General features: G+C 46.1%; 2 protein-coding genes across 4 annotated transcripts in view; both read right to left on the reverse strand.

Annotated features, from left to right (window-relative positions):
• Window positions 1-2940, reverse strand: part of LOC136494682 (protein ENDOSPERM DEFECTIVE 1-like) — a 3994-nt gene extending 1054 nt beyond the window's left edge. Inside the window, exons 1-4 of the mRNA XM_066490855.1 lie at window positions 1732-2940; window positions 1510-1629; window positions 229-345; window positions 62-151 (exon numbers count right to left, since the gene is read on the reverse strand). Of these exons, the coding sequence (XP_066346952.1) occupies window positions 62-151; window positions 229-345; window positions 1510-1629; window positions 1732-2670 (1266 nt within the window). The 5' untranslated portion in view covers window positions 2671-2940. The remainder of the gene's footprint in view (window positions 1-61; window positions 152-228; window positions 346-1509; window positions 1630-1731) is intronic.
• Window positions 2941-27494: 24554 nt separating this feature from the next.
• On the reverse strand, window positions 27495-32954 carry LOC136493699 (probable potassium transporter 15). Of its 3 annotated transcripts, none has more exons than XM_066489823.1 (10): window positions 32403-32949; window positions 31157-31385; window positions 30811-31059; window positions 30577-30627; window positions 30421-30475; window positions 30215-30254; window positions 29694-29808; window positions 29257-29511; window positions 28638-29160; window positions 27495-28423 (listed from the first exon to the last, which is right to left on the reverse strand). In XM_066489823.1, the coding sequence occupies exons 1-10, from the start codon at window positions 32709-32711 to the stop codon at window positions 27907-27909; spliced, it is 2343 nt and encodes a 780-aa protein (XP_066345920.1). In that variant the 5' UTR covers window positions 32712-32949; the 3' UTR covers window positions 27495-27906. The 3 variants fall into 3 exon arrangements, with proteins under 3 accessions (XP_066345920.1, XP_066345919.1, XP_066345921.1); XM_066489822.1 differs by adding an exon at window positions 29926-29978 and having other exon boundaries at window positions 30215-30475; XM_066489824.1 differs by adding an exon at window positions 29926-29978 and having other exon boundaries at window positions 28229-28428; window positions 30215-30475; window positions 32403-32954.
• Between the last annotated feature and the right edge of the window lie 38924 nt (window positions 32955-71878).

Raw genomic sequence — 71878 nt, forward strand, 5'->3', positions numbered from 1 at the left:
AAGAAAGCTAGGCATCACACTGCTTTGGTAGTTTGCTTTTCAAAATTGTCTGTAATCTCACCTTTGGCAGGAAATTTTCGATACAAGGTGAAAGCGGTTCAAGCAATTGTGTTGCCGACTTAAGGACTTCTGTAAGTTCCTCGCAGTTGGCCTGCAAGCATATCAATTTACAACATGATACTTGGTCTTATGCACAAAATGATGTGTAATGAAGTATTGAAGTCCTACATTTACACTCCCAATGATTGGTAGCCTTAACGAGGCGTTATATAGTGCTGTTGTTGCCCCTATAAGGCAGCTTGCATGACCCCCCTCAATGTCACTCCACTGCTTCAAATATGGCACCTGAAAGTTTCACATCTCGTTTTTAGAGTAACGCAAGAGAAAAGTGTTACATGTAAAATTCATATTGACCATATATATATACCCTTTGTACCATACATCTCAGCAAATAAATATAAATCAAAGCATGATAACCACTTTGATACAAAGAATCTCACACAGTCACAATACACATAGTTTTCATGAACATATTTTGTATATTCTACAGAAAAGCAAACAAGGAGAGTGCCACACAAATCATGTAATATCTTTTCTATTTTCCTTTGAAAAAGAAGAAATAATAATTAAATGGGGCAACTGGTTTTATTCTGAATACTTAACCTGTTACATGTAAAATTCACATTGACAACAGACATGGTACCTGATTTGATACAAATAAACTCACGCTGTCAAGATATACATGGCTTTCAAGAGCTAGACCTATATTTTTTTTTCAATTTTATACAGGCAACAAAAAAGGAGAGTACCACACAAACTGTATCATACATTTTCCATTATTTCTGAAAAAAACAAACTTCTGAATGGGAAAACTGGATATAATTCTGGACATTTAACCCTATTCTAGATTTAAATAATGTTGTTCTACTTCTGAATTCAGTTGATATAGTAGTCAAACATATCCATTTAGTGTTATTCCTAGTGAATAGCCGCGAGGTTCGCCAAAGGGTGCCTAGTCCTAACGGTTAGGTGGCCCAGCGGCACTCCTCAGGTCCTGAGTTCGACTCCCCGTGGGAGCGGATTTCAGGCTGAGGTTAAAAAAATCCCCTCGCTCATCCCCATGTGCCAAAGCGCAGTGGTAGGCTCCGGCCCGGTTCTCACAGGGTTACGGCACCTCCTGCGTCAGGTTGTGGGACAGGGGTTCGGGGGTTTTCTCGATCTGTGTAAGAAGATCTTCTTCTTAAAGGGAAACTCGGGGGCCGTCATAACCCCCGCAGGTCGAGTTTTAATAGCCGCGAGGTTCCCCACATTAGTTTCTATCATGCATGTCAGAAAATATATTGATTCATGTGATTTATCTGACTAATGCATGCCAAGAAAATAATTGATTCATGTGATTTATTTGATTGAAGATTCAACAATCACGCAATTTGGTTAGCACCCATTATGAAGAAATGCACACTGAACTCAACAGCAATTCAAAATTCAGAAATCACAGCTTCGCCGTACCTGCGCATTTACTACTGAACTCAATCTATGATCCCTCTGCATCCTCTCCACCCCTGCCCTCTTCTCAGCAACAGATGCCCTGAGGCTGGCAATCTTCTCCTCGAGCCCGTACAACGATTTCTATGCACTCAACAAAACCAAAAACAACAAATCATCAGCACCTTAATTCGTAGCCACCCCCTTGACAGCTGGACCGATGCACCTCCATTAACAACCACTTACCTCTGCAGCAGCCGCCTTGGCCTTGCCTGCAGCCTCAGCCCAGGCGTTGAGGAACCTGTACTGGAGGTACGAATTGTCCATCAGCCGCAGCTGGTGCACGTCTTCCTGCTTCCCCGCGACCTTCCTGCCCCCCACGATCGTCGCCTTCTTCAGATCAGCTGCCTTCGGCCCTTGCGGCTGTGGTGGCCTCCCTGCTGCCGTCAGCTTCCCAGCCATCGCCATTGAGATCGACAGTGCCGAGTTGAGCGAGCGGTAGCACAGTGGGTTGGACGCCCGCGAGGACCCGCCCGACTCCGGCACCGATGATCGGAGCTCTGACGAGAGGCGTCCCCCGCGGCAGGACGCTGGGCCCCGCAGCGGCGGGCTCTCGCACGGCGCGGCTGGGGCCATCCCGAGCGCCACATCGGCCTCAGAGAAGTCAGTGGCCGTGGACGACGTATCAGACGAAGAGCAGCACGAGGCAGCGTCGGATTCCACCGCGGCAGAGGAAGGGCAGGAGGAGCCTGCATGCGCGGGCGTCGGAAGGCGCGGGTACCCTCTCCGCTCGGTGTGCGCGGCCGGCCGGCTGGTGGAGCGCGGGAGCGGCCGCGGAGTAGGTGCTGGGACGGCGGAGGCAGAGGAGTTGGAGCCCAGCGAGGCGCGCGGGTTGCCGGCGCCCGTCTCGTCGAAAAGCTTCTGCACGGCCCGCCGGCGCGCGACGGTGCCCGTGGGAGGTGGCGGCGGGGGCGGGTGGTTCTCGTTGGCGAAGGGCGTGGCCGCCCGCTGCCGTCCACGAGGCGACGGCGTCGGGGAGCGCGACCGCGTGGAGGAGGCCGCGGAGGCGGTGGAGAGGCGCGGGGTCGAGGGGACGGGCGTCGAGAGGTACCGGGAGCTGACTTCCCTTCCGCGGCGGCGCGGACGGGCCGCAGTCGTCGGCGGTACGGGTAGCGGAGGCGGCATCAGGTCCCCGCGCCCCGACGGCGTGGCGGCGGCGGCGGCCACAAGCCGAAGAGATCGGATCGGAGTGGAGAAGGGGGTGGGCCGTCGAGGGGAAGCGGGATGGATTTTCGGGAGAGACGGGTACAACGGCTAGTTGCGAGGACGGGTTTATGCGGTACGCACGGCTTCCCCGAACGTTTCGCTACCGTCGCGGCTCTATGTCAATGCGGGCCACCTCGCCGGTGGGCTACCCACGTTACGCGCCGCGCTCGGAGAAGAGGGGGACGGCGGAGGCAGTGGGAGGAGGGAGACGCGCACGTCGCGGCAAGCGAACGGTGGAGTCCGGCGCGGCGGCCGGAGAGGCGGAGGGGATGTGGGCTCGCGATCATATGCGACGCCGGGTCTGAAAGAGAATGGGCGTTTCTGTTCGAGGCTTTTAGACGAGTGCCATTAAAAAAAATTGTAATTATATATAAGTCATTAAAAAATTGACCGTACATAGGTGTCACCGCTGTAAACTTTTTTGCTTTACAAGTCATTCCGTCCGTGTTCTATTTGTTTTCGCCGTTTGGTGTGGGGACCGGCCAGTGAAATTGTCCATATTACCCTTGGAGGTGGAAACCGACTACGATTCACCACATCAGTTTTCTTTCTCTCTGTGTTCCTCCTTGTCTTCTTCCCCTTGCGCGTCGTCGACACCACGCCCGGTGGCCCGGCCCTGCGCCCCCGGCACCTCCAGGCCTCGGCCCCGCCCTTCGCCCCCGGCGCCTAGCACCAGCCCCGCCCTGCGACCTCGACGGCCTAGCCCCACGCTCCCGGCCCCGGCACCGCCCTGCACCCTCGGCGGCGGCGGCCCGGCCCGGCGACCACGCACACTCCAGGCCCCGCGCCGGCAGCCGCGCCCGGCCGCGTGCCAGCGCCCGCTCCTCGGCGACCCGACCCGCGACTCGGCCCGATGACCTCCCAGGCGGTCATGACGCCGTCGTCCGTCGTGGCGGACCCGGTGGCCTCGCTGCTCGTCGTGTGGAGAGGGGAGCCGGGGCGCCGCCGCGCTACGTCGCCAGATCTGGCGGCGCCTCGCTACTCCTCACCTGCCTGGATCCCGTCACTGTCCACGCGGCCGAGCGCCTAGTCGTCCTCGTTGCGCCCCGTCACCGTCAATGCATCCAAGCTCGTAGCTGCCCCACCGCATGCCCACCGTCGCCGTCTCCTTCACCAGATCCGCCGCTGCGTTCCTCGTCATCCGCGCGCTACCGTTGCTGTCCGCCGTAGCCATACCCACGCGCGGCCGCTAGCTCCAGGGCGCCGTCGCCGTCTTAGTCCCCCAGCCTCGTCGCGCACTCCCCACAGGCGCGCGGCGCCCAAGATGCTGGATGCACCACCGGTGGGGATAGGAAGGGGAAGTGGACGTCGTCCGGGAAGAGCAAGGAGGTGCCCTGGTGGCCTCGCTGCTCGTCGCCGTGGAGAGGGGAGCCGGGGCGCCGCCGTTCCTTGTCGGTAAATCCGACGGCGCGAGCTCTAGGAGGGTGGCCGCGGTGCTCTAGTGACAGGGGGCCACGATCTAGGGGGCGCGGGGCGCGAGGCCGGCGGGTGGCTCCAGGAGGCCGTCCGCGTCGCCTCCAAGGGCCGCCGTGTGCGCCGTCGGGAGGGAGGAGGCCTCGCGCCCGGGGAGAGCAAGGAGGTGCCCCGGCGGCCTCACTGCCAGATCCGGCGCCGGCACTCCTAGTCCGCCGCGCGCCGCTGTCGCCGTGAGCCGGAGCCGTCCCCGCACTCTCTCTCCCCTAGGGTTCTTCGCTGTTTGGTGTGGGACCGCCAAGGGTAATATGGATAATTTCACTGGCCAGTCCCACACCAAACGGCGAAAAATAAACAGAACACAAACGGAATGACTTATAAGGCAAAGAAGTTTACAGCGGTGGCACCTGTACGCGGTTAATGTAACACCCCAGGTGTCTGTCACCAGTTAAGCAATGGGTTGGAGCTCAAACATGACATGTTAAGTGGTGATGACGGTGTCAAGATCAATTCTACAAGAGCGAGCTCCAACTTAAACTTGGGCAACACACCTTTGCTTGCTTATTGGCCCTTTTCGGATATATACCTAAGTAAGGTTGAAGGTGCTTCTTTCATGTGCCTCACATCAATTTCCACCCACATGGATGATTGGAAAAGTTTCATAAAGTTTGGAATCAAGAAATCACATGAAATGACAAGTTATGTCCTCGCCTGAATTACTTTATTAGGTGAATAAGAACATGTAATGACAAACAAACATTGCAACCTTGCTCAAACAACTCTACTTACACTTGTGAATAAAAGTTATGAAGGGTTCATGTTGAACAAGTGGCCAGAAAATGCTCCAATAGATCAAAAATGGTAATTTAAGCTTTATCGTGATGCTACTTTGACTTAGTTTGAACTATGGCTTAGAGTGTTTGCATGGCAGTGGAACCTAAATAAAAGTTGAAGTTTGAGTGGAGTAGAACAAACTTTGTTTTTGGACCAAGAGCTAGATCATCTTGTAAGCAAGTCAAACCGAGGCTCCAACTTTGAATCTACTGCAGTTTTCAGAGTCCGAAAAATTGGCTAAGTCTGGGATACCTGAATTTCACGATTTCAGTTTTCATGTACCCCTCTTCGTAGCCGTGTATCTCTCCAACCAGGCTGAATCAGACTTTGACGCTTTAAGAAAAGTTGTAGATGTCGCGTAGCTCTACAATTTTGATTACTACGGATTTTGCCAAAACTAAGTGGTTTAGAAGTTACGGAGGTACGAAATATGGGTGTCAGTGGTATGTTTGAGGTAGAATTGGAATTTTGAAATTTCTGAACAGTGTCGTCACCTTGCTGGCTGTTCGCGCCGCATGGCTCGCCTGCGCTGCACTCGCTGCCACCTGCCGTGCCCTCGCTGCCACCTTGCCGTGCTTAAGTCCAGGACCAGCACCCTCCTCTCCATTCTCCCTCTCCCTTCCTCTGCATTTTTTTTCTCTTTCCCTTGCTGAGCCAGACACGGCGACCGTGGGCAGCCATTGCCACTGCCGCAAATGCACCGTAGCAACCACGCCGTCCTTCGGTTCCAAGACCTACAGCTGCTCCAACCTCGCCTGGGTAACTCCCTCGTTGTATAGTCCCCAAGCTCTAGCCGGCAGCCCCTCCTCTGTCGCAGTTCGCCGCCACGGCAGTTCATCCTCGCTGGTGCCGCGGCCAGGCTGCTGCTGGCTGCAGCCGGCCGATCAAGGGTCAGGCGTGGCCGGGGGCTAGCCACAGCCGGATCCCAGCGCCCCAGGTCCAACCCCGACGCCCCCCTTGCAAGCTGACCCGACGACGCTGCCCCTTCACGGCGTCCGGCGTCGTGAGGTTGAAGAAGACGGGGTGAATCGTAAATAGAAGCTCTTTCATGTGCTCACTTTGCATAAAAGCCAGACACATGTATTTACATATATGGGCTTTGTTGGTTTCTAAGATTTCCAGGGTTCCTAATGCAAAAGTATTTTCCTTTTTCGGATTAATCTTTTCTTTTGCAGATTTCTGTGCTTAACTTTGGAAAATCGTAATAATTAGTAGACAAATTGTAAAATAACAAATGTGGACTTTTTGAAATCCTTGTGAAATTCTCTATGCACTAGATCAATAAATGGCATGTTTTAGTTTAAATATTATGCTGTAAAAATAGATCTATGCAGCTAGGTTCTTGATACTTGCCATGTCTTGTCTTTTTCATAACTGCAGTTTTTATGCTCAAATAAATGTGACAATTTTGTGGAGTGCTCATAAGGTGATTGATGTTGTCTGGTAAAAATTTCAGGAGTTTAGGATTTATAGTTTAAGAGTTATAAAAATAACAAATGCCCTGTTTTGATTTGCTCCTATCCTGAACAGTTCTGCATGTTTGAATTAATTGGCTCAGTTAAGTTATGAATCATGGCTTGATGACAATACATGAGTTTTATTACTTTTCTTAAGATTTTCAAAAAGATAAATATCATAATTTTTGGTTAAGTAGATCTTGAGTTATAGTTGCTTGAATCTCAGTGGCTATTTCTGCCCAAACCCAGAGAGGGGTTTCCTTGTTCTTACTGTGAGGCCTTCTTAATAGTATAATTAGCTTGAGGTGTTTACAATAAAGTTGTGTAGAATTTGACAAGATTTCTAAAAAGTCTAGAACCACATTTATTGGACATATATAACTCCATTTATAGCTGTTTAAAGTGGCATGTCAGTTTCTGTCTATGTTTTGGACAGAGATGCAATTATTGGATTAATTGACCCTTCTAACTGTAGAATCATCTTAATATGAGAATAAGAAAGTTGTAGGTAACTTCCTAAGCTTTTCAAAAAGTTATGGTTCATGTTTGTTGGAGGTCTAGAACTCCAGTTATGCTTCTCTGAAGATGCTATCAGTTTTCTATACCACTGCTGTTGGGCTGGATTTGCAGTTTTGCTTGTGCAATTATTTTCGTGGTGTAAATGATGTTTGATATGGTTGTAGTGAATACAAAAGTTGTAGAAAATTTCATAATCTTGCTTGTGTTCATATTGTAATACCATAGGCCTGATAGTTTAGGAGTTACATGACTTTTAAGTCTTCTGTCAAGTTTTGATTTTATTCTGAGCAGATCTGAAAGATGCTAGTGTTTGATCTAGTTAGGATTTGAATGAGTTTTTGGTGATAATAACAAAGTTGTAGATAATTCATGTACCTAGATTCTGTTAAAATTTGGTGGTATTTGGCCAAGTAGTTTGTGAGTTATGCCTGTTTAAAGTTGGGTTACAGAATTGATTACTCTCTGTCTTGTTTAGACCAGTTTCTATAAATGGGTATATTTGACTTAGTTAACTTGAGAATCATGCTAAGATGATTAAATATGAATTGTCTAAAATTTCATAAGCTTTCCAGAATGTCTTCTTGCAAGTCATTTGGATTTGTGTAACTCCAGTTATAGCTAAATCTTGTAGCTGCTGTTTGCATGTCCAGAAATTGACAGATTCCAATTATAGTTGTTTGCTTGTATTTTGCTAAGTGTGGCTCATACCTTTGATGATGGTTGAGTTAGAGTACCTGAGATCTTAGGAAACTTGTGTCATGCTTGGTGTTGTCATCTTCTTTGCTATCGTGGCATGATAAATTGTGCGATATTTATAGTAAGCAATGTGAAGTGCATGTGCATGTTAATGTAACCTTGTGCTTGTCTTACTTACTGCATGCGATGCATTTCCTATTGCACTTCCATGTATTCATACACCTGCATCTTGCATCTCATTTAGGTACGCTAGATAAACCACGTGAAGGATGCGATGTTGGAGCCAAACCCGAAGACAGCGTTTGATGGATCTATCCCGAAGATGGAAGGACTAAGCAAGTGCTAGGACCTGAGATGTCACCAGGACGGTGCAAGCTAACTGAACTGACTTGTGTCGGATCCCAGGCAAGCTCCGAAGCATTTTAAGTCTCCCAGTATTTTACAAATGATTACTTAAGTACTTATGATTGATGCATTAGGTTATAAGAGTTGAATGGAACCACTTGATGCATATAAATTCCTTGTCCAGATATTACACCTTTAACCGGTATAGGTCCAGGATCGAATATATGCTTAGCCATGCTTAGACCGGTAGAAGTCGGGTGATATCCTATCACCTGCGAGATATAGGTGGATACCGGAGCACGGTTGGCTATATTTGCTATCGTGGAAAAGAACCATGGGGTAAAAGTAAATTGAGGCCGGGCGGAGTCTATGTGTAGGTTGACTCATGTGATTCCGTCCGTGTCGATTAAGGACCGTACCGTTGTTGGTGCTTTTGACAAGATTGAACGCATGCCTATCACTTAGCTGGCCGGATAACTCATTCCGACCGTGAAGCCGAGTAGCTCAACTTAGGCCGGGACCCGTTCTGTTGTGCGCTCCTTGCGGGGGGCGATCAGACTGAGCCCAAGGGCAGGCTAGGCCTAAACGTCCTAGCATCTGGTGTCCTAGATTGTGCGGTACAGTACGGACCCACGAAATGTGTACCTGAGTTGTACCAAAGGTGACCTAAGGTGACCGTTGATCTGGTCTGCCTGGGTTTGTGTTAGGAATAAATTCCCAGCTGGTTGAAATCGATTCGAATCGCCGTCTCTCTCGGATAGTGGGAAACTTGGCTAGTCCCAACATCGTAGTAATTGGATTATGGAATGTGATGGTTCGAATAAACATGGAATTACTATACCTGCTATGATTACTATTGTATGCTCTAAAAAGATATACCACATGTTTGGCACAGGATAGTTGCTAATCTAGAGATGGATAGTTATAATTAACTTGATGACATAATTATAATTGTATAATTAAGTTAATCGCTTTTTATGCAAAATGTTGTCAAGCTACCTCCACTTATAAAGCCTTGCATACTCCTTAGAGTCAATTTTATTTCTGGTTTATGACGGGTAAGTCTAGCTGAGTACATTCGAGTACTTAGGGTTTATCCCACCATGTTGCAGGTAAGGTTTTGGCCTGCTGAAGATGGTGGCTAACCATCGGTGGACTTGGTGACTCTATATTCACTTCTCATCTACATGCTTTTGTCTGAGGATGTCACTTATGCTAGCAATGTATTTGGAACTCATATTAATGAAATCCTTCGAAAGCAATGTTGTTTTCACTAATCGGTTTTGAAATCTAAACTTGTATTATTATTTATGAACCTATTTGTAATATTATTTCCGTTGCAACTCTGCGTATGTGATGTGTATTTGCTTAATCACGCGATCTTGGTTGTGATGTTGATTTACCGAGGTCCTGCGTGACACTCGGCGGACTACCGGGTTTATATAAGTGAGAGTATGCACGGGTCAACGTGTTAAGCGGGGACAGCCGTACTTGATCTTGTATAAATTGGGCGGTTCTGTCACAGCTGGTATCAGAGCGAGATTAAGCATAATACTGTCAGGTACATAGTTTTAAAAGCCAAGTTTTGGTTTAAAAAAAGAGTCTATTTTAACTAAAACTTTAGCTACAGGCAAATTTATCAAAACTTATTTGCAAAACTATGCTAGCGACATCCTCTTTTATGCCCAGTTAAGGACTATTAGGTGGCTATCTAAGTACTAACTGCGGGGGTTTACTTCTTGCAAATTTTATTTTCGTCGTCCATACGGCGTGCTGTTGTATGGATGCCGTTCACTTGAATGGTAATGTATGGATCAATTGCCTCTACGCCCAGGTAAGTGTGAGTTGTGAGAGCATGACCGTCCAACTATCGGTCTAGGGGAGAGTTAGCTATGGTTACTGGAATATTTACATGTTACACACATGTATATATGAAGGTACTTAATTGTGGGTATATTTATCGGGTAGCTATGGATATCAAAGTATATACATTTGGGGATATGTATATGGAGAGTATCTTAGTTTACTGCTTTCATTATGTGCTTATTTATCTCTTGTGGGGATGCGCTGCAATGAATTTGCCTGCAGGTACGCTAACCACGAATGCGTAGATTGAATATAGCTGACGACTAGCTATATATCGAGAGAGTACATGTTATGCCACCGACATAGAACGTGATTGTCGCCTTAGGCTGGCAATTTTGTGAGGACAAATAGGACGAGCATGCATCATGATTATGCTTGTGCATAAATATGCTTCCCTCACCTTGTTCTAATACTAAGTAACTTGTGACCAATGTGATGCTACTATCTTCCTTGTGTGAAGCTAGACAAAATGCCATGTTCCATGCCGCTTGAATAGCTGTGCTTGAAGATAGTGTGTGATTAGCTTCGCCTTATATGTTTGCTTCCAAAGGAAATAAATGATAACAATACTTTACCACCATGTTTTGCATGATATGTGTAGCAATGTTGTTGTAGGTGACTACTGTTAGGTGCGAGCTTTGTGCTTAGTAATAGTCGCTCAAGCTAATTAGATTGAGTATTTCGAAATGCTTGCTTAAGACCATGATGTAGGTGCGGATGCTCGTAATCTAGGTAGTGCCATAGCTGTCACTCCTTTTGTCCTCGAAAAGCATATGAGTGTTGAAGAGCGCTATCCTGGAACAACGTCCAAGTTTTGGTAATCTCATGGTTGTCGTTTTCAATTAAGTTCTCTCTTAGGAGCCTGAGCCTGTACATGTGGTTGCTAGCCATTGAACGTTGTGCTACGAAGACCTTTATCCATGCCTTTGCATGACCTTAGGCCCAAGCTTAGCTCCCTTCTTTGCTCGCATGTTTTGTGGTTGTCCCACTCTTGTGTGGAAGGACCTTGCTCCAAAATCCTTGTCGGACTTCATTGCTCCTTCTCCTACAGATGATCTGGTGCAATGCTAATCGCTGTCTACCTTGGCTTTGGAACCTTTTCCTCGCTAATCATGTCGTTGCTTTATCAACTGAATTCTTAGTCAGTGCAATGGCTCTGTCCCTTAAATCTCGTTTGTTTTGTCTCCAACCCTTTCAAGTCTCTAAATATTTATTAGTCTTGATCTCATGTTGCTACTCGACAAGACCAAATCTCATGTTAATCGTTATCTAGTAATCACTTGGGTGGACACAAGACGTATATGGAAATTCGGCAAGAAGTCCCCTGCTCAGTTGTCTTTGGAAATTAAGCTATGTTCTCTTCCGTTGTGTTTTGATCTTCGGATCCCCTGCTTGTTGACTCCTAACCTTGTAACTACCTTTGTTGCTATCCTTCCTTCGCATAGTGCTTGCTCCTATGTAACCCAATTTGTGCCATGTGAGATTTCTTGTGGGTTGTATGTTCAGTAATGGTGCCACGATTAGCGATCTACGGTGCCACGACGAAACCGAGAGCCTCCTGTGGGTGCACACACAAGGTTGTGCTACTCGGCACGCGCTGGTATTGAGGTTTCTAGTCATGATCCATTGCAGAACTGCACCGATGTGTTATTTTCACGTGAGCTCTTCCTTGGTTATCTCTCCGTAGCGTGGTAGAAGATCTGTACGTTGAATCAAATGCAATTAGACTCCCTTTTGAAGTCATCCAATGGTTAACTTTTGAAGAACAGGTCACTAACAGGAACATAAATAGACTGCAAGAGGTGGTAGACAAGTGACTCTACTCGACGTGACTGTCCCAGTAATGACGTCGGTCATCTAGTGAGCAACTTATGTCCTTTTCGTTGGATCAGAAAGGTGCACAACACTTAAGGTTGAACAAGTTATTAGTCGGATGATAAAGGGACCAAGATATTATGTGCTGTAATAGGTCACCTGGTATATATGAGTTCCTGTCCAAGTTCTCAATCTTTAGGTGCATAAGGATCACGTAGACGAACCGACCTTCTTTGGTGTGACCCCTTTCTGCTGACTTCAAGGGCAACCATCTGTATGCTTCGACCACAATTTTGTTATCAAGAGTGAAGATTTGGAACCTTTTTAGTGTTGAGAGACAACTGATTAGTTACCAGTAGGAAAGTTAGTCTCTAGTCAGGTAACGACTAGTTGGTAACTATGAAGACCAGATCTCATAGAACGATGTTGATCAAGGAAACAACAAACCTAGCCCTGCAATGCAAGTGCTACTTCTTCTCCAAATGTGCTATCAAGTCAATTCCATCTTGAACAATCACGTATATAGTTCAAGATGTTGTATCAGCTAAGTAAAGAACTAGAGAAAGCATATCCCTAGTTTCGATCAGCATCATTGTGCCCCTAGGTACCACAAATGGATTTGTTCAAGGCTCTATTGGACGAGGTGCCAGAGAATATTCAGAAACGGTTCCTTATCTATATAGGGATGCCCTCCATGTGGAGTAATGCTTTGTGCCCTGTGAAAATAGCCCACAAGTCCAATGTTTGTGCATCGTCGAGTTAGTGTCTAAATCAACGGTTGAGGTTGTTTCCTAAGAGGCATGTAAGGAAAACCCTAGCCTCCATCCTCAGCAAGAAAGCTACCGCGGTTATAAAAGGAAGGACGAGAAATCTGTCCAGATTTGGTGGCACTAAACTGGTTATCTTCAAGCCAGGCAATTAGTGACTCAAACTAAGTTGGATTGACCCCAAACTTGGTGATCTCATTCCTTGCTTAGGACCCTTCAATGTCTTAAGTTGGTTTGAGTATTGATTGAGTAAAACATCGGATTTGAGAGATATCTTATCGGCTCGGTTTGCTGTCATTTCAGAACAGAGCAGTTTTGGTAGATGAATGGTTTGGATGGTCAAACGGTGTCTGGTTGAGTTGAATTATGGTGAGTAGTTAGAAGACCCATGGATCTACATGCCCACCAAAATTTGTGCACATTGGAGCATTAGTTTGTGAAGTATGAATAGAAAACAAAAGGGTACAAAATCTACAATTTCGCTGTGACTGCGATCATCATTTGCATTAGACGGTTGTGTTTGTTATTCATGCCAAGAAATTACAACTTGTAGGTGTATTGTTGTTAGACAACCCTCCATACCCTTGAGAACACTAATTGCACCCCTATGTGCCTTACTTTTGCCCTCTTAGGTCAGCAATGCGTGAGCAGTCAAGGTGTTCTAGAAGTCAAATTGTGCCCTTATGAGTCAAAAGTAATTGGAAAGGTGTCAAACCATAGATTTTTGGATTATGGTTTTCGAGATATTGATTGGCCTAAGAATGGAAGCCTCGACGTCAAATATAGTTTAAGAAGGCTAGTTTTGCTACGATGCAAGTCAACCCAACTTGCTGTGTAACTACACCACGAAGGCAAATTGTACTCAACCTGCTTGGTAGTGAACTAGTCCCTAGTTTTGTGATTACTTGCAACTTGTGCTGTCCTCCAAGCCTCTCTAACATCCTTCTACGTCAATGGTTCTCCAATGCTGACATGCCTTTGGTACCTTATATGTGTTTTTATCCAAGAGGTTGCCTTAGATTCAACCTAGATCACTGTTGCAACTTGGATCCAAAGGCTCCCTAAGGAATGATCATCGAGAACGTTGAGCCGACGGAGTCAGCTACTACGTTTACCACTCACTCAGCAGACTCAGACCATACAATATTGTTATCAGAGAAAGAGCACTGCACATAGGAACATTATGTAGCTTTCCATCAGTTGACATCTGAGTGATTGCACCGCTACAACCAGTTTGGATATTGGTTAACTAGCTTCTCATACCCTCAAAGGATGTTTACCCTATCTATGATCACATCCTTTACGAAAAGTTGTGCTCAAGCCACTTTTGTAGAGAACTGCTTTTCAAACCTTGGGAACAAATATAGCACCATTGCAAGGAACATTTGTCAACCGACTGTGGTCTAGTGCAAAGTCCATAAGGTCTATGCTATATCCACTAGGAAAGTAGATGTTACAAGTAGTTAGTCTACACTTGAATCACTCTTCGTACATCAAGGACAAAGTACGCAGGACAGTGCTATCTTAGATTTCTTCCAATGTAACAATGCTTTATGGACGCCAATGAAGGAGATTCTTTAAACAACAGCTTACGACGAAGAGCAAGTATCAGAAAGTGTCGTGACCAAATTAGCCTCTCTGATACTCTGAAGTTAAGTAGCCTAATGCTATCACTGATGTTGGAAACTGGTTGACATGTTTCTCTTCCCTTAAAAGTCTATTGCACCGAATCTCGGGACGTGATTCCTTTAAGGGGGGAGGGCTATAACACCCCAGGTGTTTGTCACCAGTTAAGCAATGGGTTGGAGCTCAAACATGACATGTTAAGTGGTGATGACGGTGTCAAGATCAATTCTACAAGAGCGAGCTCCAACTTAAACTTGGGCAACACACCTTTGCTTGCTTATTGGCCCTTTTCGGATATATACCTAAGTAAGGTTGAAGGTGCTTCTTTCATGTGCCTCACATCAATTTCCACCCACATGGATGATTGGAAAAGTTTCATAAAGTTTGGAATCAAGAAATCACATGAAATGACAAGTTATGTCCTCGCCTGAATTACTTTATTAGGTGAATAAGAACATGTAATAACAAACAAACATTGCAACCTTGCTCAAACAACTCTACTTACACTTGTGAATAAAAGTTATGAAGGGTTCATGTTGAACAAGTGGCCAGAAAATGCTCCAATAGATCAAAAATGGTAATTTAAGCTTTATCGTGATGCTACTTTGACTTAGTTTGAACTATGGCTTAGAGTGTTTGCATGGCAGTGGAACCTAAATAAAAGTTGAAGTTTGAGTGGAGTAGAACAAACTTTGTTTTTGGACCAAGAGCTAGATCATCTTGTAAGCAAGTCAAACCGAGGCTCCAACTTTGAATCTACTGCAGTTTTCAGAGTCCGAAAAATTGGCTAAGTCTGGGATACCTGAATTTCACGATTTCAGTTTTTATGTACCCCTCTTCGTAGCCGTGTATCTCTCCAACCAGGCTGAATCAGACTTTGACGCTTTAAGAAAAGTTGTAGATGTCGCGTAGCTCTACAATTTTGATTACTACGGATTTTGCCAAAACTAAGTGGTTTAGAAGTTACGGAGGTACGAAATATGGGTGTCAGTGGTATGTTTGAGGTAGAATTGGAATTTTGAAATTTCTGAACAGTGTCGTCACCTTGCTGGCTGTTCGCGCCGCATGGCTCGCCTGCGCTGCACTCGCTGCCACCTGCCGTGCCCTCGCTGCCACCTTGCCGTGCTTAAGTCCAGGACCAGCACCCTCCTCTCCATTCTCCCTCTCCCTTCCTCTGCATTTTTTTTCTCTTTCCCTTGCTGAGCCAGACACGGCGACCGTGGGCAGCCATTGCCACTACCGCAAATGCACCGTAGCAACCACGCCGTCCTTCGGTTCCAAGACCTACAGCTGCTCCAACCTCGCCTGGGTAACTCCCTCGTTGTATAGTCCCCAAGCTCTAGCCGGCAGCCCCTCCTCTGTCGCAGTTCGCCGCCACGGCAGTTCGTCCTCGCTGGTGCCGCGGCCAGGCTGCTGCTGGCTGCAGCCGGCCGATCAAGGGTCAGGCGTGGCCGGGGGCTGGCCACAGCCGGATCCTAGCGCCCCAGGTCCAACCCCGACGCCCCCCTTGCAAGCTGACCCGACGACGCTGCCCCTTCACGGCGTCCGGCGTCGTGAGGTTGAAGAAGACGGGGTGAATCGTAAATAGAAGCTCTTTCATGTGCTCACTTTGCATAAAAGCCAGACACATGTATTTACATATATGGGCTTTGTTGGTTTCTAAGATTTCCAGGGTTCCTAATGCAAAAGTATTTTCCTTTTTCGGATTAATCTTTTCTTTTGCAGATTTCTGTGCTTAACTTTGGAAAATTGTAATAATTAGTAGACAAATTGTAAAATAACAAATGTGGACTTTTTGAAATCCTTGTGAAATTCTCTATGCACTAGATCTATAATATGGCATGTTTTAGTTTAAATATTATGCTGTAAAAATAGATCTATGCAGCTAGGTTCTTGATACTTGCCATGTCTTGTCTTTTTCATAACTGCAGTTTTTATGCTCAAATAAATGTGACAATTTTGTGGAGTGCTCATAAGGTGATTGATGTTGTCTGGTAAAAATTTCAGGAGTTTAGGATTTATAGTTTAAGAGTTATAAAAATAACAAATGCCCTGTTTTGATTTGCTCCTATCCTGAACAGTTCTGCATGTTTGAATTAATTGGCTCAGTTAAGTTATGAATCATGGCTTGATGACAATACATGAGTTTTATTACTTTTCTTAAGATTTTCAAAAAGATAAATATCATAATTTTTGGTTAAGTAGATCTTGAGTTATAGTTGCTTGAATCTCAGTGGCTATTTCTGCCCAAACCCAGAGAGGGGTTTCCTTGTTTTTACTGTGAGGCCTTCTTAATAGTATAATTAGCTTGAGGTGTTTACAATAAAGTTGTGTAGAATTTGACAAGATTTCTAAAAAGTCTAGAACCACATTTATTGGACATATATAACTCCATTTATAGCTGTTTAAAGTGGCATGTCAGTTTCTGTCTATGTTTTGGATAGAGATGCAATTATTGGATTAATTGACCCTTCTAACTGTAGAATCATCTTAATTTGAGAATAATAAAGTTGTAGGTAACTTCCTAAGCTTTTCAAAAAGTTATGGTTCATGTTTGTTGGAGGTCTAGAACTCCAGTTATGCTTCTCTGAAGATGCTATCAGTTTTCTATACCACTGCTGTTGGGTTGGATTTGTAGTTTTGCTTGTGCAATTATTTTCGTGGTGTAAATGATGTTTGATATGGTTGTAGTGAATACAAAAGTTGTAGAAAATTTCATAATATTGCTTGTGTTCATATTGTAAGACCATAGGCCTGATAGTTTAGGAGTTACATGACTTTTAAGTCTTCTGTCAAGTTTTGATTTTATTCTGAGCAGATCTGAAAGATGCTAGTGTTTGATCTAGTTAGGATTTGAATGAGTTTTTGGTGATAATAACAAAGTTGTAGATAATTCATGTATCTAGATTCTGTTAAAATTTGGTGGTATTTGGCCAAGTAGTTTGTGAGTTATGCCTGTTTAAATTTGGGTTACAGAATTGATTACTCTCTGTCTTGTTTAGACCAGTTTCTGTAAATGGGTATATTTGACTTAGTTAACTTGAGAATTATGCTAAGATGATTAAATATGAATTGTCTAAAATTTCATAAGCTTTCCAGAATGTCTTCTTGCAAGTCATTTGGGTCTGTGTAACTCCAGTTATAGCTAAATCTTGTAGCTGCTGTTTGCATGTCCAGAAATTGACAGATTCCAATTATAGTTGTTTGCTTGTATTTTGCTAAGTGTGGCTCATACCTTTGATGATGGTTGAGTTAGAGTACCTGAGATCTTAGGAAACTTGTGTCATGCTTGGTGTTGTCATCTTCTTTGCTATCGTGGCATGATAAATTATGCGATATTTATAGTAAGCAATGTGAAGTGCATGTGCATGTTAATGTAACCTTGTGCTTGTCTTACTTACTGCATGCGATGCATTTCCTATTGCACTTCCATGTATTCATACACCTGCATCTTGCATCTCATTTAGGTACGCTAGATAAACCACGTGAAGGATGCGATGTTGGAGCCAAACCCGAAGACAGCGTTTGATGGATCTATCCCGAAGATGGAAGGACTAAGCAAGTGCTAGGACCTGAGATGTCACCAGGACGGTGCAAGCTAACTGAACTGACTTGTGTTGGATCCCAGGCAAGCCCCGGAGCATTTTAAGTCTCCCAGTATTTTACAAATGATTACTTAAGTACTTATGATTGATGCATTAAGTTATAAGAGTTGAATGGAACCACTTGATGCATATAAATTCCTTGTCCAGATATTACACCTTTAACCGGTATAGGTCCAGGATCGAATATATGCTTAGCCATGCTTAGACCGATAGAAGTCGGATGATATCCTGTCACCTGCGAGATATAGGTGGATACCGGAGCACGGTTGGCTATATTTGCTATCGTGGAAAAGAACCATGGGGTAAAAGTAAATTGAGGCCGGGCGGAGTCTATGTGTAGGTTGACTCATGTGATTCCATCTGTGTCGATTAAGGACCGTACCGTTCTTGGTGCTTCTGACAAGATTGAACGCATGCCTATCACTTAGCTGGCCGGATAACTCGTTCCGACCACGAAGTCGAGTAGCTCAACTTAGGCCGGGACCCGTTCTGTTGTGCGCTCCTTGCGGGGGGCGATCAGACTGAGCCCAAGGGCAGGCTAGGCCTGAACGTCCTGGCATCTGGTGTCCCAGATTGTGCGGCGCAGTACGGATCCACGAAATGTGTACCTGAGTTGTACCAAAGGTGACCTAAGGTGACCGTTGATCTGGTCTGCCTGGGTTTGTGTTAGGAATAAATTCCCAGCTGGTTGAAATCGATTTGAATCGCCGTCTCTCCCGGATAGTGAGAAACTTGGCTAGTCCCAACATCGTAGTAATTGGATTATGGAATGTGATGGTTCGAATAAACATGGAATTACTATACCTGCTATGATTACTATTGTATGCTCTAAAAAGATATACCACATGTTTGGCACAGGATAGTTGCTAATCTAGAGATGGATAGTTATAATTAACTTGACGACATAATTATAATTGTATAATTAAGTTAATCGCTTTTTATGCAAAATGTTGTCAAGCTACCTCCACTTATAAAGCCTTACATACTCCTTGGAGTCAATTTTATTTCTGGTTTATGACGGGTAAGTCTAGCTGAGTACATTCGAGTACTCAGGGTTTATCCCACCATGTTGCAGGTAAGGTTTTGGCCTGCTGAAGATGGTGGCTAACCACCGGTGGGCTCGGTGACTCTATATTCACTTCTCATCTACATGCTTTTGTCTGAGGATGTCACTTATGCTAGCAATGTATTTGGAACTCATATTAATGAAATCCTTCGAAAGCAATGTTGTTTTCACTAATCGGTTTTGAAATCCAAACTTGTATTATTATTTATGAACCTATTTGTAATATTATTTCCGCTGCAACTCTGCGTATGTGATGTGTATTTGCTTAATCACGCGATCTTGGTTGTGATGTTGATTTACCGAGGTCCTGCGTGACACTCGGCGGACTACCGGGTTTATATAAGTGAGAGTATGCACGGGTCAACGTGTTAAGCGAGGACAGCCGTACTTGATCTTGTATAAATTGGGCGGTTCTGTCACAGTTAATTTTTTTAATGGCTTATGTGTAATTACAAATTTTTTTAATGGCACACACGTAAAAGCCTCTTTTTGTTTGTCTAGACGTGCCCTTGTATGGACTAGCCTAGTTAGGATAGGCAAGGGTAGGCTCAGTGGCTGCAACACCCTCTTGTTTGGTTGTTTTTCTTAACTGAGTCTGGTCCAAATCGAATTGTGTTTGTTTGCTTGGATGGCTCGCTAGTGATCCCAACTACCTCCCAACCACAGGTTTGGGAAGGTGTTTGTTTGTCTGCACATCTTGGGCAGACCAACAAACAAACACAGTATAGCACAAATGAAGCCATACAACAGTCTATGCAATAGCAATTGTTTGGACCAATTTAACTCATATTACAACATGATAAAACACAATTTAGTCTAACTAAATAAACCAATAACCAAGATGTTCATTACTAACAGCTTTTGCAATTATTCAGCTTCATCCACATGACAAAAACCAAAGCACACGGAAAGATAATGACAATATTTTTGTAGTTCATAGCCGAACTTGGTGCTGCAGATTCTACCACAGAAATAGAGGTAGAAGGTTTGTTAGAAGGAATTGAGTTGACTGTTGAGTTGAAATTAGCAATGGCTTGCTCATAGGACTTGTACTTCTTATACACAACCTCTCGATACCCCAGCACTTGCTTACTGCACTGAGCCCAGCTAGGGTATACACCAGATTTGTACCTCTTGAAAACAACATACCAGTCACACATTTCTCTGCATAGAATAAGCACCAAAGCCTTAGTCCAAAAAGTTTTAGGTGCCACCCATCAGTTTGTTTAATGAGACTGTCTACATCAGTTGAAGTGGTAAACAAACTCAAGAAACAAACAGTTGGATTACACATGGCAAGGTAATAATAGACATCACAGGAAGGTTATAGTTGAAATGCCTCAGCTTTTCATGTACTGCATCATAGGCAAAATAAAAAAATGTGGCCTCAGACTAGATGATCATGTGTAATAGCTTCTCAATAATGTCATGTGTGGCACTGCGTTAGTAGCCTGGCCAAATCAAGCTATGTTATAGATCATGTGACATTTAGCCACCAACTATTTGCACCTTGATCAGGTACCAAGAGTTATCTACCTCATTATTCATTACATGCCATCTATAGTTATCCACCTCCTCAATCATACATCAGCCACAAACTAAAAGAATGTGTCAGCCCCTTCAGTAGAGCACAGGGTCACACCTCACCCAAAAACATACAAAAGTCAGTCAAGGAGAGTGGTGGAGGGTGAAGGGACTACATATAATCCTCAACTGCTTCCCTCTAGACTAGGGCAAGGAAGGCCCTAGGGGAATTACATGTAGTAGTTCTTGGCAAGGAAAGTCCTAAGCCAAAGAACCATGTGGTGTTGTCCAGCAGATGGGAGAAAGCAACAATTAGAGCCTCCTCAATGAAGCCAGGCATATCCATCATGACATGGTACAGATCTATATCTCTCTAAGTGCATTGGCTATATTGTTGACTGCATCAGTCATTGTTAACTGTTATATAGGATTCAAAAATGATTCTTCAAAGTCCTAAAAGCCCTCTCAATGCTCACTCTAAGAGAGCTGTGTCTCAGATTGTATAGCTCTCTGGCATTGGTAGGATAATGCCTAGGACTATACTCAGATAGATGGTACCTGACACCCCTGTAAAGAGGCAGGAAACCAGTTTTACAGGCATACCCAACATCCACAACATAGAATTTTCCTACAAGGCAGTGTTGTATTGTTTTACAATAGTGTTCGAAATGGTTTAAGAAATAGTAACCAGCTATGGTAGACAATGTTACCTTCAGGAACACTTAGACCCCCATCTCTCTCTAAAGCATCAGCTAGAACAAGTGCATCATGAGCAGAACCTTCCTACCCAGCCAGTACATATGTGAACTTGAGATCAAAATCAACAGCTGCCATCACATTCTGTGTGTAGCTTTGTTTCCTACCCCTAAATGGCCCCTACATGCGCCTGAACACCCTAGCCAACACATGGGTGCCATCAATTGCCCCTATACATTCCTATGAGTAATGAAGAAACATAAGTAATCTTATGTGAACAACACTCTACATATAAAATAATGAACCAAGGCATCCAACAAATACCTTGAAAAAGGGTTCCACCTATGACTTCCCAGGATCTTAGGATGTGTTGCACTAGAAGGTGGTTTGATCAGGTCAGCCCTCAGTTCCCCAACAACAAAAAGAACCTGGTGAAAGTGTATGTTAACTGTCTCTATAGATCTCCTAAAGCTCTGGTGCACAACTCTAAACCTTTGATTATGTCCAACCACATGAAGGAACATGGCAACTTGTTCCTCCATAGAAACATTAATGGAGTCCAGAACCAAGCCACTCTGCCTAAACAAATTGCAGGGTGAAAAAATGGTGCTCCGCTCATCCTAAGCATGGCTATGCACTCAGCATCAGTTGAGTTGTAAATGAGAGAAATGTTCTTCTCCCTATGTTCATCGGCTTCTAACCTAGGGCCATAACAAATGGGCTCATCATCCTCTCTATGCCTTTTCAGTTTGGATGAAACCAGGGTAACCATGACAACTATCATGTGAAAGCTCTAGTTTGGTTTTGGTGAATTGATAAAACCCTAAGTGCTAACCTAGTTTACCAAAGTGAGTATGAGATAGGTAGCACATTTCAAGTGGTGAAGCAAATGAAGATCATGACATGATGATGGTGATATCATGGTGATGATCAAGTGCTTGGGCTTGGAAAAGGAGAAAGAGAAACAAAAGGCTCAAGGCAAAGGTATAAATGGTAGGAGCTATTTTGTTTCGGTGATTAAGACACTTAGCGAGTGTGATCACATTTAGGTTTGATAGCCGTACTATTAAGAGGAGTGAAACTTGTATCGAAATACGATTATCAAAGTGCCACTAGATGCTCTAACTCATTGCATTTGCATTTAGAATCTAGTGGAGTGCTAACACTATTGAAAATGTTTGTGAAAATATGCTAACACATGCGCACAAGGTGATACACTTGGTGGTTGGCACATTTGAGCAAGGGTAAGAAACATCACCGCGGAGTGTCACCAGCGCCCTATACAGAAAAGACATGATTTCACAGAGTGCACCGGACGCTAGTCTCAACTGGACTGAAGCGTCCCATCAGTGGAAACAGTGAAGATGCTAGCGTCGGTCTTTGACTGGACGTTGGCGGGATGCGTCCGGTCCTGCTGACGTGGCAGCGCACAGAGGAGACAGTGAGTGATCGGACGATGGGTGAGTCTGGTCGGGCAGGACCGGACGCGTCCAGTCGTAGCTGGAACCTTACTGGAAGTGACCAGACGCTGGGGTCCTGTGTCCGGTCGTGGCACTGTGCTGCGTCTAGTCATCTCTTGAACATTGGGATCAGGCGCTCAGTATTTGAAGAGAGAAATAACGTGGCAACCATCCGTTGATCGGATGCTGACAGGGTGCGTCCGGTCAATCTGACCAGAGCATTCGGTCACTTCGAGTTGTGCCCAGTGAAGGGGTACAATAGCTCTATTTTGTGAGGGCTTCTATTTAAGCCTCATGGCCAGCTCAAGCTCATTCTCTTGGCCATTTGCATTGACATAGCAACCTTGTGAGCTTAGCCAAACCTTTCCCACTCATCTCCATCGTAGATTCAACATCTTTGTGAGATTGGGAGTGAATCCAAGTGCATTGCTTGAGTGTTTGCACCTAGAGGAACTTGATGTTCGTGTTTCGCTGTGGGATTCGCTTGTTACTCTTGGTGGTTGTCGTCACCTAGACGGCTTGGAGCAGTGAGGATCGTTGAGCGGAGGTTGGTGATTGTCTTCGGCTCCGATCGTGGTGATTGTGAGGGGTTCTTGGCCTTTTCTCGGCGGAGAGCCAAAAGGTACTATAGTGAATTGCTCATGGCTTATGTGATCCTCATCTTGTGTTGATTGTGTGGCACCCTATTGAGGGTTTGACGTGTGATGCCAATTAGCGCGTGAACCTCCAAGTGAATGAATCACCACAACGAGGAGTAGCTTGCCGGCAAGCAAGTGAACCTCGGTAAAAAATCATTGTGTTCATCATTTGATTTCGAGGTGATTGGTCTTCATTGGTATTCATTCTTATGATTGATTAGTTCACTCCTCGACACGGCGGTATAAACAACTTGCTCACTCTCTTTACTTTACCGCAAACTAGTTGTCAAGCTCTTTAGTATAGCTAGTTGTGAGAGCTTATTAGTTTGGTTAGTGTGACTCTTTAGTTAGCCTTTGAGAGTACACTAACTTAGTGTAGTGACATAGCCATTGTATGGATAGAGACTATATAAATTAAAATTGTGGTAGGTGTCTTACATTTTTAGTAGGCTAGCGCATCACTCGCTTCGCCTCATATTTGTTTAACCGATTTGCTAAGTGTTGTTGTAGAAATTTTATAGGCTATTCACCCCACCTCTAGCCATTAGGACCTTTCACCATGGCAAAAGCTTGTTTAGCCATGGTAGATCTTTGCTGGTCGAAGTCATCTACATGCAAGAATGATAATTTTCTTTCAGTTTTAGGCTTGCCTTGCTGGCCTCTAAATGGTAACATTTTAGACATACAATACAAGTGGTGGACTAGGTTTCATCACCTCGGCTGCATGTGCAAAGCACAGCCACCCATAGGTTCCACCTTAACATCATAGACCATTAAAAACCCACATAATCCGTGCTAAAGTAAATCCCAATCTCAAATCATGTTCAACAGTTAACCGTAGCACAAATGTGTCATTGCAATCTGGCAAGAACATGAAGACATCATCGATTAGGACCAAGAACAAATAGATCTGAAGCATCACATCGTTGTCTTGTGAAGCCAAACATTTCAATATTTCACCTTGCTTTGAGGACAGAGAGGAGGAAGAAGCCGGTGGCTTGGGGAGAAGGAAGCAGATCCGAGGAGGGAGGACCCACTGAAAGTGCATCTAGCCCGTTAGTGGGTTTTGAATGATTGAATGACAACATGATTAAAGGTCTAACTCATTTGCTAAGTGTGGACAAGTAATAAGTTATCTCATAGAGATTTAATGCAAGCCAAAATGATGTATTGTTGGAAACAATCTAGTTCAAACAAATGACAACAATGCAAATATAATTCATGCAAGGCTTATTTGTTGTGGGATTTCGATGATTCATATGAAAGCAAGCATGTTGAAAAATAATTAATGAGACACAAGAGATTGCATATGGATTGGTCTCACCGATCGAAGCTTGCCAAGATGAAAGACAAGTATACAAATGAACTTAATGAATGATTTAACACCAAGTGTGACTAGATGGCTTGAGATGGTAAAGATAGTAAGAAAAGACTTCGAGGTACTAAGCAAGGGTGAAGGGCAAGTGACGGCTTGGTGACCGAGGAACCTAGTTAGGGTGAAGAAGGAAGTACTTGCATTTAGTAAAGTCACCAATCAAATCATGTTGGTCATATTGAAGTGAAGAATCAAACCTAGATGACTTTATAAAGTCAAATCATGTTGAATGGAATCAAGTCAAATGCTCAAGATGGCAATGCGCAAGGATTAAATCAAAATCAACTTGTTGACACCCTCACTTGATGAAGATTGAAGGCTATGGCATTTTGGTTCAAGAAACTCAACTCAAGTGCTTCAAACTCCATTTTCATTGGATCTTGAATTAATAGGTATGTCGTACTATTAAGAGGGACGTATCATGTTGATTGATAACATTCATAAGTGCTCAATCCAACCCATGTGAGGTTTGAGTGGTTGAGAGACAAAAGAGCTAACTTATTTCCTGCTGGTCTGGCAATATTGATACCGGACATGTTAGGCATTTGCCTAATCGCAGCAATTTCTTCGTTGTCTCGGCTTGGCTCGTCAGGAGTTCCGACGTGAGTCGGGAGTTTTGGGGGTCAGGAGTTCTAGCGATCGTCGGGAGTTTCGACGTCTCGCGCGTCACTGACAAAGTGACCATTGGGGCTGTACAGCCACCGGATGTGTTCGGTATTGCCCAACGGTCACATAACGGCTAGTTTTTCAAATGGGCTATAAATACTACTTAGCCTCCACCTTTGAAAGATGTTGATTCTGCTGACTCTCTCATACGTTTTTAGCCTTGAGAACACTCTCCAACCCTCTCTTAGTGAGTGATTGATTCAATCTTACAAAACCCATGTTGTGGGTTAAGAGAGATTCAAATTTAAGAGCAAGCCACCCTTGAGCACTTGTGCATATTGTTGATCTCCTGATTTGCATTTGTTACTCTTGACTCTTCGGTCCTAGATGGCTAGGCGTCGCCGAAGAGCACCCAAGAGCTTGTGGTGTGCCTCAGAAAGTTTGTAACGGTTCGATTCCACCACCGCAAGGGAAGGAATCAACTAGTGGAAGAAGAAAAATGAGTTGGAAAAGACTCTGCCATTCGTGATTCAATTCCACTAGTGGTTCGATTCCACCACCGCAAGGGAAGGAATCAACTAGTGGAAGGCCGAACTTCGGTAAAACATATCGTGTGTCTCGATCTCTTTCTTTATATTTGTCATTCGTGATCTTGTGTGTTGCTTGAGATTGTATACAGGTTATCTAAAGGTATCAGCAACTAAGTGAAAAGAAGAGATCGAAAGGGAATAAGAGGGGAGCTAACTTGCACAGCCCGTGTATATCGGACGCGTTCGAAATTGATACCAGACACTCCGATATTTCCTACCTATGCTGAAATTATTCATTCTCTGTTCTAACTCTGTGGTTGCAGGGTTGTATCTCGTATACATATTCAATATACTTTGTTTACCCTGTTGGCTTACTCGTGAGGGGTTTATTTATCTGATTAGGAAGTGGGAAACTCCAACTCTAATCGTTTCCGTATTTTGAAGGGTTAAATTTTTAGAAACGTCTATTCACCCCCCCTCTAGGCGACATTCTCGGTCCTTTCACCCACGTCCAGGCAAACAAACATGGCAACCAGCACCGCCGGTCGTCCCGAGGAAGAAGATGACGGTGACGGGACCCACACCCTTGCATCGGCGAGACGAAGGAGGAGCGGCAGACATGAGCCGCGCTAGGCCCGCCTATGACCCCACCGCCACCATACACCGCCGGAGGAGGAAGAAGGATGCAAGTGAACCGAGAAGAGTGGAGAGCGAGAGGGATTAGAGAGCGGAGTGGAGGAGGGGGACTAAGGAGAGTGGCGCCTCGGCTTGTAAGGGAGGACGAAACCCTAGCGACGTGGAAGGAGGGAAATATTTGTCGTCGCGCGCGAGACGAAGGGAGTAGCCCGCCAACCACCAAAATGAGCCCCGCGAATGGCCGATTTCGACCGTGCCCACGAGAAACGGAGGGGAGGGGCGTTCTCTGGGAGCGAGGCTCGCAGCTGCTTTAAGCAGCGTACGGCCTAGGCCCAGACGCCCTCTAGACAAACAAACACGGCGCGGTGCACCGCATGAGCCATGCCCTGGCCCCGGCAAACAAATACGTCCAACAAGACTGTTTCTGACAGCCTGACTCAAGCTTACAGGTTGAGCTTTAGTTTTTAAAAAAGTTAATGTGAGCCGTGGCTTTTGAAAAAACTAACCGTTTCCAACATGACATATGCGACCCCACCTGTCAATCACTAATTTTTTTTCCTGTGCGTCGGTGCGTCTTCTTCCTTTTCGGTTCGTCCGTCCGCGATGGGGACTGCCGCTCGCGCGAGGCCGAGGCAGGGGCCGCGCCCGCTCGGTCGGGTGAGGCAGGGCCGGAGCAGGTGACCGCACAGGCCACCGGGGTAGGGCTGTCCGCCGCCGAAGCCGCGTAGGCGCGCCGGGGCAGGGCTGCACGCCGCCGGATCCGCACCTCGCCGCGGCGAATCCGGAGCCGAGCTCGCTGGCCGGCGTGGAGGTTGCCGCCGGAAACCGACCTCTCCTTTCCTGGTGACGCCGCGGGCCTGTGGAGGTGGGGCGGGCAGCCGACGACCTGGTGTCACGACGGGCCGGCGGACCCGTGAAGATGGGGGCGGCGCCGGCGGGCTGGCGACCGACCTCAAGGCGGCGCCGGCTGCCGGCCTCGGCGAAATCCCAGGCGCGCGAGCGAGGAAGAAGAGATGCGGACGGGAACAGTAGCGTACGGGGAAAAGAAATAGAAAAACGAAGCGGTATCCTCCGTACAAGTCCTCTCGTGTCCTCGACTAATCTCGCTGTCGCGACGCCGCGAGCAGAACAGGAACTGCCGCGCTCACGCCTGTTCGCTCGCTTGTAAAAGATATGGATTATAAGTTACAACAATATTTTTCTCTCACACCAAATCATTCAATAATAAATAATCCATGATCGTTTACGATGAAACGAACAAGCTGGCAAGGAAATAACACATACATTAACAAAACACACTGATCTCAGTTTGGCTCATTGCAAAAGCAAGAACATGCTCTAGGCGAGAATATACTTACAAATGGCCACATTTCACCAGTAGCTTTGCAAACACAAAAAATGTCTAACAAAATCAAGGAGGGTGACAAAAAGAATCTTTGCTGCACAAGGGGAAAAAGGTTAATACACCACCCTAGCGGTGTGCCAGCTAAAACTTCCAGCCACATTTTGGCATTGTACAACTACACGGGAGATAGATTCCTACAACAACCGAAGCCATCATCAACTTGTGAACAAAAACAAGAGTGCCGATATCCTCTTTGCCATTTGCCACCTTCATCCTTTTACGGTCAGTGTGGTTTATATCAGACAGCCATGAGCAGAACCAGTGCAGTTCCAGCAATCAGACATAAGAAGTCATGCGCACCTGCATCATGTTCGAGTGCGGGATGCTCATCAACATGATCGCCCGGCGGCAGTTGTTCCTCAGGAACGCGAAGAAATAGTTTATCATCAGCTTCTTGAAGAACCACGAGTCCTTCCTAGCCTTGATGATGGGGTTGTCGATGAGGTAGACGGCCCCAGACCGCTTGGACTGCTTGATGAACGCCAGCTCCAGTTCAAGATTCTGGGCATAATCCAGTACAGGATCGTGCTGAGGCGTGGAGCAGCTGGCTTCAGGAATGAGCTCTGTTGAAGGCGCATAGTCCGCCAGGAGAGGGACGTCGAGCGAGTAGAGGCTGCCGTTTGGTGCTTGGATGATCTTCACAGGGGTTGGAGGCTCTTCGTCCGAGTCGACGTCGTCTTCGCTTTGTAGGGATAGCTCTACTGCCTCTCGTTGTAGGAATTTCTCGAGGCCTTCAATCAGAAGACGCTCAAATACGCTATGGTGCTCCTGCTTCTTGTCTTTGTACCCGTATCTGTGCTAAAAACAAGCTAATGTTAGGGGAGGTTTTGCTGTTGATTCCATATGCTGAAGCTTAAAAATCCCTACAGCAGTTCATAACTGGATGACAAATCATGAATGTATCTACATTTCATATGCAATTAACTACAATCGATCATGATGTTCTTTTTGTAAGTGTAAGTTTCACATGGAACAAAACTTATCTACATGTAAGATCAAGCTTTTACCTCGCTATACAGCGGAACATGTGATAGCCCCTTGAGCATACACGTTGGAAAAGAAACCTTTCACTTTGGGGAACCACAGGAACTGGCACATTCCTGATACACACAAATACAATTATCGAGTGTATCGCAGGGAGTGAGGTCAGAAAATGACCAAAAATTGCAGGAACTCCTTTCACAATATCACTGTAGACTAAGCCTAGTCCAGGAGCTCTGATGGTACCAAGGTTGGGCCCCAACTTCCTCATCAAATCCTTTGAAAGCTTCTGCTTGACTTCACTGTCATACTTTAGTTTGCTCCCGTAGTTCCATATAAACATAATCATGAGTAGAACAGATGCAAAAATCAACAACGCCCAGCCCCCATCTCCGACACTACTCAGAGCTGATGAGAAGAAAATCAGCTCCAAGAATAGGAATGTGATAACAAATGACAGAACCTTCGTAATATTGAACTCCCATATTAGAAGCATTATTATTGTAACATAAACCGTGGCCATTATCATCACCCCAAGCTCAGCGATAGCTGTTCAAGATGGAACTTTGTTAGAGCAGCAGAAACTAACAGATTGAACAAATAGAGAACATACTGGCATCAAAAGCATATCAATACATCATTTACCATATGCGTTGCCAACATCATATATGTTTCTGAACAGAATGATAAAGCCCAAGCAGGAAACCATTAGAAACCAGTTTACAACGGGAATGTATATCTTAGCCATAAATTTCCGAGATGTATGAACAATTTTGAGCCGGGGAAAACAACCAAGTGCTATAGACTGCTTTAGGCACTGGAATATAGCAACCGTCATTGTCCTACTGGCAATTAGTGCAGCCAGATTCGCCACTAAGAAAACAGGCCAGAAAACTCCACCTGCAAAGAGAAGCCAGCATAAAATAAGTGGAAGTAGCTAGTCCCCCGGATAGGTTAAAAAAAAGCAAGCAGAAAACACAACTGATTTAAGCAGCAACTGTTTACGTATTGAAGAAGCGTTATTGGAAAATATCCATGAGAAAATGGCAGATAAGCTAAATGTTCAGCACCATCCAACTTACTTGGAATAGATGAAAAGAAGACCTGCTCAGATGACTTTTGGTTGGCAATGAGAAAGGCAGCTTGTCCTAGATACGCCAAGACAAGGCAAGGAAGAACAAGAAGCACAAACATATACTGCAAAGTAAAATAAGAGCTTATTAAGTACATACAGATCACATAAGTGTTTCAAATATTAGCTGCAAGTAGGGGGGAACAAATGAAGTCGAGGCTTCATTGGCTTGCAGATAATACCTGAACATATCTTACAGGAAAGTAACAAAGATTCGAAAAGATGGCCTCAGATCCTGCAAGATAGTTTGGATAAACTTAAAGTGAGTCTCTTATAATGACAGAAACAAATGTTTTTACTCACATATTTAAGACAAAGTTCTGAACCACTATGCTATTACAGAAGAGAATCTTATTTCATTAATAAATGCTCGATAGTAAAGATATCCAACAAAGTGAATAAGACGACAACCAAAAGGAAAAAAATGTTGGACATTCAGCTGATTATAGATCAATAAACTATGGTGATTACCTGTTGCACATAAAAGACAACCACCGAGGGACAGCCAAGCCTGAAAAGGATTCCTCCCAAAATAATAAATAATGTAGAGAGGATTAAATGCCTTAAAAGCTGTTGGGCCATATAGACTCAGATTGTATATTCCAATCCCTCCAAGGCAACAAAACCATAAAAGTAAAGAAGGGCCAATTGCAAACCCCACTTTGCTAGTGGCATACCTCTGTACACTAAACAATACTATAAGAAGTGCAACTGAAATCATCACAACAACATCTGCAAAGAACGTTCAATGAAAATACAAAGTAAAGTAAGCAATAATTCATTAAAAAAATAAACTCCATGCTATGAGATACAAGAGAACTAAAAAATATCACCTTGTGAGGTATTTGGTAGCCCAACTTTCAAGCCACTGACAGCAGATAACACTGCATTCAAGGATAAATAATTAATTTGGCTGGACAAAAACGCTCTCTAGCATTGAAATAAGTTGAAATGACATGGAAAAGACAAAGATTCATTCGATGTCTATAGTATTCTTCATGGTTAATCCACTAACAGAACTTTTGTGATTTAAGTTGAAATGTGGACACGATGAAAAAGAAGCAAACCTGACATTGCTGGTGTGATAACTCCATTGGATATGAACATGGAAGTCCCAAACAAGACTAAGCCTAGAAGCAACTTCTTCAACAGTAGTGACGATTCAAGTTTCTCTTTTACTTTTATGGATCTCTCAAGCTCTGGTGTTGGAAGCTTGAGTCGAAAACTTGACATCCTCTTCTCAGACTGTACTTGGTTTGGAATGAGACTCACTTTTGCATTTCTACAAATCAAAGAATACAAAGCAAATATACCACCTGCAGAGTCATGGAACCAATGGAAGATGTAAGCCTCTGGCACGCTTTTGCATAAAAGCCTGAACCTGATTAACTCAATTCACAACCTCGCATATACCTTCACCGTCATCATTGGCCCACAGGACAACCAAAACATACTTCACTAATGGCATCAATATAAGAGTATACAGAACTAGTGAGAGTGCTCCAAGAACATCCTCCTCTCCAACAATAGGGTACTTGTTAAACATGACATCAAATGTATACAATGGACCAATTCCAATATCTCCAAACACCACAGCAAGAGTCTGAAGAGCAAGAAACATTGTCCTGCCAAAATCGAACTCCTGCACATGTAAATGAAATAACTAAACCACATGAAAGATAATGAGTGAAACATGATCAACAATGGCAGACATTCTTCAGCAAACTGGAACATATTAGGATCTACCTATGTACACCTAACATAATTTCCCAAAGTGTCCAAAAAAATCGCATCTATCTGGTACAGGAGTTTGAAATAATGGTTACTGTTTAAAAAAAGAAACAGTAGCTGATGGTGTTCCACAAAACCCACCTGGAATACTATTGAACATTTACACTACCTGCCTGTAAGTTTCGTTTCAATGTTGCCCTATTTACTTTTACAATACATTCATTAATTGCTTTCACATATGTACTCAACTTTGTATGGACCAAACCACGGAGGGAGTATCCAACAAGATTAGCTGCACTTTTTTAATTTACTACTACCTGTGTGTCGTAGGTTCAGGTTGGAGGAGTAAATTGGCATTCATGTGAATGTGCCTTACATTGCACTCGATCTTCTTAGGTGGTGTTTGGTTGACCCTCCTAAATTTTAGTCGTTGTCCCATCGAATGTTTGTACACAAATATGGAGTATTAAATATAGACTAATTACAAAACTAATTGCATAGTTTACGACTAATTTGCGAGACGAATCTTTTAAGCCTAATTAGTCCATGATTTGACAATGTGGTGCTACAGAAAACATATGCTAATAACGGATTAATTAGGCTTAAAAATTTCGTCTAGTGGAGTACCGACGGATTATATAATTTGTTTTTTTATTAATATCCGAACACCCCATGCAACATCCTCCCGACACAACTCCTAAATTTTAATCACCGGATCCAAACACCACCTTAGCCTAAGCTCAATTTAGGCAGTTCTCTATCAATGATTAGATTTCCTTCCCCCCACCTGATTAATAATAACTACAAATCCCGAAATCCTTCTTCTCCAAATAAGCAAATCAGCACGTAACCCCGGCCATTGTAAGCGCCCGAGCACAGGAAATCCATCTCGATCACGCAACAGAAACAACACCCGTGCCCTCCTCACCTCGGAGTCGTCGAGCTGCTGCGCGACGGAGACCTCGTTCCCCTCGACGTCGAACCAGTCCACGGACGGCACGGTCCGGATCAGCCTCTTCCTCCCCTTCTCCTTCTCCTCCTCCTCCTCGTCGTCATCCTCGTCGTCCTCCGACTCGAAGCTCCCGCCCCTGCCCACCGCCCCGACGGCCGCGGGGGTCCCGGCCCCGGCCCCGGCGCGGTCCTCGTCGTCCTCCTCCTCCGTGGACACCCACCGCCATTCCAGCGACGGCGCCTTCCGCATGCCGCCGGCCGCCGACGATTCCGCCGACGACGCCATTACGGGCTAGGGTTGGGTCCCGATCGGATCGTGAGGGCAGGCAGGGCGAGGAATCTAGCATATAAAATTTCCGTTTCGTGGTTGCGTGTGGCCGTGTGGGCGTGCGGCGGTGTGGGGTGGTGGAGGTCTGGAGCCTGGAGGAGAGAGAGTGGGGAGCGACAAAACCGGGAGCAGGAGCGAGAGTGCGCGAAACCAATGACGATGGCGGGCCGGACAGGAGCGAGCGGTTTTGTTCGCGGAGACGGAAGGTGAGGAGTGCCGGTTGCCGGTGCCGCTGAGATGGCAGCACGTGGGGATCACATGAGTTGCGCAAATGCTCCTATTTTCACCGATCAATGCTAAATGGCAGTAAAGGGGGCGAGACGCTCCGTTCACCGCTGTTTCGGCTAAATCGTTAGGAGAAAAAAACGCCGTTTTGGCTGAAAAAAAAAGTAGAATAAGAGGGTGTTGGGTTCTCATGAACTAAAGTATTTTGGACTAAAATCTGTATTTTAGTTGGACTAAACAGCCAAATACTTGAACTAAAAGTGGACTAAAATCCTTTAGTCCTTTAGTCCACAAAAATGGACTAAAATGAACTAAAATGTGTTGGGGACACCCATGCCTCTCATTTATTGCTCTTTCTCTCCACTTTAGTCTATTTTAGTTCAAGGAACCAAACACCACTTTAGTCCACTTTTAGTTCCGCTAAAGTTTACAGGTGTCATATGAGCGTCACATCGAGTATTCGGATAGTAATAAAAAAATAAATTACAGAAGTCCTCGGTAATCCGTGAGAAAAAATTATTAGGCCTAATTAATCAATCATTAACACATATTTACTGTAGCACCACATTGTCAAATCATGGATTGATTAGGCTTAAAAAATCGTCTCGCAAATTAGTCTCAATCTGTGCATTTAGTTTCATAATTAGTCTATATTTAATACTCTATATATGTGTCCAAACATTCGATGTGACAGGACTAAACTTTTGTCCGAGGGAAACATGTGTCAAACATTGGATGTGACATGATATTCATCTCAATCCACATGTGTTGAAGTGAATTGGAATAAAATTAAACTAAATTCTATTCCATTCCACTATAACACACGTGGATTAAAACGAATACGCATACATCCAAACAAGACGTGACCATTTATTGAAACCTAGCAGTTTGGATTCTTTCATCTATCATTGTTTCCTTGGTGAAAAAATGGGATAATAAAATGATACTGATTTGCAAGAATATAGATTAATTTCTCTACCATGAATATCTTATTCTATTGTTTGAATATCTTTTTCCTAGAACTAGGATATTTTTTATATATAGTTTTTTCAATAAATACAACTCTCGTCCTGCATAATGGAATTACTACAATGCAACTGACTGCTCTTCAACAGCCTGTTCGTTTCGTCGTAAATAATTGTGGATTATTTACTGCTGGCTGGTTTTGTATGAGAGAAAAATAATATTACAGCTTATAATCCACGATCGTATACGAAAAAACGAACAGGCTGCAAGTCTTCTACATTGTCACTGATGGCAATGACAACAACAATGTTTTGACGCCATACCTGATTGGAGGACACTTCTCTAGGAAGCATTGCACTACATCACTTTGAGCAATAGTTATTGTAATGGCGATTCAGTCAATATGTGCGCATTGTGAAACAAAATCGCATCTACCACTTGAATACAAGAATTTGTCTTCATGGAGGTTCACATTGAATATTGATGAGATTAGTCAGAGGTAGAGGGAGACGTAACTCGAAGATAGACAACGAACATCTAGACTACGGCTCCGTTCGTTTCGCTAAAAATTCAAAAGTACTGTTTACTGATTTGTTGTCAGAGAAAAATATTATTTTTTTGAAATAGTACGGCTCATAAGAGAAGCGAACGGAACCTACAATTGTTCTGCATATCTAGTGCAATTAATGGGATCCTATGGGATGACAACCTTGACCCGTCTAAAAATCTCATGTAACAACATAAATGCAAGATATACACGTGGAAGCTCATCAAATACATGAGCTTAGCAGTGGGTAAATTTACTAACAAGGGGTGGCTATATCAAAATGCGTGTGTCATGTGTAAATAGGACACCTGAACCGTCCAAGATTTTTTTTGACTGGCATGCCCTTTTGTATAGGATGTTTGGCGCTTGGTGACATCCCATGCAGCTGGCAAATGAAAAAAAAATGCCCAAACATAAAAAAAAAAAGAGGATATTTTTGGTTGGGAGAGATCCTGAATATTCCGGTTACCTATAAGACCTTGCTACTGTTATGATTTTCAATGGATTAATCTGCCTCGTCTGGGAAGATCTTTAGAGCTCACCGGCAATACGTGAGTCGGTGTTTCAAGTTGTCACCGGCAAGTAAATTTTTTATATTGCGCGTCTGGTCTGGATGATATGCTAAGAGGACACGAGATTTATATTGGTTCAAGCAGAATATCCCTACGTCCAGTTCATTATTGCTGCTCGTGTTACTAGCACTGAAAGTTCGTAGTAGGGGTTACAAACGGTCGAGAGAGGGACATGTCCCAAGTCTCTGGTGAGAGGAGTGAACGGGTGCCGAGAGCTTGGTCGCTTCTCGGCTGTGTGCTTGTGTGTTCTGATCGGTTCGGGATTCGATCGGTCCGAGTTCGAATCGGTGGAATGTGTTGCGATGCGTTCGAGTCCTCTTCATGGGACGCCCTGCTTTCCCTTTTATAGGCCAAGAGAAAGCACGGGTTACCATGGAAGGAAAAGAGGAGAAGGAGAAGGAGAAGTCCTCCAGGATCGCCGGGTCCTTCTTTTCCTTCATGTGGGTCCCGTCGACCCTGTAGACATCAACAGGGACAGCTCCACGTCATGGCCCTGTTTGTCACTAGCGCCATGCGCAGGCGTCGTCTCTCGGTCGTGGCGCTCCACTTCGTCCGGGCGAACGTCGTGGTGAACTGACGCGCCTGTTAGTGCTTGTACGAGGGTTAGGCAGAACAACACCAGTACGCCCGACGTTGTTCCTGATGTGAACCCCATGTATGGCCCGTCACGGCTACGAGTTATATCGGGACGTGCCGGTCACCTCCCTAGTGTTAGAGCTTTGATCCAGGCTCATTCGCTTGGACCTGGAGTGGTTGGCGGCGACATGGGTCTCCATCGGGCGAGATGTATCCCCCAGCCTCAGGGTCGGTCGAGGCGGAGTCCCCCCCAGAGGCCGGGCGAGGTGGAGCCTGCCCTCAGAGGCCGGGCGAGGCAGAGCCAACCTTTAGAGGTCGGGCGAGGCGGAGCCCGCGGCCTCGGTGTCGGGCGAGGCGAAGCCCGCCCCCAGAGGTCGGGTGAGACGGAGCCAGCCCTTAGAGGTCGGGCAAGACAGAGCCTACGGCCTCGATGTCGAGCGATATAGAGCCAACCCTTAGAGGTCGGGCGAGGCGGAGCCCACGACCTTGGTGTTAGGCGAGGTGGAGCCTGTCCTCAGAGGTCGAGCGAGGCAGAGCCCGTGGCCTTGGTGTCGGGCGAGGCGGAGCCTGCCCTTAGAGGTCGGGCGAGGTGGAGCCCGTGACCTTGGTGTCGGACAAGGCGAAGCCCACGACCTCGATGTCGGACGAGGCAGAGCCTGCCCCCAAAGGCCAGGCGAGGCAGAGCTTGCGCACCTGGGGTCAGTTGGAGCTATAGTCGTGCTCTTGACTGCTCAAATAAATCAATGTTGATGGTTATTAGCTTTTCCTCTTTGGGTACCCTTGTATTGGTCTCCGACAGTAGCCCCCGAACCTCTAGAGGAGTAGAAAACTCCTTCGGAGGCTTTTTCGAACGGGAGGACTCTGAAAGCCTCGGCCTTCTTTTGTTGCCCACAGCGTGAGTTGGGGGCGGTGATTCCCTTTCCTCGAGCCCCCTCCCGTAGTAGGGGCCCAGTCGAGGATCGGTTCATCTTTATGATTGTCTTTCCTCAAGCGTTTTTTTATAAAACGGAGGGGCCGAGCCTGCCATGATTTTCCTCTAAGGATGAATCATGGCGTCCGGTGAGCTGTTAATGGGCTAGTCTGAGTGGGGCCCCTGATACCCCGTTCGTGGGGATCTGACTTGGGTTGGCTTGGTGACTGACCCTAGATCCTCAGCGGTCAATCCATATAGTTCTCGGGTGGGGGTCTGTAACACCCCGGTGTTATGCCTGCATTTAGGCACTGCAAATCATATATATCATGCATCATCAAGCATCCTAATCATACATGCCTAATCATGTAAATAACAATTGAAACACTGCTTCAAAACATATGAAACATGTTGTGAAACCTGAATGTTGCATACCTTTGTTTGAATTGTTTTGCCCTGATTTTGCTTGCTAGGTTAGTAAAACATGTTTGGCTACTATTGTAAATCATCTAGGATTATTTAGTTTAATTTTTGGAGAAAGGTTTGTATTCAAATTAATTCAAAATTTTGCTTCCAAAGTAATTTCCCGAAAATTAGGGTTTTGAGTTAAACATGGACTTTGATTTTACAATTCAAAATCTAGAAAGAATTTGGCTTTGGTCATAAAAGCAAAGTTGTAGAGAATGAAATTCTAATCAACTTTCATTTTTGGTACATTTTCAAAAGATGTCATTTTCTTGCTCAAAATAATATTTGAAAGTTGGCATTTAAAAATTCCTTGAAAATACAAATGAAAAAGGGCTTTTTCTCCTTCGCGGGCCGCCGCCTCGCTTCTGGCCCATGGCCGAAGCCGGCCCAGCCAGCCTCTCGCTGCGCCACGCGCCTCGCCTCGGCCCAGCCCAGCCCAGCGCCGCGCCTAGCCTGCCTTCGCGCGCACCTGCCCGCTGACGCGCCGCGCCGTGCCCGACCGCGGCAGAGCTTGCCCGCCGCATGGCGGCCATGCGCCGTCGACACCGCCGCACGTCGCAGCCGGCCTGCGCCCGCGCCCACGCGCTCGCCTATTCCTACCGAAGCCGGTGCGCTCGCTCGCTCACTCCCGCGCTGCTTCTCCTCTCCGCCTGCACCGCACGCACTCACTCTCCTCCTCGCCGCACCACCACACCCACCGACCAAATTCACCACGCCTTCTCCACCGCAGCCAGCAATCACGCGCCCACAGTTCCGCCTCACTCTCCGGCATGTTGTGCTCGCGCCCGTGCCGACTTCCGAGCTCAGGTAGTGCCATCTCGAGCTTCGCCACCGTCGGCCATGGCGCCGTCGTGCTCGGCCGCCGTGGAAGTCGCCCTTCCTTCTCTTCTCCACCCTGCCTAGCTACCTTCCCGCCTTCGCCATCTTCTCGCGAACCTCATGCTCCTGCTAACTCGCCCTGTCACGACCGGCAATGGCCGCCGGCCTCGTGGCCGAGCCGCGCCGCCGCGACGTCGCAGCGCCGGCGTGGCCTCTGCCTCAGCCGAGCCAGGCCGAAAGGCCATGGGCCGACGCCCTGCCGGGCCGCCTCCCCTTTCCCCTCCGCTCGGGCCACGCAGACCAAATGTGGCCGTGGGCCGATTGAATCCAGCGGGCTGGCCCAGTAGAAATAGGATGAATTGTTTTCAATTTATTCTTTATTATTTGAAAATAGAAATGGTTTGAAAAATATTTGGATACTCAAAGTTGCTCCAAATCTGTTGAAATAAATTTGTCTAGGTTACTTATCATCAGATCTACTTGGGAAAATTATTGCATGTCATTTTTGAGATACTTTGCTGTAGAATTTTATTTAATCATGTATATTGCTGATAACTTGAAAAATATGTAGAAAAATCTATAGGCTTCAGAAAAATATGATTCCAAGTTTGTTAATCTTCTTATGTCATGTACTTCCTAGAAAAAATATGTTTCATGCATGTGCTGTGGGAAAATTTTGAGGTGTAGTTCAAGTACCTTTAATGGCTGATTTTTGTTATTTTAGTTAGAGAGCAAACTTTGTATAAAACATGCATGTGATAATTTTTGTTCAGTCATTGTATGCTATGAAGAACCTAGGAAAAATACTAACTCTATTGTTTGACACTTTTCACAGTTCAAAGTATTTTATGTTCATAATCCTGCCATAGCTTGTTATTTTTGTGTAGGCTAATCCACTCATTCAAATACCATGAAAATCTGATAGTAAACTACTTAGGGTAGTACTATGCTGTAGTAATTTTCTAAGATTTTTCTAAGCAATAAAAATAGATATTGCTATTCAAACCTATTATTAATTAGGGTTTAATTAAGTGTTGCTTTTTGTGGGATTAAGAAATTAGTAAAGCTTTGGTGTATCTTTGAAGCATTTAATAAAATGTGTTGACTTAACATATTAGTAGTAGAAGAGAATACAGTAGATGACATGTGCTTGTAGTATATTTTCTTGGATGATGTTGACTACCTTGCATTCAAACATATCCATTGTATTCATCCCATCCTATGCACCGATTGCATAAGCACTTACGCACATTTATATCATACAGGATCGCAAACCGAGAACCCAGTCGTCATACCCGAGGAGCCCGAGGAGCAGTTCGAGGTGCAGCCGCAGGAAGTGCCAGAAGCCGACAAGGAGGACATTGAGGAACTTACAGAGTGCTCCGATCACCGTCCGAGCTCCTTCGAGAGAGGCAAGCCCCGGAGCATTTTCTCCTGGTTTGCAATTATTTAATTAAATGCTTTACTTTAATTGATGCATTATGTTCAGGAGTTGTTTGCAACCGTTGCTGCATTATACCTTGTTTACCTTTGTTATACTATATCCTTGTTACCCGGGTATCCGCAGTCGAGTCAATGCTTAGCTGGCTTAGACAGGTAGAAGTCGGGTGATTTCCTGTCACCTGCGAGCTATAGGTGGTTACCTGGATCTGCTTGGATGACTATGAAGTCATGGTATAACTAAGTGTTAAATAAAGTTGAGACTGGACGGAGACTTGTAGAGTTTTGGACTGTAGTGTTTCCGTCTGTGTCGATTAAGGATCGACCGTTGTTGGGCCTCGAGTCATGTTGAACGCATGCCTTACATTTAGCTGGCCGGATAAAGTACCTTCCGACCGCGAAGCTAGGAGATTATTCGGGCCGAGTAGATTGCCCGCAACGCACTGTGCCGGAGCAGGTGTGGTAGGACACGGGAACAAGATGATAAGACCAAAGTGCAGTCGGTCAGCCCCTGGGTACATGTGGTTCCTGGCAAACTCGAGATTCCTGGATAGTTGACTCGGTGATCAATATCTCACTTTAGCGGGTGAGTGAGGTTTGTGTAAGGAATAAATCACCAGCTGGTTAGGAATCGATTCGAATCGCCATCGCTCCTGGATAGTGAGCACTTGACTTGAGTTACTTCATCGTAGTAAATGTTTATGGAACACTTGGACAGTTATAGTGAATATGACAGGATGGAAGTTGTTTAATGATCATTGGTTATCATTATCTGCTTAATTATATGTTTGCTCTAGTATAGGTGCAAATCTAGTCGACAGGTTAATAATAATTAAATTGACAATAATGCTTTTAGGAAGGTTCTTGAAAGGCTAAAAATGCTTCTTTTGCAAATGAGTCAGCTACCCTACTATAAAGCCCTTCATAATCCTTGGTGTCACTTATTTTCGGTTATGTCAGGTAAGTCTAGCTGAGTACCTTCTCGTACTCAGGGTTTTATTCTTACTTGTTGCAGATGGGCAGATGTATTACGGCTACTGTATCAATTGCCTTTATCCTGCGATGGGTGATGCTTAGGACCATAGGCATGGTCATTCCTTACGTTTTGTCTGATGCTTTTGTTGGAGATGATCATTCGCTGGCACTGTATTTAAACTCCGTGTGAGTGTGTGTGTGGTTTGAACAAATGACTTCCGCTACTTTTATTCGAACTGATTTTGTAATAACTATGTTGAAACTCTGATGTATCTGAGATTGTGAACTTTTATGTAATATGTGATGGTGACCGCTAAACTTATTACGATTTTGGCTAGAATGGAAGTTGGTTTGAAATCCTTCGTGATTTCACGGACTACCGGGTTATATGGGCTTAAGTTTGCTAAATCGTCTACTCTAGCGGATGATTTTCTTACTTAATTTCATATAATTGGTCGGTTCTGTTACAGCTGGCATCAGAGCATGGTTTAGCATGTTACTGTTCACAAGTGTATTTAAAACAAAAAGGCATTTGGAAAATGTGATTTTCAAACTATAAAGTGTGCCAGTGATCATATCCTTTATGCCCAGTTAAGGACTCTAGGTGGCTTAATTAAGTACTGACTTGGGGTTCTTGCATCATATTTCTCTTTCGTCGCTCATACAGTGTGCTATTGTATGAGTGCCACTTGTTTGAGTGGTAATGAATGGATCATTTGCCTCTACGCCTCGGTAAGTGTGAGTTGTGAGAGCATGATCGGATACATCGCCAATCTAGGGTGAATGCTTATATGATGCTGGAGTAATTACATGTTCTACGCATGTTTTACAAAGGTATCTCATGTATGGGTCTTCCATCTGTGGAGGCGATGCCATCAATAGGACGATGGCTCGGGTAGTTACTACCGTTGTACACGTATCTGGGATTCATGTAGAGCATGTAGATAAAAATTTACTGCTTTTATGCATTCATTGGGAATTAGGCTGAAATGAATCTTCTGCAGGTACATAACAACGCTATCGTGTAGAACGTATTAGCTACGTATTGAGAGATCGTTGTATGCCACCGAATTCGTCGTTAGAAATTATTTATTTCATAAGTTTGTGAGAACGTATGGCATGTACATACATCATATTACTTGTGCATTTCATTCATGTCATGCATTCCTCCCCTTATAAATTGATTATCTCCATTTGATAAAAGTTGTATCACCTAAAATATGTTTCCCCAAGGTAATAAAAGAACTTTTGCTATAGATGGCCCGCACGAAGCAGACCGCCCATAAGTCCACCGGAGGAAGAGCACCTCGACGTCCGTTGGCCCTGAGGGAGCACCGCACCACGGACACCTTCTTGAGCGAGTTTGGCATGCCGACCTTGCTTTGGAGAGTGCTCCATGATGTGGGGTACCCAGAGGGTCAAGAGCTGGTGTACTCTTGGAATGAGAGCCAGTTAGCAGAGGATGGACTCGCAGTGGTGGAGATCACGGTTCCTGCTCTCGGTGATGCTCCAGATTGGGATGGTTGGCACTTGGAGTTTGAGGGTCGCACTCTAGCTGAGGATGAAGAGGGAGCAGCCTTCCGTGTCATCAGGGACATTATGAGTAGATTTCCCAGTGAGCTTGCAGCAGCTCTAGCTGGCACTTTTCCTAGGGATGATCCTCGTGATGCCATTTGGGTTCAGCCTCAGGGAAGTGCATTGGTCAGAGGTCTAGCTGAAGGACAGGCTAGCGACAACCAGGCAATGAGTGCTATGTTCGCCGCTATCAGAGCGTATGAGGGTCTCGAGAGTACCTACTGGACTTTGACTGGCTTGCGTGGTCAGGATAAGCTCAAGGGGAGAAAGTAGAAGAAGAGACAGGCACGTGCTATAGCTAGTTTGCAGGAGCAGTTGGCTGATATGAACTTACAGCGAGACCAGGCGGTTGAGAGAGGTGATAGAGCTATGCAGCGGGTGCATACGTTGACTCAAGCCAACAACAATGCAGACCGCATGATTGGATAGTTGGTTCAGGAAAGGAATGAAGCCTGGGACGAGAGGGACCTTCTGCTGCAGAGGGTCGATGAACTAGAGGAATACAACGGCAACCTGCATGAGGAGTTTCACACGCTCTACAATGGGGTTGGCCCATATGCTCCACCAGACGTCGCTAGCATGGATATCGACGACAACAACGAGGACGAGCCTGTAGTTTTACCTAGGGGTGATGGTGACGTCTCCGATCCCGACGATGGCCCCGAGGAGTAGGCTAGTTGCCTTGCGCTAGTATCTAGGTCCTGTCGCAATGACCTTTCTTTTGTTGGCATGTAACCTATTGTATGTTGCTTCAAACATATGAGACTTGGCATGTGGTTGGAACTTGATTTAGAATGCCATCTGAATGCATAAAAAGTCCAGTGTATGTATGCTGGCAATTTGATTGTATGGACGCGATGTTTGCCGTTGAAGTAATTTGATTAAGTGCTGTTGTTTTAATTGGGATGTGATTGTTGTGCCTCTGTTTTATTGTATGAATTTATTCTCTCCAGTAAATTCAGTACGGCATAATTTTTCCTTCACTCGCAATTATTACAGCTTCACTCAATCATTACTTGTTGCTGAAATATGCAGATGACAAACACTCGCCGAACCACATATGAGGCCACTGAGACCAGTGCTAACGGTGCGGGGACCGGTGGTGGTGGAAACCACGGCAACAACAATGAACCTCCCCATGAACCACATTTGCCACCTCCTCCCCCGTTTACCCCCGAGATGTTCCTTGCACAGTTGCTCGGGAGTCAGCGCAACGCGGAATAATCCCAGAAGAACATGGAGGATTTTCTGCGTACCATCGCCAACAACATTCAACGTGGTAACAATCAAGGCGGTGGCATGGGAGTGAACCAATATAGCAGCTTCAAAGATTTTATAGACACTAGGCCGCCAGTATTTAAGGAAGCAACAGAGCCACTCAATGCTGAGGAATGGATCAACACGATGGAAGATAAATTCTGTGTGTTGAGGATGACTGAGGTGCTGAAAACAGAGTATGCTGCACTTCAATTGCAAGGACCGGAGGGAATGTGGTGGAAGCACCATCGCACCACCTTCCCTCCAAATGCTCAGATTTCATGGAGAGAGTTTGCGGAGGCCTTCCATGGAGTCTATATTCCACCCGGGCTAACCGAGATGAAATTGGGAGAATTCTTGGCGTTAAGTCAGGGCACCAAGACCGTGACGCAATATTTGCATGCCTTCAACAACTTGTGTCGCTATGCTCCCGACATGGTTGACACAGATGCTAAAAGAATAGCCAGTTTCAAGAGGGGACTCATTCCAAAAATGATGAAGCATGTTGGTACCAACAACCGTGTCAGATTCAATGACTTCATCAGCGACTGTCTGAAGCAGGAGAAGAATAACAATGCCAGCACCACAGCCAAGACACGCAAGAGAGCCTTTGAAGGTGGTCCATCCCAAGCTAGAGCACCTATGGGAGGTCGTCCTCCTTATCGCCCATCGGCACCTGGCGCTAGGTTCCGGCCACCTCAGCAAAGAAGTCAGAATTTCCATGGACCCTAGAAGCCTTACAAGATGTCAGTACAGTCCAACAAAGCAGCCGCAACTGTGGTACAAGACAGTTCCAAGGGAGCTATGGAATCTGCCGGGACAGTGAGGGGACCCTGCTATAACTGTGATCAACCCGACCATTTTTCAAGGTTTTGTCCGTATCCACCCAAGAAGAAGCAGCAGACTTATAATGCTAGAGTGCATAGTACAACAGTGGATGAAATTCCTGAGGGAGAGCCTGTCACTGCTGGTAAGTTTCCTGTCAACAAAAACCCTGCAGTTGTTCTATTTGATTCTGGATCATCGCATTCTTTTATGAGTCAAGCATTTGCATAGAAACATGAACAACTATGCACAGAATTGGGTTATGGTTACCGTATAAGTTCAGTAGGGGCTGATGTTTTGACCAACTAGATGGTTCGAGGGGCAACCCTTGAATTAGGTAGCAGGAAGTTCTGAGTGAACTTGATAGTTATGCCTGGATTAGTTTTGGATGTCATCATAGGGATGAATTGGATGAAGGATTGGGGAGCAGTCATAGATACTGGAAGTCGAGTACTTACCCTTAAGGACCCCCTAGGTGAGGGTACTTTCCAAGTACCATTGCCTCAGAGAACAGACCTGATAAGTGTTACATGTGCTATGGTAGTCATTCATATTTATTAGATTCCGGTAGTGTGTGAATTTCCGAATGTATTCCCGGATGAGCTACCTGGTCTTCCGCCAGATAGGGAGATTGAGTTTGGAATTGAGTTAGTCCCCGGAACAGCTCCGATTTCAAGGAGACCCTATCGGATGCCTCCAGATGAGTTAGTTGAGCTGAAGAAGCAATTAGAAGATTTATCAAAAAAAGGGGTTTATTCGGCCAAGCAAGTCTGAATGGGGATGTCCCGCCTTGTTTGTGAAGAAAAAGAAAGAGGGCACATTGAGAATGTGCGTAGATTACAGGCCACTCAACGATGTGACCATAAAGAATAAGTATCCCTTGCCTCATATTGATGTTCTGTTTGACCAATTATCCAAGGCCAAGGTGTTCTCAAAAATAGATTTGAGATCCGGTTATCATCATATCAAGATTAGGCCATAGGATATACCGAAAACTGCATTTTCCACCAGATACGGGTTGTATGAGTATCTTGTCATGTCCTTTGGCTTGACAAATGCTCCTGCGTACTTTATGTTTTTGATGAATATAGTTTTCATGCCAGAATTGGATAAGTTTGTGGTAGTGTTCATCGATGACATTCTGGTGTACTCCGAGAACGAAAAAGATCATGAAGAGCATCTGAGAACTATCTTGACCAGACTTAGGGATCATCAACTGTATGCTAAGTTTAGCAAATACGAATTCTGGTTGAAGGAAGTTCCTTTCCTTGGTCACATTCTATCAGAGAATGGGGTTTCAGTCGATCCAAGTAAGGTGCAAGAAGTTATGAATTGGAAAGCACCGACCACAGTTCCTGAGATTAGAAGTTTCTTAGGACTAGCGGGTTATTACCGTCGTTTTATACTAGACTTTTCGAAGATTGCCAAACTGATGACGAGTCTCCTATAGAAGGATCACAAGTTTGTGTGGACAGAGGAGTGTGAAACAGCTTTCCACACTTTGCGGAAACTATTGACCACTGCTCCTGTTCTAGCACAACCAGATATCGAGAAACCATTTGATGTGTTTTGCGACGCATCGAAGACTGGATTGGGATGTGTTCTTATGCAAGAAAGGAGAGTCATTGCTTATGCATCACGTCAATTGAGAAAGCACGAGGTCAACTATCCAACACATGATCTTGAACTTGCTACAGTTGTGCACGCCCTAAAAATTTGGAGACATTATCTACTTGGTAATGTGTGCAATATTTTCACGGATCACAAGAGTCTTAAGTATATCTTTACCCAACCAGAGTTAAACATGAGACAGCGCAGATGGTTGGAATTGATCAAGGATTACAACTTGAATGTGCAATATCATCCTGGAAAAGCCAATATAGTGGCAGATGCTTTAAGCAGAAAGTCACATTACTTGAATGTGCAGCCATTACTTGAAGATGGGTTCGATCTAATGCATCCTGCTGTGTTACATAGTATTCAGATTAGTTGCTCTTTGGAGAGTAAGATAATAGAAGGCCAGAAAACCGATAAGGGGATATTCCACATCAAAGAGAAAATAAAAGAAAAGTCGTCTCAACACTTTAAAGTGGATGAACAGAGCGTGTTGTGGTTTGACGACCGTCTTGTGGTTCCCAAGGATCGAGAGCTTAGGAATAAACTCATGGATGAAGCTCACCTTTCTAAGCTATCTATCCATCCCGGAAGTAGTAAGATGTATCAAGAACTAAGATCTCGTTATTGGTGGACCAAAATGAAGAAAGAAATTACAGCATATGTTGTCAGATGTGACACATGTTGTCGAGTGAAAGCCATTCACATGAAACCTGCCGGTATGTTGCAACCCTTATCTGTCCCTAGTTGGAAGTGGGATGATATAAGTATGGATTTTATCACGGGTTTGCCCACTACTCAAAAAGGACATGATTCGATTTGGGTAATTGTGGACCGTCTTACCAAGACCGCTCATTTCTTGCCTGTCAAAACAGATTATCGACCACCTCAATATGCCGAGAAGTATATCGCAGAAATTGTGAGGTTGCATAGTATACCAAAGACCATAGTATCTGATTGAGGCTCATAGTTCACGGCTCACTTTTGGGAACATTTACACAAAGGCTTAGGAACTAGTTTGATTCGCAGTACCACTTATCATCCTCAGACAGATGGTCAGACTGAATGAGTGAATGCTGTTTTGGAGGATATGTTAAGAGCCTGTGTATTGTCTTCTAAGGGATCATGGGAGTCATGGTTATCGTTAGCTGAGTTTTCTTATAATAATAGTTATCAAGAAAGCATCAAGATGGCTCCCTTCGAAGCTTTATATGGCAGAAAATGTAGAACACCATTGAATTAGATCGAGCCTGGAGATAGAAGGTATTATGGCATTGACTTTGTAGAAGAAGCCGAGAAGAAAGTTTATATTATTCAGCAGAATATGAAAGCAGCCCAATCACATCAGAAAAGCTATACAGACAGAAGAAGGAGACCCCTTGTGTTTGAAGTTGGTGACTATGTTTATCTGAAAGTCACGCCAATGAAGAAGAAAAGGTTTGGAGTCCAAAGAAAGCTTGCCGCGAGATTCGTAGGACCATACAAGATCTTAGAACAAAGAGGTCCGGTAGCCTACAAGTTAGAGTTACCTGAGACAATGAGTACCATTTTCCCAGTTTTCCATGTATCACACCTTAAGAAATGTTTGCGTGTTTCGGAGGAAAGAATAAAACCTCGAGGTATCCAACTCAAATCAGATTTGGTGTATCGTGAGCAACCAGTCCGGGTGTTAGACACTAAGGAACGTGCTACTCGGAATAGTGTGGTGAAAACATACAAGATACAGTGGGATCATCATGATGAGGGAGATGCAACTTGGGAAACAGGAGAGTATCTATAAAAAGCTTATGAAGATTTTTATAACAAATGGTTCGTAACCCAAATCTCGGGATGAGATTTTTATAAGGGGGGAGGGCTATAACACTCTGGTGTTATGCCTGCATTTAGGCACTACAAATCATACATATCATGCATCATCAAGCATCCTAATCATACATGCCTAATCATGTAAATAACAATTGAAACACTGCTTCGAAATATATGAAACATGTTGTGAAACCTGAATGTTGCATACCTTTGTTTGAATTGTTTTGCCCTAATTTTGCTTGCTAGGTTAGTAAAACATGTTTGGCTACTATTGTAAATCATCTAGGATTATTTAGTTCAATTTTTGGAGAAAGGTTTGTATTCAAATTAATTCAAAATTTTGCTTCCAAAGTAATTTCCTGAAAATTAGGGTTTTGAGTTAAACATGGACTTTGATTTTACAATTCAAAATCTAGAAAGAATTTGGCTTTGGTCATAAAAAGCAAAGTTGTAGAGAATTAAATTCTAATCAACTTTCATTTTTGGTACATTTTCAAAAGATGTCATTTTCTTGCTCAAAATAATATTTGAAAGTTGGCATTTAAAAATTCCTTGGAAATACAAATGAAAAAGGGCTTTTTCTCCTTCGCGGGCCGCCGCCTCGCTTCTGGCCCATGGCCAAAGTCGGCCCAGCCAGCCTCTCGCCGCGCCGCGCGCCTTGCCTCGGCCCAGCCCAGCCCAGCGTCGTGCCTAGCCTGCCTTCACGCGCGCCTGCCCGCTGACGCGCCGCGCCGCGCCCGACCGCGGCAGAGCTTGCCCGTCGCGTGGCGGCCATGCGCCGTCGACGCCGCCGCGCGTCACAGCCGGCCTGCGCCCGTGCCCACGTGCCCGCCTATTCCTACCGAAGCCGGTGCGCTCGCTCGCTCACTCCCGCGCTGCTTCTCCTCTCCGCCTGCACCGCGTGCACTCACTCTCCTCGCCGCGCCACCGCACCCGCCGACCAAATTCACCGCGCCTTCTCCACCGTAGCCAGCAATCACACACCCGCAGTTCCACCTCACTCTCCGGCATGTCGTGCTCGCGCCCGTGCCGACTTCCGAGCTCAGGTAGCACCATCTCGAGCTTCGCCACCGTCGGCCATGGTGCCGCTGTGCTCGGCCGCCGTGGAAGTCGCCCTTCCTTCTCTTCTCCACCCTGCCTAGCTACCTTCCCGCCTACGCCATCTTCTCGTGAACCTCATGCTCCCGCTAACTCGCCCTGTCACGGCCGGCAATGGCCACCGGCCTCCTGGCTGAGCCGCGCCGCCGCGATGTCGTAGCGCCGGCGTGGGCTCTGCCTCAGCCGAGCCAGGCCGAAAGGCCATGGGCCGACGCCCTGCCGGGCCGCCTCCCCTTTCCCCTCCGCTCGGGCCACGCAAGCCAAATGTGGCCGTGGGCCGATTGAATCCAGCGGGCTGGCCCAGTAGAAATAGGATGCATTGTTTTCAATTTATTCTTTATTATTTGAAAATAGAAATGGTTTGAAAAATGTTTGGATACTCAAAGTTGCTCCGAATCTGTTGAAATAAATTTGTCTAGGTTACTTATCATCAGATTTACTTGGGAAAATTATTACATGTCATTTTTGAGATACTTTGCTGTAGAATTTTATTTAATCATGTATATTGCTGATAACTTGAAAAATATGTAGAAAAATCTATAGGCTTCAGAAAAATATGATTCCAAGTTTTTTAATCTTCTTATGTCATGTACTTCCTAGGAAAAATATGTTTCATGCATGTGCTGTGGGAAAATTTTGAGGTGTAGTTCAAGTACCTTTAATGGCTAATTTTTGTTATTTTAGTTAGAGAGCAAACTTTGTATAAAACATGCATGTGATAATTTTTGTACAGTCATTGTATGCTATGAAGAACCTAGGAAAAATACTAACTCTGTTGTTTGACACTTTTCACAGTTCAAAGTATTTTTATGTTCATAATCCTGCCATAGCTTGTTATTTTTGTGTAGGCTAATCCACTCATTCAAATACCATGAAAATCTGATAGTAAACTACTTAGGGTAGTACTATGCTGTAGTAATTTTCTAAGATTTTTCTAAGCAATAAAAATAGATATTGTTATTCAAACCTATTATTAATTAGGGTTTAATTAAGTGTTGCTTTTTGTGGGATTAAGAAATTAGTAAAGCTTTGGTGTATCTTTGAAGCATTTAATAAAATGTGTTGACTTAACATATTAGTAGTAGAAAAGAATGCAGTAGATGACATGTGCTTGTAGTATATTTTCTTGGATGATGTTGACTACCTTGCATTCAAACATATCCATTGTATTCATCCCATCCTAGGCACCGATTGCATAAGCACTTACGCACATTTGCATCATACAGGATCGCAAACCGAGAACCCAGTCGTCATACCCGAGGAGCCCGAGGAGCAGTTCGAGGTGCAGCCGCAGGAAGTGCCAGAAGCGGACGAGGAGGACGTTGAGGAACTTCCAGAGTGCCCCGATCACCGTCCGAGCTCCTTCGAGAGAGGCAAGCCCCGGAGCATTTTCTCCCAGTTTGCAATTATTTAATTAAATGCTTTACTTTAATTGATGCATTACGTTCAGGAGTTGTTTGCAACCGTTGTTGCATTATACCTTGTTTACCTTTGTTATACTATATCCTTGTTACCCGGGTATCTGTAGTTGAGTCAATGCTTAGCTGGCTTAGACCGGTAGAAGTCGGGTGATTTCTTGTCACTTGCGAGCTATAGGTGGTTACCTGGATCTGCTTGGATGACTATGAAGTCATGGTATAACTAAGTGTTAAATGAAGTTGAGACCGGACGGAGACTTGCAGAGTTTTGGACTGTAGTGTTTCCGTCTGTGTCGATTAAGGACCGACCGTTGTTGGGCCTCGAGTCATGTTGAACGCATGCCTTACATTTAGCTGGCCAGATAAAGTACCTTCCGACCACGAAGCTGGGAGATTATTCAGGCCAAGTAGATTGCCCGCATTTAGTTGTTTAATGATCATTGGTTATCATTATCTGCTTAATTATATGTTTGCTCTAGTATAGGTCCAAATCTAGTCGATAGGTTAATAATAATTAAATTGACAATAATGCTTTTAGGAAGGTTCTTGAAAGGCTAAAAATGCTTCTTTTGCAAATGAGTCAGCTACCCTACTATAAAGCCCTTCATAATTCTTGGTGTCACTTATTTTCGGTTATGTCAGGTAAGTCTAGCTGAGTACCTTCTCGTACTTAGGGTTTTATTCTCACTTGTTGCAGATGGGCAGATGTATTACGGCTACTGTATCAATTGCCTTTATCCTGCGATAGGTGATGCTTAGGACCATGGGCATAGTCATTCCTTATGTCTTGTCTGATGCTTTTGTTGGAGATGATCATTCGCTGGCACTGTATTTAAACTCCGTGTGAGTGTGTGTGTGGTTTGAACAAATGACTTCCGCTACTTTTATTCGAACTGGTTTTGTAATAACTATGTTGAAACTCTGATGTATCTGAGATTGCGAACTTTTATTAAATATGTGATGGTGACCGCTAAACTTATTACGATCTTGGCTGGAATGGAAGTTGGTTTGAAATCCTTTGTGATTTCACGGACTACCGGGTTATACGGGCTTAAGTTTGCTAAATCGTCTACTCTAGCAGATGATTTTCTTACTTAATTTCGTATAATTGGTCGGTTCTGTTACAGCTGGCATCAGAGCATGGTTTAGCGTGTTACTGTTCACAAGTGTATTTAAAACAAAAAGGCATTTGGAAAACGTGATTTTCAAACTATAAAGTGCGCCAGTGATCATATCCTTTATGCCCAGTTAAGGACTCTAGGTGGCTTAATTTAGTACTGACTTGGGGTTCTTGCATCATATTTCTCTTTCGTCGCTCATACGACGTGCTATTGTATGAGTGCCACTTGTTTGAGTGGTAATGAATGGATCATTTGCCTCTACGCCTCGGTAAGTGTGAGTTGTGAGAGCATGATCGGATACACCGCCGATCTAAGGTGAATGCTTATATGATGCTGGAGTAATTACATGTTCTACGCATGTTTTCCAAAGGTATCTCATGTATGGGTCTTCCATCTATGGAGGCGATGCCATCAATAGGACGATGGTTCAGGTAGTTACTACCGTTGTACACGTATCTGGGGATTCGTGTAGAGCATGTAGATAAAAATTTACTGCTTTTATGCATTCATTGGGAATTGGGCTGAAATGAATCTTCTGCAGGTACATAACAACGTTATCGTGTAGAACGTATTAGCTACGTATTGAGAGATCGTTGTATGCCACCGAATTCGTCGTTAGAAATTATTTATTTCATAAGTTTGTGAGAACGTACGGCACGTACATACATCATATTACTTGTGCATTTCATTCATGTCATGCATTCCTCCCCTTATAAATTGATTATCTCTGTTTGATAAAAGTTGTATCACCTAAAATATGTTTCCCCGAGGTAATAAAAGAACTTTTGCTATAGATGGCCCGCACGAAGCAGACCGCCCATAAGTCCACCGGAGGAAGAGCACCTCGACGTCCGTTGGCCTTGAGGGAGCACCGCACCACGGACACCTTCTTGAGCGAGTTTGGCATGCCGACCTTGCTTTGGAGAGTGCTCCATGATGTGGGGTACCCAGAGGGTCAAGAGCCGGTGTACTCTTGGAATGAGAGCCAGTTAGCAGAGGATGGACTCGCAGTGGTGGAGATCACGGTTCCTGCTCTCGGTGATGCTCCAGATTGGGATGGTTGGCACTTGGAGTTTGAGGGTCGCACTCTAGCTGAGGATGAAGAGGGAGCAGCCTTCCGTGTCATCAGGGACATTATGAGCAGATTTCCCAGTGAGCTTGCAGCAGCTCTAGCTAGCACTTTTCCTAGGGATGATCCTCGTGATGCCATTTGGGTTCAGCCTTAGGGAAGTGCATTGGTCAGAGGTCTAGCTGAAGGACAGGCTAGCGACAACCAGGCAATGAGTGCTATGTTCGCCGCTATCAGAGCGTATGAGGGTCTCGAGAGTGTATGGAAGTTGGTTTGAAATCCTTCTTGATTTCACGGACTACCGGGTTATACGGGCTTAAGTTTGCTAAATCGTCTACTCTAGCGGATGATTTTCTTACTTAATTTCGTATAATTGGTCGGTTCTATTACAGGGTCGGCCGTGTTTCATGCGTCACCCCATCCGTGGTTTTTGCAACCGGAGGGGCCGAGCTAACGACACTTGCCTCGATGGCTCGAGTGTCGCGCTCAGCGAGCTCGCTAACGGGCATGTCCGAGCGGAATCCAGGTCCGTCATTCGCTGACGGGCTCGGCATAGCCCTCATGTGGCATTCCACTGCTCCTTAACCCGCCTCCCGGCAGATGCCCTTGTCGCTCCGGAGAGCAACTCAGGTGGCCCGCTGGCCTCTCCTTGATGGAGATTCTGTGGGCTTGGCATGAGGTTAGGATCAAACGAGAAATATCTAGATGTCCCTGTCCCCTTCTGAGCAGGGTCGGGCAAGGCCACTGGGGCTCATCTATGTTTTTCTCCCCTAGCTCTGTTTGACGCGAGGCGGCCTCGAGCCCTTCGTGGGCCGGCCTTCGTACCTCGGTTGGTTGCCGCTCATGTCAAATGAGATAACTACGACTTCGTCACGTGACACGAAGCGTTATGATGCAATAATTGTATATACAATGCTTGGATGTATGAGTTGAATGTATGAATAAATGTATGAATGCATGCATGAGAATGGATGAATGAATGCTCATGTACTAGAAAAGTAAAGTGGGGGTCAGTAAAGTTACATCGGTGGCTCGAGTGACAAGTTCTGGGAGCTCTTACCAGATATGTCCGTGTGGGGTCCGGGTCCGTCGTTCATGACAGAGTTGGTGTGACTTGCATGGGACATCCCGCTGCTCCCTACCCGTCTCTCGGTAGTGGTCAGAGCCGTCCGATCGACTTCAGGTGACCTGCTGGCCTCTCCTCGATGGAGATTCCATAGGTGGGCCCCCCAAACCCTTCTTGAGAAGGCGGAGGCTAAAACTCGGGGTGCGGGGACAAAAAACTCTAATCACGCTGGTGAGCAGAAACGTCGTAGCCGCTGGGGCGTAGGTTTTTCATAGTCCGACCAGGTTTACTCAGAGTTTGTGTTCCGCACACCTTGCTTCTAGTTTTTTAACGTGAGAAGGGGTCGGGCATAAAGAATGTCTAGCGAATAGATACTCTTGACAGCCCCCGGGTGAGGCCCGACCCCTTGCCATTGCAGCGGTCGGGGGCTTGATAACAAAATTGATAAGAGAAAACATGCGTAGATTAAGGGCGACCTGCTGGTGTAGGACCTACTTTGATGGCACGACTGATAGGTTCGGGGAGCTCTTACCGAACATATTCGAGTGGAATCCGGCTCCATCGTTCGTGACAGGGTTGGCATAACCTGCATGGGGCATCCTACTGCTCCCTACCCGTAAGTCGGCAGCAGCCAAGCCATCTGATCGACTTGTGTTATCCGCTGGGATAAGACTTACCTGCGGAGATAGGGGATGAGAACATCCTGCCCAATAACTTAGTTAGGAAGATAAGACAGGCGATGAACTCATAATAAATGGACAAGCTCTTAGATTTAGTTATGGCCAAACAATTTTTTAGCCCTTCTCTCCCTTTTTGTATGAAAAGGTTAGTGCATTCCAACCCTTTCGACCGTCAAGACTGTAAAGCCTGGAGTGCGGGTGAACAAACTCTGATCACACTAGTTAGCCGAAACGCCGTAGCCACCGAGGCATAGGTTTCTTGCAGTCCGGCCAGTTTTACCCAGCGTTCATTTCTGCAACCCTAGCTTCTAAGTCTCAACGTGAGAGAGGGTCAGTCATAGAGAATGTTTGCTAGGCGGATAGACTCTTAAACGCGTACCGACTCTTTCCACAGCTAAGGCCAAAAGGCCCAAGGTGTGAAAAAAACTCTAATCACGCTGATGAGTAAAGACACCGTAGCTGCCGAGGTGTAGGTTTCTCGCAGTCCGACCAGTTTTACTCAGCATTTGTTTCCACAAACTTTACTTTTGGGTCTTAATCGTGAGAAAGGGTCAGACATAGAGACTGTCTACTAGATAGATATGCTCTTATTAGCCCCTGAGTGAGGCCCGACCCTTTGCCATTGCTGGGGTCAGGTGTCTCCTAAAGATTGGGTAGGTTGATAAGAGAAAGTGTGCATATATTAAGGGTAAAAGTGACGTAGCTACTCGATGTTCTAGGCATTGACGAAAACTTCGCCATCAATGGCCTAGAGCTTGTAGGCGCCTGGTCGGAGCACCCCCGTGATGACGTATGGTCCCTCCCATGGTGAAGAGAGCTTATGATGGTTCTTGTTGCTCTGGACAAAGCAGAGCACTAGGTCCCCGACGTTGAAGGCCTGACCCCGCATCTGACGGCTATGGTACCAGCGCAACGCTTGCTGGTACTTGGCCGAGCGAAGGAGGACGATGTTGCATGCTTCATCTAGCTAGGCTCCTTCCTATGCTCCCCCTTATCAGAGCCTCTGGACAAGAACCGCTTCAAGAGGTCATAGTCCTTGTATAGGTGCTCAATGGAGAAAGAATGGTTCGAGCATGGCCCTTCGAGCAGCTTCTCAAAGTGGTATGGGGTACCCTCCGTGGGCTTCCGACCCCCCTTGCGGTCGGTGGGGGCCATGAGCGAGCCCTCATGCCGCTGCTTGTTCTTCTTCTTGACGAGATGGTTGGAGGCTAAAGGGGATCATGACGCCTAAGAGGGGGGTGGATTAGGAAACTTAAAACTCTAACTCAAAACTATGGCCTCTTTTTCTAACCTTAGCAGAACCTATGCAAAAGATAAACTATCTAAATGTGTAACTACAGTTTTACTAGTGTGTTGCTACCTCTACCATAAAAGGAGTTATGCATACAATATAAATGTGGAAGCTAAAGAGTAAGGTAGAGATATGCAAACTCCCATCGACGACTCCGATATTTTTACCGAGGTATCGAGAAGTGCGTAAGCTTCCCCCTAGTCCTCGTTGGATCCCCTTGCAAGGGCCAAGCTCTAGGTCGGGTAACTCCGTGGATAGCCCTGGGCCTTCCCCATACGCAAGTGGGTCTTCGGTGTGCCTCTCTTGGACCGCTCCCCATCATCTTCACTATCAAGCTTCCGGCCAAAACGCCGTGTCCTTGTTCCCTTAGGTACACGGTGGCAGTCATACCACAAACGCGGTTGGTGTGATCTCGCAAGACTATAAGCCCCTTCGATGTACAATAATGGTGCGCGCAAACACCGAGTGGTAAGAGGTATGCAAACCTCACTAAACACTAGGCCTAAACCTAGAGCAAGCACATTAGCGGTGGTCTAATCAGCCTAAGAACTTGGCAAAAGCACCTACGCTAATCACCTAATGAATCACTAAGCACTATGTAAGTGGAGATCACTAAAATGATGTATCAACACCCTTAATATGTTTCCTCAGCTCCACTTATATCAAATGGCCGATTGGGGTGTCTATTTATAAGCCCCACCGAGAAAGTAGCCGCTACGGATGAAATTCCGCTTTTCTGCTACTGACCGGACGTTGCTGTCGTCCCAACCGGACACGTCCGGTCACTCACAATGGTCACTTGATCTTCGGTGTGATCAACTGATCAGACATTGATGGCATTCGGTCACATGCCACCGGACGCGTCCGGTCGCAACTTCGCCGCTCTAGAACCTCTCTGTACTCGATCGGGCACTGCAGTTCCTATGTCTGGTCATTTTACTGACAGTGTCTGGTCAGTGCTGAATGTGTTGCCAGGATGATGAATAGTGCCATCAGTTCATCCGGTCACTTTTAGTCCTCAGCGTTCGGTCGCTACTGCTGATGTCTGCTGTTGCTGAGCCTCTTGATCGGACGCGTTTAGTCACTCTATGAAGCTCGTTTCTTCATGATCTTGCATCCAGCTTGGTTCCTATCATCGTGCTTGGACTTTGCTTGATATCTTGGGTCCACTCTTGTGCTTCTAGGGTCTTTCCTATGGTGTTGATCATCGGATCATCACGTCGCCTTTGTCCAAGTCACGTCTTGCACCCTATTGAACTACAAAACAATCACTTGTAAATTCATTAGTCCAATTTAGTTGTGTTGGTCATCAAACACCAAAATCTGAAGTAAATGGGCTAGGGGTCCATTTTCCTTATAGAGGCGCCATCGTCGGCATCCTCATCCCACTTCGCCTTGCCTTTGAGGTGGTCGAAGATCTCTCTGACCGACTCCTCGCTCGAGGCATGGCTGGTGGCGATGTTGAGGAGCTCCTTGGTGGTTTGCATGCCCTTACATCCCATCTTGTGAACTAGGGACTCACAGGTGGTCCCAGACAGGAAAGCTCCTATAACATCGGCATTGGCGACATTAGGTAGCTCGTTGCACTGCCGAGAGAAGCATCGGATGTACCCACAGAGGGTTTCTTTGTCCTTTTGTCGGCAATTTTTGAGATCCAATGGGTTCCTAGGACACTTGTACATGCCCTGGAAGTTTCCCACGAAGATCTCTTTTGGGTCTATCCAACTTTGGATTCTGTTGGGCGAAAGGTGTTCCAACCATGTTCGTCCTGAATCGGCCAGGAACAATGGTAGGTTGCGGATAATGAAATCATCATTATCTGCTCCACCAGCATGGCAAGCAAGCCGATAATCCTCGAGCCACAGTCCGGGGTTCGTTTCCCTAGAGTATTTTGGGATGTTGGTTGGTGGTCGGTATCATGGCGGGAAGGCGGCGTTGAGGACGTGTCGGCCAAAGGCCTAAGGTCTCGGTAGGCCAGGGCTCTAGATTTGGTCCTCGCCACTGTCATAGCGTCTGCCATGACGAGGGTGGTAGCCGTGGCTAGCTCCCTCCCCCACATCGCCATGGGTACGCCTACGGGCGTCGAGGGTGTTGCACGCGTCACGGTTGTGGCCGAGACACTCATGCACCAAGACCACGGTGCGCAGTCTACTACCTTGCGGCGCCTGGTGGACTAATGCGTCCTTGTCAGGTCACTCTGAGGGTGTGCGCTGGCTAGCGTCGAGCTTGCATCATCGAGACAATGAGCTTTTGGCTTGCTGTGCCACTGCGCGGTCGAGTAGCATGCGAATCTCATGATGGGTCCAACGATCCTCGAGCGTCATGGGCCCTGAAAGCCCACAAAACAAGGCCGCCATAGCAGCGATGTTCTGGCTTGCCCGACGAAGTGTGGGAGGGCTTCATTGTCCTTGATGATCCTTCGGTTCATGTCATGGGCCATGGCGCGCGCGTGCCCACTGTATCCGTGGCGCTCGATCTCTCGATCAAGCTCCACGTGTTCCTACTTGAGCCAGAGTCGTGCTTCCTCGAGTTGGTGTCGGGCATTCAGCTACTCCACCCACAGGCGAGGCGGGGCCCCCGCATCCCCCTAAAAGCTCTAGTTTGGTTTTGGTGAATTGATGAAACCCTAAGTGCTAACCTAGTTATCAAAGTGATCATAAGATAGGTAGCATATTCCAAGTAGTGAAGCAAATAAAGATCATGATATGATGATGGTGATGCCATGGTGATGATCAAGTGCTTGGACTTGAAAAGAAGAAAGAGAAAAAACAAAAGGCTCAAGGCAAAGGTATAAGAGGTAGGAGCCATTTCGTTTCTGTGATCAAGACACTTAGCGAGTGTGATCACATTTAGGTTCGATAGCCATACTATTAAGAGGGGTGAAACTCATATCGAAATAAGGTTATCAAAGTGCCACTAGATGCTCTAACTCATTGTATATGCATTTAGGATCTAGTGGAGTGCTAACACCCTTGAAAAAATTTATGAAAATATGCTAACACACATGCACAAAGGTGATACACATTGTGTTTAGCACCTGGGAGCAAGGGTTCAAAACTTCACTGATAGAGTGTCCGCCCGTAGAGTACGGATAGTCCGATGGTGCCACCGGCGCCCTATACAGAAAAGACAGGGTTTCACAGAGTGCACCGAACGCTGGTCATGCAGTGACCGAACACTGGGGGCCTACGTCCGGTCAATGGCACGCAATGAAGGCCACCATTGGTCTCTTGACCGGATGCAGGCGACCGAACTCTGGCTGAACATTGTTCAGCGTCCGGTCATGCTGACGTGGTGGCGCACAGAGAAGAGGGAGAGTGATCGAACGTTGGGCGAGTCTGGTCAGGTGTGACTGAACACGTCCGATCGTGACTGGATGCTTACTAGAAGTGACCGGATGTGGGGTCCTACGTCCAGTCGTGATCTAACTGACATGTCCGGTCATGAATGGAACCTCTCTATAAACGATCAGACTCGACAAAGGTGTGTCCGGTCTTAGCACTGTGCTATGTCCGATCGTGACTTAACCATTGAAATTGGGTGCTCAGCATTTGAAGTGAGGGATGATGTGGTAGCCATCCGTTAATCGGACGCTGGCAGGGTGCATCCGGTCGATCTGACCAGCGTGTCCGGTCGCCCTGACTTTTCAGAGAACAGAGAGCCAATGGCTCTATTCTTGGGGGCTCTCTATTTAAGCCCCGTGGACGGCTCAAGCTCACTCTCTTGGCCATTTGCATTGACATAACAACCTTGTGAGCTTAGCCAAAGCCCTCCCACTCATCTCCATCATTGATTCATCATCTTTGTGAGATTGGGAGTGAATCCAAGTGCATTGCTTGAGTGTTTGCATCTAGAGGCACTTGGTGTTTGTGTTTCATTGTGGTATTCGCTTGTTACACTTGGTGGTTGCCACCACCTAGATAGCTTGGAGCAGCAAGGATCGTCGAGCGAAGATTGGTGATTATCTCTGGCTCTGATCGTGGTGATTGTGAGGGGTTCTTGATCTTTCCCTGGCAAAGAGCCAAAAGGTACTCTAGTAAATTGCTCATGGCTTGTGTGATCCTCATCTTGTGTTGGTTGTGCGGCACCCTATTGAGGATTTGGCGTGTGATGCCAATTAGCGCATGAACCTCTAAGTGAGTGAATCCCCACAACGAGGACTAGCTTGCCGATAAGCAAGTGAACCTCGATAAAAAATCATTGTGTCATCATTTGATTCCGAGGTGATTGGTCTTCATTGGTATTCATTCTTGTGATTGATTGGTTCACTCCTCGACACAGAGGTGATTGGTTCACTCCTCATTCATAGGGGATGGAGGCATGCATTGCACCATAGGGTGGCCATCGGTATCTACGGCGTTGCGGAGACCGAATGGGAGCGTTGTCGGGGCGCTCCGGATGAGGTATTCTAGAGAGAACGGCTCTCCTCCAACAAGTTGCGCCATGACATTGGCAAAAGAGAAGGTGAGGTGGCGTAGGTCATCCTAGGATGGCCGGGGTCCTAGGAAGGCACTGAGCTGGTGCTCTAACCTCCCATAGTCGAAGTCGAGGGGCTGGTCTTCGGTGCGTGCAGCTGTAGCTCCTCAAGCGCCTTGGCAATCGCGTCGAGGCTGGCGGAGTGCAGAGGTTGGACGGCGGCGGGAGCCATCGCCAACTCTCCCTCCATCATGACGATGAAGTCTAGGTCCTCGAAGTGTATGTGCGCGCCCGGGACCCAGCGGAGGTTGTGACTAGCCATCCGACGCGTGGTGTGAATGTTGAGACACGCAAAAGCCCCCTACCTAGCACGCTAACTGTCGGTGTTTTGAGTTGCCACCGGCAAGTAAATTTCTAATATTGCGCGTCTGGCCTGGATGATGTGCTAAGAGGATACAAGGCTTATACTGGTTAGGGCAGAATGTCTCTATGTCCAGTTCGTTGCTGCTGCTCATGTTACTAGCACTGAAAGTTCAAAGTAGGGGTTACAAATGGTCGAGAGAGGGACAGGTCCCAAGTCTCTAGTGAGAGGAGTGACGGGTGCCGAGAACTCGGTCGCTGCTCGGTTGTGTGCTTGTGTGTTCTGATCAGTTCAGGGTTCAATCGGTTCGATCGATCTGAGTCCAAATCGGTGGGATGTGTTGTGATGCGTTTGAGTCCCCTTCATGGGATGCCCTGCTTTCTTTTTTATAGGCCAAGGGAAAGCACAGGTTATTGTGGAGGAAAAAGAAGAGAAGGAGAAGGAGAAGAAGTCCTCCAGGATCACCGGGTCCTTCTTTTCCTTCATGTGGGTCCCGACAACCCTATAGACATCAACAGGGATAGCTCCACGCCGTGGCCCTATCCATCACTGGCGCCATACGTAGGCGTCGTCTCCTAGTCGTGGTGCTCCACTTTGTCCTGGCGGATGTCGTGGTGAACTAACGTGTATGTCAATGCTTGTACGAGGGTTAGGCAGAACAACACCGGTATGCCCGACGCTGTTCCTAATGTGAATCCCCACATATGGCCCATCACAACCATAGGTTATATCGGGGCATGTCGATCACCTTCCTAGTGTCAGAGCTTTGACCCAGGCCCATTCGCTTGGACCAGGAGTAGTTGGCGGCGGCATGGGTCTTCGTCGGGTGAGACGGATCCCCCGGCCATAGGGTTGGTCGAGGCGGAGTCCCCCCAGAGGCCAGATGAGGTAGAGCGCAAACCCAAGGGTCGGGCGAGGCAGAGCCTGCCCATAGAGGTAGGGCGAGGCGAAGCCGGTGGCCTCGATGTCGGGTGAGGCAGAGCCCGCCCTTAGAGGTTGGGCGAGACAGAGCCCATGGCCTCAGTGTCGGGCGAGACGGAGCCCTACCTCAGAGGTCGGGCGAGGCGGAGCCCACGACCTCGGTGTCAGGCGAGGCAGAGCCCATCCTCAGAGGTCGGGCGAGGTAGAGCCCACGACCTCAGTGTCGAACGAGGCGGAGCCAGCCCTCAAAGCTCAGACATGGCAGAGCCCGCGACCTCTGTGTCGGGCGAGGCAGAGCCCACATGTAACACTCCTAGTGTTACGAGCTTGCTTAGCACCGTGATTTAGGCCTAAGTAAAATTTTTGAAATGATTTTCTTGGATTTTAAAATTTGACTTATGTTTAAAAATGTCTGATAGCAAATAAAAGAGCAGTAGGCTACAACCTTAGGAGCCTAGGCATGGCCCGCGAGGCTCAGCTGCTCGTAACAATAGGTAGAGGCAGGGTGCGATAAGTCAAAATTTTTGAAGCAAAGCTACGTAAGGTAAATTAAAGGAACGAACTACCCTTTCATTCGGGTAGGAAGGAGTTTTACCATATGATAGTAAACGAAAAGAGTGGTGGTAGTGCACCCCCATGGTGCCCCCAAGCGACCCAAGCCGAAAGTGTTTGGGGCAGGGTGCTTTTACGGGAGCAAACGTTAAATAAACAATGGTAAGACTGAATTTTAGGGAAAGAAATGACATAGCTGTTCCAAGCGTTGGTGAGAACATTGTCATAGTCATCCTTCAATCGGCAAGCGTTCGGTCGGATCACCTCGTCCTTCAGTCGTCTGGAGCCTTGCCCGCGACGCCCCCTTGCCTAGCCATTGCTCTTTTTCCTTTTTCTTCCTTTGGCCTGTTGGCTTGTCGCAGAAGGCGCTTGAGGAGCTCACAGTCCTTGTAGAGGTGTTTAACGTGATAGGCGTGGTTGGTGCACGGGCTCTCCATGAGCTCGTTGAAGTGGTCTGGAAGGCCCTGCTGGGGCTGCTGGTCCATCTGATCAGCCATGGCAACCAACCTAGAGTTGGCCGGTCGGCGGTGATCTTTTCTATTTTTCTACCCCTCTACATGGAGGGGCCCTCATCCTAATCCTCGCTCTTGGCCTTACCTTTGCCTCAGCCTTCGTTGAAGCGAGCGTCTTGGTTCAGGCCGAGCCGCTCGCGTATAGGCGATAGGTGTGGAGCGGGCGCCAAGTCAAGCCGAGGCGCAGATGCAGCCTCCTATGCCGTGCTTGGCGGCTATAGCGGTGAGTAGGTGGAGAGAGAGGCCATGAGTCGGTGTCGTGATGCGGAGCTCTCCGCCTATTGAACGATGGCGGTCTCCACCAGTGCCTGGAGGTTCTAGTGGATCGCATGTTCCTGGGGGTCATTCGGCTCGGGAATGCCGCGCTGAAGCATTGCCATAGCAGCGATATTCTGATCGGCCCGACCGAACTGTGGGGGATTGTTCCCCCCATCCATGGTGTTGCGCTGAACCCGACGGGCGCGACCTCGAGCGCCGCTCACTAGTTTATGCGCACGGGGTACAGTGTGGTGCGCCGAGCGCGCTGGCGCAGGCAGTGGCTGATTCAACCGTTGTTGTTGTAGTTCTTCGCTGTGCTCCCGTGTGAGCACGGGGGTCTCCACATGGGGGTTCAGAGGGGTGTGAGTCTACAAGGACTCCGCTACCATCGGTGGCTGTCCTAGAGCGTCCGCCATAGCGCACTCCTAGGACGGATGATGGCTAGGTGCCACGTCATCGATGCTGGAGCCATCACTCTCAATATCGTCATCCATGAGGCCGAGGAAACATGTGGGAGCATAGCTCGCCATCCCCATGAATTTGGACGTGAGAGGGGGCAGCGCCGGCATCCTTCGGAGGCCCCGGGCGTACGCATCCATAGGGAACGCAAGGCCGTAGGGGAACCGGTCGCATGGCGGTCATGGTGGGGACAACGGGTTCCTCCGGATAATTGACGGAAGATAGAGAATAGCAAGTAAATAACAGCATGTACATTACTCATAACAGGGTTTGAGCAGAGAGTTTGCTCAGAATGAAGTGCGGATGCCTCGTTGTTGAAGTCATCGTGCGTCTCGGAGCCGACGGAGGGCGTTCCTCCGACGGGCATCGGAACGAGTCCCTCCTTGCGGAGGTGTAGTACGCCGAGCCGGTCGGCGATGAAGTCCAGGCTTCCGAAAAGGAAGGCCTAGGACGGCTCGAAGACGGGTGGAACCCATAGCCCAATAGGTGGGAGTGCGGGAAACTCCAGTGAGTCGAAGCGAGTCGTATTGCTTGAGCCCGCCATGGCAAAGGTGGCGGAAAAGTGGGCCATCCGAAGACCAAAAAGTGTTGAACGTACAACGTCTTCCCCATGGACGGCGCCGACTGTCGGTGCAGAAAGTGACCAACACATAAATATTTAAAGTTTTATTGTACGTTGTGATCGGAGGTGGCCTAACACCTAATGACACATGGTTATACTGGTTTAGGCAACGTGCCCTACGTCCAGTTTGAGACGGTCGGTGACTTTATTCCTGAGCCCAGGTGCTCGAAGTTTGTAGTGGGGTTACAAACAGAAGGGAGAAAGATGGGGAGTACAAGAGGTCTGGTCAGACTCCGATCAGAGAGGTCGAGAGTGACCGGAGCTCCACTATGTGCTATGTGAACTTTATCGATCTGAATTAACTTAACTTTATTGGAGAGAGCGCATCCCCTTTTATAGATGAAGACGATAGCCTTATAAGTGAGAGGGGGAGAGTGCGTGTGCTACTAAACCTTGTTGCCCACGCCGGCGGGTACAGGATGATGGTAGGCGCCCACAATACTGTTGAATGTCAGATGCACGTGGGAGGTTTGTGTTGTCTTCTTCGGGTATGGTAGAAGTCGGCGCCTGCCACACTGTTGATACCTGGAGGCATGCAAGGGGTTTTACCATGTTCACCTGGTATGGTAAATGTCGGCGCCCACGACATTGTCGATGCCCAGAGGCATGTGGGGGGAGCCTTACCGTATTTGTGCGGTATGGGAGTTAATGACGCCCACAACACTGTAGGGGAAAATGTCGGTGCCTACAACACTGCTTCGGTTCTGCCATGTCAGGCATGTCGTAGGGTACTGACTGGCAGGTGCACAGGGTACAGTCACTGGTATTGCGGTTTGATTTGTGTACCCTGCCTTACTTTCTTCGGCCGTTTCCTGGTCCTTACCGAACGGGCGTCCCCTGACGGTCGGTCCCAGTCGGCTCTGATTGTGCCAGTCGGAGAGGAGCTGTAAGCAGGGGTTCGGCGCATCTCCGGTCGGAGACACGAGTCGAACTCGGAAGCGGCGTTTGGCCAGGCCTTTCAGTCGGAGAGGCCGTCCGGAGGCGGGCTAGAGACCGAAGCGAGTGCTTCGGTCGGAGAGGCGGGCCAGAGTCGGAAGCGGGCGCTACTCCTCTTCGGCCAGGCCTTCTGGTCGGTGATTGGATCGCCCTTCTGGCCTGTTGTTTAGGTTTTTTTGGGCCGGCCCATGAGTTGCGCGTTTGCTCGCAACGTTGTCTGTTGGACCGAGCCTTTGTTGAGAAGCCGGTCCATGAGGGACCCTGGGTTTATGAACCCAACAATTATACTCCCTCTGTCTCAAAAAAGTGATGTTCTGTGATTTAAAATTTGTTCTAGAAAAAAATGATGTTCTGAGTTTTAGACACGCTGTTGACTCACCGGTCCGGCGCTAAATTACCAATTGAGATGCGCTACTGTTTGTTGCCTGCCTCGGATCTTTGCATGCTTGCATGCAATGCATATTAATTAGGAAGTAAATCACCCGACATCTCTTCTTTTAAGGTAATCTTGTGTGACATACTAAGGGTATTAGTAACATTTCTCTTCTCCACTAATCTGTCTGAAAAAATCCCAGAACATTACTTTTTTGGGATAGAGAGAGTAACTTCTTAATTCACATCACATGAGCTTTTCTACAATTCATAGCTTATACAGTTAAAAAGGAAGAGAGAGGGAGGGAGTATGTGGCTTTGTCCAGTAGCATACAGCCTGTTCGGTTGGCTGGTTCGTATCGTTGCTGGTTCGTGAAGAAGTACTGTTGGCTGGTTTGTGTGAGAGAAAAATAATATTCCGGCTGAAAATTTACGATCGTTTACGATAAGCCACAGCCAAACGAACATGCTGATAATCCCAAACTTGTCTTCGATCTTGTCAGAGACAAAGATGACTGCTGCTAGAAAAGTGAGGAATGTAAAGGGGAGACTTGTTGTATTTCAGTTGGCCGTGTTGGTTGATTCAGGGCCTTGTTTAGATCACCTCTAAATTCTAAGTTTTTTCATTCTCTCCATCACATCAATTTTTAGCCGCTTGCATGGAGCATTAAATGTAGGTAAAAAAAATAACTAATTGCACAGTTTAGTTGGAAATCACGAGATAAATCTTTTGAGCTTAGTTGGTCCACGATTGAACAATATTTACCAAATAAGACGAAAGTGCTACTATTCATCGAGTTTGAAATTTTTTGCAATCTAAACATGGCCCAGGGCCGTAACTCAATAACGGCCGTGGCAGTCAACAACACAGGTTCTGATGCCATGCGTCGCAGGCAGGCCACTACCTGGTTTGGCTTCCAGGTCGCCCCGTGCGGTGCGGCACCAACAACTGCCCGGCTGGTCCAGCTCCGGCCACCGTAACAGCTTTATTTACCAACAACTGCTTCTTGTGGAAGGAAGGAGGGCTCCGAGAGTGCAATTGGATTTGGAGGCCATTGCTTAAATAGTCCTATGGCAGAAAGAGGAGAAGGTGATGTGGGAGGCCGCGCGTGGAGCTGGTGTGGGGGCATCCTTGACTCTGAACGTTTTGGCCAGGCGCACTAAACGACGAGCTCGATCTAGTGCAAAAGAAAGAAAAAACCTAAACGATATCGAATAAAATTATATAGCTGGTCAAGTCTCATCTAAATAAGAGATGTATTTTTATGGGCCACGCCGACACACGTGTCCCTGTGCAACTTATGGTTATATATCTGGTATACGTAAAAATATTAATGCTCGTGACATCAAATAAATATAGTATGCAACTATATTTCATTACGAATTTAATGGTATATATTTACTATGATAAATATTAGTATCTTTTATATATTGAAATTTGACATACGAAAACGTGAGTACAACGTAGGGCCGGTAACTGTCAGGATGTCCAGAGGGGAGATTTGTATTGTTCTTTTTTATTTGGAGCTAGGAAAAAGTCTAGGTAACCCCCAACTATTCAGGGTGGACTACTTCGTCCTCCAAACTATAAAACCGGATTTTTTACCTCTAAATTTTCTAAAACCGGTCAAATAACCCTCAGGCGGTTTTGGACGGTGGTTTTGCTAGGTGGTTTTATCTTTTTTTTATTTTCGTTGAATCTTTAAAAAATCATAGTAAATTATATAAAAATCATAAAATAGAAAATCTAATTTTGTTGGAGTCCACATGAGTAGATCTACACAGTGAACATATAATATGGTATGTTTTAGTACAAAGTTTTTAATGTAGCTTTAGATCTATGCTTTTTTATAATTAATTGGAATAATTCATAGCTGCAGCTTCTATGGTCCAATTGTGGTAAAATTTTTATGGTGGACTAATTATTATATGCTTGAGCTATAGTAAAAAATTCACGATCATTGGGTCATGTATAAGTTAGTTATAGATAAAGCATATATTTAACCAGCATAAACCTAAATAAATCTATAACTAAGTTATACATGATCCAATGAGTATGAAATTTTTACTATAGTTCAAGCATGCAATAATTAGCCAACCATAAAAATTTCACCACAATTGGACCATAGAAGCTACAGCTATGAATTATTCCAATTAATTACAAAAAGCATAGATCTAAAGCTACAACAAAACTTTGTACTAAAGAATACTATATTATATATTCACTATATAGACCTACTCATGCGGAGTTCAACAAAATTGGATTTTATATTTTATGATTTTTCTGTGATTTACTATAATTTTTCAAAGATTCAGCGAAAATAAATAAAAAAGGAAAAGACAAAACCACCGTCCAAAACCGTCTGAGGGGTTATTTGACCGGTTTTAGAAAGTTCAGAGGGTAGAAAATTCGGTTTTATAGTTTTAGGGGTGAAATAGTCCACCCTAAATAGTTGAGGGGGTTATGTAGATTTTTTTCCAAATCTCATGCGGGGAGGATGTACCCCAATTAGACATGTAAACGTAATGTTCTCCGAAAATATTGTGTTGGGCCTTCTTAGGCTTCTCAAGCCTTGCATAGTTAGCAATCGGTATGGGCCAACCACTATGGTCTTTGAGTGAGCTAGGAGTTTCACTTGGAAATATATAGCGACAGGATTACCAGGTTGATGGGCCAAGTGGCACAACTGGAGGCGCCCTCTTTGCCGAGGGCCCAGGGCACTCGGCAAAGCCCCAAAAGCCCTCGGCAAAGGCTTTGCCGAGTGCCGCCCTCGGCAAAGAGCCCTTGAAAAAAATTTAACGGTAAAGAGGCTCTTTGCCGAGGGCCATTTGTCGGGCACTCGGCAAAGCCTTTTCCGAGTGCCAACGGTGGCACTCGACAAAGAAAAGCAGCCATCAACGGCGCTGCTCCGTTGACGGCGCCTTTGTCGAGTGCCGACAGTTCGGGCACTCGGCAAAGACATTTTTTATTTTTTAAAAAAAAACTCTTTGCCGAGTGCCGCGGCAGCAAGGCACTCGGCAAAGATATTTTTTATTTTTTTAAAAAAAAACTCTTTCCCGAGTGCCACGGCGGCGCGCACTCGGCAAAGCCATTTTTTAATTTTTTTAAAAAGCTTTTTGCCGAGTGCCTCCCCAGCTTGGCACTCGGCAAAGATTTTTTGCTTTTTAAAAAAAAAAATCTTTGCCGAGTGTAATGTCCTGGCACTCGGCAAAGTTTCCCAGCTTTGCCGAGTGTCATGACCATTGCACTCGGCAAATCAACCGAAATTGCATTTTTTTTGTTTTTTGTATTCCACTGACACAAACAGTTCAACTATATATCACATGTCACATATATATCACAAACATCACAATAATCACATATATATCACAACGAAACCATTTTCACATATTATATCACAACCACAACTCAAATAACAACATATCGCAACCACAAGTCAAATATCACAACCACAAGTCACAAATTCACAACCATAGTCCATCAAGTCCAAGCATAAGTCACAACCACAAGTGAAGCTCAAGTCCAAGCACATGACGAAGCACAACTCCTAAAAAGGCGGCCTATGACATGATGGTGAAGCAAAGGCTCCATCATTTGGTGACGCATGAGCGAGGTTATTCGAACCCGCCGACGGAAGCTGCAAAAAGGATAAGAGGTTGCATGTGTGAGATTCATCTAGTAAGTTTCTATGTGAAGCATTGGTGTATGTCATAGCTAGTGCAAGCATCTAGTAAGTTTCTATATCAAGCATCTAGTAAATTGAGAATGTCAAGCATGGTTGTATGCTATAGCTAGTGCAAGCATGTAGTAAGTTTCTATGTCAAGCATCTAGTAAGTTTCTATGTCAAGCATCTAGTAAGTTTGTATGTCAACCATGGTTGTATGTCAAGGAAGCATCTAGTAAGAGTGAACTTTCATACTTACAGGAGTGGCTGTAGGAGTAGGTGGTGGAGGAGCTGCCAACGGCAAAGGTACACCCCCTTGCTGGACACTTCGCATGAAGGCCTCCATTGCTTGCATCCTCCACTCCTAGGCCACGAACGCTTCCCTCTGGGCCTACAGCTGCGCGCTCTGAGCCTCGACCATGAGCTTCTAGGCCTGCAGCTCGGCCTACAATACAAACTTCAATGTTTCAGTAATGCAAATGTAACTTAGGTGTGCAAAGATGAACGTACGACGAGTAAAACAGGACGTACCTCGAGAGCGTCGACCCGCTGCAGTGACGGAGTAGGCCATGGGCATATGGGCTGGCTGGAGCTCGTGCTCCATGCTCGGAGCACGTCGAGAGAGGGAACAGTGGTGGAGTCGATGGCACCATCTGCAATCCACAGCTGCCCATGCTTCTTGCCTCCTCCTAGCCTCATGATGGTCTCTACATCAATGGACTTAGTGCGCACATCGTAATCTTCTCCATGGGCCTCCCTCACCTTTGAGGTGTACTCTTGGACCTTAGTGTGCACGGTCGGGTCGGAGTACACCTTGCGCGGGGCAGACGGGTCGAAGGAGACAGAGGAAGACGCCCTACCCATGTGGGACATAGCCCACGCAGAGAACTCCGAGACCTCCACGCCTGGGTGTGCAACCTCCTGCAAGTAAGACGGTAAGATGGTGAGAAATAAGGCAGAACTCAGCGTCAAATAAGATAAAAGAAATCACTTACATATGCTTGCTTGTAGGCGGGGAGGCTGCGACTGCCTTGATGGTGAGTAGCACCTCACCTCAGCAGACACTGGTCCTGCTGCCTCGCGTGGTTCTCAGCGAAGTCGTTGGACAACCACATGTCCACGATCATCTCCCAGCACACGGAGTGGGATCGGCACCACCAGGGAATCACCTACAAGTCATCGATTATTTGACATAGAAAAGGATAAAATTAAACCGACTTAATCTCAAAACGAATCATTATTAATGTTTTTCGTCTACCTCAAGGTACTGGGCCCGAGATAGCTCCACCTGTCTTGCATCAGGCTTGCTGATGGACTGCTTCAACACCACGGCGTAGTAGTCTCTATGGGCCTACACGCGCGCCTCATGGTGCATGTCGGTGACGTACTTCCTACAGGCGGCGGCAGCCGCCTGATCCGCCCGGGCCTCAAGTCCTTCTTCTGGCTTAAAATACCTCTGCATACAAAACCGATGTATCCATTCATTATTTTAATAAAAGACTTGCCTAATGAAAATGTTGTGCGAGAGAGACTTACCCAAAACTCCACCAGTACCCGCTCCTGCTTGTTGCGGTACCTGTCGTCAGGGGCCAACTAGTACCTATCCCACGTGTAGGCCGGCTCTCGCATGTTCTCGGACACGTTCACAAGGTCGGGGTACCATTTCCTGCACAAAACACCAAGGATGCTCATGGGAGAGCGTGCAGGAGTACCCGACAAAACCAACTAGGCCCTGCACAAGTGATTAAGAAAATTTATCAGTTCCTCTTTTGATTTCCAACATTATCATATGAAGTAGTTGTGATAACATCTATAGTTACTTACCTCTTTGCCATAGGGTGAATCAGTGCCCGGTTGTGAGGAAGCGAAGGCTGAGGGAGGCTCGCGGGACCTCGCTGGTAGACAGTCGGGGTAGCGGAACTATCACCCTCGGCGGCCTCATCCTCGGTCTATCGAACATCCTCGTCCTCGACCTCATCCTCGGGCATGGCCGTCACGTGCTCCTCCTCCATCACCTCGTCTGAAGGTGGCGGGGAAGGAGTCCGATGCCTCCTGCTAACCCTGGTCCTCCTCGAACCTCCTGTGGATGCTACCCCTAACCCCGACCCCTCATCTGAAACAGGAGGGCATGGTCTCCCATAAAGGGAGGCCGTCTCACGTCGTGGACGGCTACTCGCCATCACCTGCAATCACAAAGAATGAACAAGACTTATTAGTATATATATTAGAAATAGATTCAAAATAAATAAAGAAAACACAAACTAAAACAAACATAGTATTACATGTATTAGGAATAATCTTCATGATTAGGATCATAGGTGTCGTCATCACTGTCAAAATTGTCCAAATGGGCAACACTATCTGAAGGTTCTATGTTGTCTTCGTCGGCATTGCCTAGCCTTAATCGGTCAAACATTTCTATGTCCTTGGCATTTTGCACCACATCTCCATCAACCTCGTCATCCTCCATTTCGTTGTCTACTTCCATTTCGATCGCTTCGGGTAAGACTATCTCAAACATGCCTGGTAGCCCATATTCTTGATAGAACTGCCCATCATATGTGTTTGCGTTGAAGTTGTAATCATCATCGTTTGGGGCAGGTAGTTTACCGGGTGGAGACACCTGGTGCACAATAGCCCAACCCTTAAGATCCGCTTTGTCTTGGTTGGCATATCGCGTATAGTACACCTGCATAGCCTATTGAGCCACAATGTAGACATCTTTTCCTGGATAGACGGAATCTTCTTGAATCTCGACTAGCCCAAGATGAGGGGTCCGTCTCGTTTCTCGAGGATTAAACCAGTGGCATTTGAACACGACAGGTTTATGTTTGTGACCATGAAATGAGAGTTCATAGATTTTCTCAACTCTACCATGATAGTCGAGGCCATCAGTGCCGGGCGTACAAACTCCGCTATTTGTGGTTTTCCGTTTGGGCCGAGTCTGCTCATATCTTGTTGTGTGGAAGCGATATCCGTTCACGTCATAACCGGTAAATGACTGCACCCTAACGTCATAGCCGCCTGCAACCTATCTCAACTCCTCACTCATGGATGAGTCAGTCTAGGCCTGCAAGCTCAAGCATGATAGGTCGTTATATTAATCGAATGAACGAGAAACTTGGAATATGGAACGTGGGAGCTAAATTGGACATTACCTTTTGTTTGAACCAAGAAATGAAATCAGGCCTTCCCGCACCCGCACCTTGAGAAAGAAGGGTGTCATGTTCCTACGAGGTAGGATCCCTTGATTGATGCCAGGACTCACGAACAAATTCCCTATCCGAACGAGAATCAGTGGGGTTGCATGAAGAATATTCAGGGCGTATTGAAACAAGTTCATTGAGAACTTACTCGACGAACGGCTCCACCTCGGGAAGGTTGGTCAACACATATAGCATGACACTTCGCCACTCTTCATTTCCCAATATCTTATTGGTCGATCCACTTGCGCTGCCGAGTTGGCCTTGGAACAGGCTGTGGGTCCATTCATTTTCGCCAACATTGTAACGAGGGAGTGGATTATGATTGCTAGGAAGTTTTGGCTTGTAGTATAGTGTTGTGAAGTTTGCCACCTCCTCCCTTAGACTTGCCTCTGCAATGGAAGCCTCAATTCTGGCTTTATTTGTACATTTCTTGTGAAGAGTCTTTAGACATCTCTCGATTGGATAGCACCACCGGGCTTGTAGCCCCCCCCAAACGTGCCTTGGACGGGAGGTGCACAATCAGATG

This window comes from Miscanthus floridulus, chromosome 11 (assembly GCF_019320115.1).
Source record: "Miscanthus floridulus cultivar M001 chromosome 11, ASM1932011v1, whole genome shotgun sequence".
NCBI classification, from domain to species: domain Eukaryota; kingdom Viridiplantae; phylum Streptophyta; class Magnoliopsida; order Poales; family Poaceae; genus Miscanthus; species Miscanthus floridulus.

What these genes read in the sequence shown, in the direction of transcription:
- LOC136493699 (XM_066489822.1), bottom strand. Translation starts at nt 32,711, where the DNA reads ATGGCGTCGTCGGCGGAATCGTCGGCGGCCGGCGGCATGCGGAAGGCG. An exon ending in TTGTCTTTTATGTGCAACAG is followed by an intron (nt 29,979 to 30,214) that starts GTAATCACCATA and finishes ACTATCTTGCAG; the next exon opens with GATCTGAGGCCATCTTTTCG. An exon ending in TGATGTTGGCAACGCATATG is followed by an intron (nt 29,161 to 29,256) that starts GTAAATGATGTA and finishes CATCTTGAACAG; the next exon opens with CTATCGCTGAGCTTGGGGTG.